The 53,505-nt window shown below is 41.3% G+C and overlaps 4 protein-coding genes and 1 pseudogene across 4 annotated transcripts; all 5 read left to right on the top strand.

The window, feature by feature from the left end:
* Nucleotides 1-3,622: 3,622 nt before the first annotated feature.
* LOC133366261 (olfactory receptor 5AP2-like) lies at nucleotides 3,623-16,031 on the top strand. The gene is made up of 5 exons (XM_061589171.1): nucleotides 3,623-3,736; nucleotides 7,621-7,679; nucleotides 7,767-7,842; nucleotides 8,790-8,889; nucleotides 15,090-16,031. The coding sequence occupies exons 4-5, from the start codon at nucleotides 8,827-8,829 to the stop codon at nucleotides 16,029-16,031; spliced, it is 1,005 nt and encodes a 334-aa protein (XP_061445155.1). The 5' UTR covers nucleotides 3,623-3,736; nucleotides 7,621-7,679; nucleotides 7,767-7,842; nucleotides 8,790-8,826.
* Nucleotides 16,032-19,738: 3,707 nt separating this feature from the next.
* LOC133367686 (olfactory receptor 5F1-like) lies at nucleotides 19,739-20,671 on the top strand. The gene has a single exon (XM_061591782.1). It carries the CDS (start codon nucleotides 19,739-19,741, stop codon nucleotides 20,669-20,671), a length of 933 nt encoding a protein of 310 aa, XP_061447766.1.
* A 6,479-nt stretch (nucleotides 20,672-27,150) lies between these two features.
* On the top strand, nucleotides 27,151-28,083 carry LOC133367685 (olfactory receptor 5F1-like). Its single transcript, XM_061591781.1, has one exon. The coding sequence runs from the start codon at nucleotides 27,151-27,153 to the stop codon at nucleotides 28,081-28,083; it is 933 nt and encodes a 310-aa protein (XP_061447765.1).
* Nucleotides 28,084-34,748: 6,665 nt separating this feature from the next.
* LOC133367684 (olfactory receptor 5AP2-like) lies at nucleotides 34,749-36,452 on the top strand (annotated as a pseudogene).
* Nucleotides 36,453-48,318: 11,866 nt separating this feature from the next.
* Nucleotides 48,319-51,205, top strand: LOC133367683 (olfactory receptor 5F1-like). Its single transcript, XM_061591780.1, has 2 exons — nucleotides 48,319-48,406; nucleotides 50,213-51,205. The coding sequence occupies exon 2, from the start codon at nucleotides 50,264-50,266 to the stop codon at nucleotides 51,203-51,205; it is 942 nt and encodes a 313-aa protein (XP_061447764.1). The 5' UTR covers nucleotides 48,319-48,406; nucleotides 50,213-50,263.
* Nucleotides 51,206-53,505: the final 2,300 nt, after the last annotated feature.

Below are 53,505 nucleotides of genomic sequence, written 5' to 3'. Positions count from 1 at the left end.
GGGCGAGGTCATTAGGAGATTTGGAGTGCGTTTCCAGCAATATGCTGATGATACGCAGCTCTACTTCTCCTTTTCATCTTCTTCAGGTGAGGCTGTTAATGTACTAAACCACTGCCTGGCCGCGATAATGGACTGGATGAGAGCTAATAAACTGAGACTCAATCCTGACAAGACTGAGATGCTGTTGGTGGGGGGGCTCTCTGCCCAGATGGTTGATGTCCGACCTGCCCTAGATGGGGTTACACTCCCCCTAAAGGAGCAGGTCCATAGTTTGGGGGTCTTATTAGATCTGCTCCTGTCACTGGAGGCTCAAGTAGCCTCGGTGGCACGGAATGCGTTCTACCAGCTTCGGCTGGTAGCCCAACTACGACCCTATCTGGATAGGGAGAACCTTGCCACAGTTATCCATGCTCTGGTAACCTCTAGATTGGACTACTGTAATGCACTCTACGTAGGGTTACCTCTGAAGACGGTTCGGAAACTTCAGCTGGTGCAGAATGCTGCGGCCAGAGTTCTTACTGGGACAAAAAAATTTGATCATATAACACCTGTCCTGGCCCAGCTGCACTGGCTACCAATATGTTTCTGGGCCAGATTCAAAGTGTTGGTTCTTACCTATAAAGCCCTTAACGGCATCGGACCGCAATACCTGGCGGAACGCCTCTCCCGCTATGTACCTACCCGGTCGCTGCGCTCGACGTCGAAGGCCCTTCTCCGTGTCCCAATGCATAGGGAGGCACGGAGAACGATAACTAGAGCTAGGGCCTTCTCAGTGGTGGCCCCCGAACTATGGAATGCCCTCCCTGATGAGATACGCCTGGCGCCTTCTTTGTTATCTTTTCGGCTCCAGGTAAAGACCTACCTCTTCGCCCAGGCATTTTAAAAATTTTAAAATTTTTAAAATTTGAATTTAAAATTGAAAATTTTTAATTATGTTTTATTGTGTATTGTATCTACATCCACTTGTATTTTAACCTGTTTTATTATGCTGTACACCGCCCTGGGAGCTTATTGCTATAGGGCGGTCTAAAAATGTAATAAAATAAATAAATAAATAAATAAATAATGCTGTGGCATGATTTCTGACATGAGTGAGATCCTATCAGTACGTAATACCTCTGCTCTGAAATTGCATTGGTTGCTGATTTGCTACCAGGCCACGTTCAAGCTGTGCTTTCCATGTAATGGGTGCCACATAGTACTTGTTCTGCTCTCATAAGAATCAGTCCTGTAATGTGGCAGCACCTACGCTTTGGAACTCCTTGCCTATTGACATTAGGCAGATGCCTCTTTTCAGCACCCGCTAAAATAATTTTTCTTTAGGCAAGCCTATCCAGGCATGTAGAAGCTATTGTGTTTTTAAATCTGTTTTAAACTCATTGTTGGTTTTATTATTTTGAATGTTTTGAATGTTGGTTTTATTAGCAGCCAGAATATTTGTTGTTTTTTTACAAGAGCCCCAGGCCAGGCACCAGTGATGGGGTGGCTCCCTATGGCAGCCAGCCTCTGATGCTGGACTCAGGGTGGGATGAAGTGGGGAATCACACAGGATGTGATAAGCAAGGAGAGTTGACTCTAGGCATCCACAGAGACCCTCCCTCCCCCACCCATGTCAGCTACTAACCCACCAGATACGTAGTTATTTTAACAAAGGAAAAGGAAGAAAATAAGGAAATGTCAGCAGTAAAGAAAAACCTACAGAAATATGGAGACAATCACGATAAAATCAAACAGAAGGCTTTTGTGGAACCATATTTTAAAAGTGATGAAAGGCCCATCAGAATATGTTTGCAAAAATTATCTGTTATGCAATCAAGACCTGCGTGTGCTGCACCACCGACCTGGGCTCACCCTTGCACATCTCATCATGGGGTTTGGACTGCCACCTCGCACCTGCCAGGCTCCCACCCCAATGCTGCTCTTTGCGCTGCATCCCGCCGGGCTCCAGCAACTAGCGGCCCTCCCGATGGGGCTGCCCCCTCCTGTGCCACCCTGTCACAATCCCTCCTCGCCCCACATAGTGGGCTGTGTATGCCCAGGAAAGGCTGCATGCTTGACCAGCCACCCCGTGCGCCTAGGGGGCACCGTGCTCACTTCCTGGTCATATTTAGCAAGGAGGAGCCATCGAAGATGTGCCCCTCCTGCATGGCTCCCTCCCCTTACGAGCAAGGAAGCCAGTTAGCCTGACTTTTGGCCACGATCCTTCTGCCTGCTGTGCTTCACCAAAAGCTTTGAGCTTTGGGGAGAAAGAAAACTCCCCGACTAAAGTTTGTGTCAGGTGCTGAGCAGGAAGAGGGGCCAGGGCAAGGCGGTACCAGGGAGGGAGGGATGCAGCGGTGGTGGCTGGTTGCTGAGTGAGTGAATGAGTGAGCGAGAGCGCATATGCACATGAACAAACAGGCAGGCATGAAGGAGGGAGGGGAGGCAGCAACCTGCCCAGATCCCTTCCCAGCAAGCAGAGAGCAAAGATGGCTCCTCTGAGAAAGTTATGTGAATCACGCATATGTGGCTGGGTGGGAGCCTGGAAAGCCAGAGATCCAGTTATTTGGGGGTGATTTGACTGGAGACTGGAGAGGGCCCTCAGATGCCTGAGTCTCCAGCTGAAAAATGGAGGTCTGGGATCCCTATATGCTACTATCCTATTAGTGATGGTGGTTTGACCTGGCCAAGTCTCTCTGAATAAGAGAACAGGTGGGGTAACATTACCTCTAAATAAATGGACTTGGGGAAAGAATCAGAACTCAACAACATCAAGTGCAGTTGGAAAACAAATTTACAAGGTCTCTATATCAGGAATTTCACCTTTAGGGCATCTGTCTGTGTATCCATCTTGACTGGACACAACAGAGACAAAAAGGGTTAATAAGAATTTGTGACGCATTTGCAAATTGCAGAATATATCAATATGAAGAAATTAATTAGGAATCTATCTTTTGATATTTGATGGTCTACTATTACAAATTGTCTGATCTAGTGATACTGAAATAGACTCAGATTGTTCACAAAACTTGAGAACATACTCAAATCAAATCAAAAATAGGTGAGTAGAATGTTTAGCATGTCAAGAATGCCTGGTTTTGCTAAGGTTTGCTAATAAAGATGGTTTTGTGGCAAGGTATTATGGGGAAAACACCTTGCCTGAATTGGGGACTAGCAGGCCTTGAGACTGTCAGCTCTCACAGCTGAATCCAATTAATTAGGCAGTGAGTAAGAGCACCTGCTTATCAGCTGAGACTGATAAGTCAAAACCACAGGCCTGGGAAGGTTGGAGAAGCTGTGCTGTAGCAATATGTATGAAGCTTAAACTCAAAGCAGCAGGAGCAGGAGCTGGAGCTGGAAAGAGGAACAGGAACAGGAACAGGAAGTGAGTCAGGGAGAGTGTTAGATAGCCAGTGTGAGAGATAACTGCAGGCCCTGTAAATATTTTATTTCATTTCAGACCTACTTAAATAAAATATACTGTTTGTGTCAAGTTGGGAGTTGCTCCTTTAATTCTACAAATAGAGTCACATGAAATATGGTGGCAGCAGAAAGTTTGTGAGGAAGCCCAGGAAGAGAAAGAGTAACCAAGGCCACAGCAGTGATTAAGGAGACCGTGAGAAGCATACAGGAATTGAGGCCTCCAGGACACCTAGTTTTAACACAAAGAACCTGGCACAGACATGGAAGGAGTGGAGGCAAGAGTTCAGTCCATATACAGAGCTAGGCCATTGCTGATAAGGAAGAGAAAGTGATGGTAAAACTGTTTTACTACTTAGTGGGGGGGGAAAGGCTGTGAAGTCAATGCAACACTACTGCCACAGACCTGGGAAACATAAGGGGTGCTTTCACACTGCACTTTATTCCGTTATTCTGACGATTTATTTCTTTGCGCATAAAATTTGAGCTTTCACACAACATAACGGGTAGCTCCGGAATTCTGGTGGAATGTCGTGGAAGTTTAGCGCTAATTTCTGCAATAAATGATACCAGAAAAATTCCAATAGCAGGCTGGGAACCCGGAAGATTGTGGGAGTTTTGTGCTAGCTGCCGCTGCTCACATGGCAGTCCTCCCAGCATGCAGTGCGTTCCCGCCCTTACCAACAGCCCTCCCAGCATGCAGGCTTCGTGCACTGCTGCACTGCCACCGCCGCGCCTCCCAACCAATCCCAGCTGCTCCTGAGAGAGCAGCCTGTGCTGCTGCTGCTTGTGCTCAACCAGAGCTTCTGCTGCCGCGCTGCCGCACTTCTCAGCTGATCGCTATCGCGCCTCTCAGCTAATCGCGATTGCGCTACCTTTTTAATCCATTTAACTAGCGCTATTAGCCCCATGTGTGAAAGCAGCTTAAGACAGGTAATAGAAGTGTTTGATGCATACTGTGATCCCAGGAAAAATAAAACTGTAGAGAGATATCAGTTTTTCACCCGAAACCAAGAAGAAGGGAAAGGAATAGATAGCTACCTCACAGCACTGGAGACTCTCACTTCAACATGTAACTTTGGGGACATAAAAGACTCCCTAAGTAGGGATAGAATTCTGTGTGGCACACAGGACTTTGTTTTAAGAGAAAGGCTGCTAAGAGAGATGGATCTAACCCCAGAACGATGGCTCTGAATTGCAAGGAAAGCAGAATTGTCTAAACAAAGCATTACAACATTATCAACAGGCACATGGGTGAAGCATGCTCGTAGTACTCAAAATTGTTCTGTGAACCTTCCTCAAATAGCCTCAAATTGCAATGTAAATTGTAATGGTACAAGCAAACTGTTATCTCTGAACTAGAGCCATTACTGTCCATTATCACTGCAGAACCAAGCATATGGATTTTTGTGTGCCTGGGCCACGGGTTTTATTTATTTTCTTTCCTGGCCATGCTGAGCCTCATCTTTTTGAATCTCCATGTCATTTATATTTGGCCCAGTTTATCTACTATACACTGCCACCCTGGGATTCTTTGGGAGGAAGGACAGGATATAAATTAAATAAATAAATAAAATTGGCTGGGATCAAAATATATAATGGATATTGCTGCAAAATATAAGTTTGATAAAATGTTAGACTTGTGGTACCTTAATCCATGTAAAATATTACAGGTTAACAAGTTCAATATATTCAAGATGTAGACATGATCCACCATGATATTTGCTGGAATTGTAAAAATATAAAGACATTTTGGACTGAAACTATAGGAAAATGGGTGAAATCACAAATTAAAAATGGATCTTATAGTTATTCTTTTGAGAAACTTATATGAGACAGTGAAAAAAAACAGGAAAATAGTAGGAAGCACATTGGTTTCATCTCAAATATTAATAATAAAATCTTGGGGAAAGCAGCAAACTCCATTTATAAATGAATATGCAATCTGCTATAGGATATTAATACAGAAAGCATATTTTTTAAAAAATATGGTAAAGTTCTGAAAAATGTGAAAAAGTCTCATGAAAAGTTCGTATAGGTATACAGTATTTCATTTTAGAATGGTAAAACTCAATATAAAAATATTGGAAGCATAGTTTTAGAAGTGTTGTAAAAAGAGATGGAAATATTCCCCAATTAGGAGACAAATATGAGGTTATCATATTTTGGACACATAATGAGAAGACATGATTCACTAGAAAAGACCATAATGCTGGGAAAAACAGAAGGGAATAGAAAAAGAGGAAGGCCAAACAAGAGATGGATTGATTCCACAAAGGAAGCCACGGACCTGAACTTACAAGATCTGAACAGGGTGGTTCACGACGGATGCTCTTGGAGGTCACTGATTCATAGGGTCGCCATAAGTCGTAATTGACTTGAAGGCACATAACAACAAACAAACAAGGAGACAAAGTAATGTAGAGAACACCAAAGACATAGGAACAAAACTACTGAGGGAACAATTTAGAGATTTACAAATATAAAACACTATTTACTTTGTCTTTGCTTTTTTCCTCATTGAGAGACACTCTGAAACAATTAATTATGTTTATTCTATAATATGTGAAACTCTTGAATGCTGGAGCAATGTTAATTGTTTTAACAGATTTTAGTATTTAGTCTTCTGATGTAAATTATTTTAACTGATTTTAATATTGTATTATTATATTGTTAGAACCTACCTTGAGACCTTGTGGCAAAGGGTGGGTAGGAAATCAAATCAATCAATCAAAGTATATTCTGTTTTCTTATAAAATAATAGCATTACAACAGAGTCTAGCACTGGGGTGAGATGCTGTGGCCCTCCAGATATTATTAAACCCCAGCTTCCATCAGACGTAGTGAGCCTTGCCAATGATCAGGGACGATGGGAGTTGTCATCCAACAACATTTGGAGGGCCACAGGTTCCCCGACACTTATCTAGTGAATGAGAAATAAGACCCTTGTCAGGGCCTTCATTGTATGGCTCCTCCTGGAAATGTGTCACTAAATCCAACATTTGACACTATTGTGCTCAGTGTTCCTCCACAACAATCCCCCACAAGCAGCAGCCAATAAACAGAGATGGGATTGAGAGACAAGTGAACAAAATGACAGTGAACAAAAATGACAGTGAACATGACATGGCTGTCCTAATTAAAAGTAACTGGGAGATCATGGGAGAAGTCAGTTAGCGGCAGCCACATGTTTAAGACGATAAAGAGTCCACTTCGATTCGCAGCAGTCCCTTAGAAGCTTTTCTCTCAGCTACTCACTCTTCCCAGCTGATCAGTGGTGTTTTGAAGCCCCCCCCCAGCCTTCCATGCTCCAAACCTGCTCCCCCAGGCCTACTAATACCTTCCTTTAAGTACATGGATGATGCTATTTTGGTTATCTAAGGATGGGAGTGCTGATAATGAGTCTGCTATTAGCATATAAGATATATACCCCCCCCAAGGCTTACAAGATCTGAACAGGATGGTTCATGACAGATGCTATTTGAGGTCCTTGATTCATAGGGTCACCATAAGTCATAATTGATTTGAAAGCACATAACAACAACCCCCCAAGGAAAGATGGGGAACCTGTGGTCCTCCAGATGTTGCTGGACTACAGCTCCCATCAGCCCTGATCATTGGCTACTCTGGTTGGAGCTGATGGGAGATGGAGTCCAATAACATCTGGAAGGCCACAGATTCTCCATCTCTGGCTTAGACGGATGCAATTTCCCCTATCATCTGATAGCAAGAGGTTTAAATTGAAGCAGAATAAAATGATATTGCATAACTGATTTAAAAACAAACAGTTGTTCCTCTTCCCCTCCCCCATTTGTCACTAAGGTTTATCACAGGGACTAGTGGTGCGCAATCTGTAAAATGTGAGCTGTTGTGACCTTTTCTGCTTGGTATTCCAAGGTGACATTCTGTTCTGTGCCCTGCAAGAAATCAGAGCAGATAGTTGTAGATGTCTTGCTTGGCTTTCAAAGTTGTTTGTCAACTATTATATTTAGAAATATTATTTCCAGTTCAAATTCTCTGAAGTAATGAGTGATACTAGCTATTGGAATTAAGCTGCCATTGTAGTGCACAATTCCCGCCGGGCCCACTTCATTGCAATAGTTGCCTAATCTGGTATACAAATGATAGGGACTGTGACCTTAAGGAGGCAGAAGCAGAACACCTGTTCAGGTTTGTGTGCATGATTTAAGAAGATTCCTGTGTATCAATATCTTTTTCCAGGCTGAGGCTCCAAAATGAATTACTGTCTGCAATGAAACAAAAAGCGCAACACTGAACAGGTAACATTATGATGAGCCGTTATTGTTCATTTTCTCTAGCTCTTTAAACACATAAAATGACTTTGCATTTTCTTCATTTGTCTTTAGAAACACCACCATGTTTCTCATTCCATTTTTAAAGATGAGGCATATGAGAAAGAAAGAGTTTTCCCCTGGCCACTGGGTGAGTCTCTAAGCTCAAGACTGAAATCGGTTCTCTTCAGTGCAAGTCCAATGCCAAGTTCACACAATTATTTTTTTCTCAAAATTATTACAGCATCAAGTGTTGACAGGCCCTTGTAAATGACCCATGTTCTGATTTTTCTTTACTTTTTAACTTGTGTTTTAACTGATTTTTATTGACAGCTTTAATGTATATTGTCTACTGTGTGTAAACTGCTTAGATATTTTTACAATTAAGCCGGATATACATTTTTGTTAAATAAACAAATTGCAGGTCAAACACTAGAGACAGAACAGTCACATCATCTCAAACACCATGCTTTTCAATAGTATCCATTCATACATCAACTGAATCCACTCATACTTCAATAGAAATGCCCGTTAGACACATCAGCAAGCTTTGTGATAGCTGCTTTTTCATTCTAACCTGAGGACCTTAGCTGAAAGATGCAGCCATTGAAAGTGTGGCTGGGTCTTTCCCATGTATTGGGAATACCACTGATAGAACCTGGGATTAGGGAAAAGCATATGGTGGAGGAAGATTCAATGGAAAATCAGTGGGTAAAGGCTCTAAGGTGAAACCCCCTCTGGCATCCAAACCTCCACTACAAATTGTCCCGATTAACACAGCAAAAGCAGAGACCAGGCTTTAAACCAGAACATGTAGTTTCATTCTGAAACAATGTCATTGTTTGAGGAGTCCTTTTGGTATTGAGCCTGTACTGTTTATTACTGTGAACAATTGGGCTAATACAGAAGTCCACTAATATGTAAAATTCTTACGTAGCTCTGGTGGTATCAGATCCTCCCCTGGTGCCTTTTTTGTTTTTAACCTGGCAATCAGAGTCTCTGTTTCTTGAGGTGATTACAGGTTGCCATTCTGGTAAGAGCTGTAATTGTTTTACATCTTGTTTGAGGTTTAAAAATGATTTTTTTTTGTCTTTTCAGTGCACAAGAATATCATCATGACTCATTATAACATCAAATGCAGGTGGTGAGTGCCCATGGAAATGCAGCCAAAAGAGGGATACTGAGAAACAAAAAAGAGGTATCAGTATGCTTACTGCAGTAGCTTACTTATTATAGAACAACATTCCTTATTGCAGAAGTTGGAAAAAAAAACCTTGGGGGTATTCCCCCCTCAAAAAAATCCACACCATACTGATGGGGGATGGAGTCAGCACCTGCATAGCCACAGGTTGTGATTTGGAAAGTGATTGCTGTGTCTCAAAACTATGGATTGAATCTTGTGTCGACCGCAACCCTCAACTCACTCCCACCTTAAAGGCCATTTTGTTGTCAGAACTTGATTTAGATGGATTCTGGGTTTATGTAGAATAGTGCAAAGAATTCCCTCTCCTAGACAACTCAGCTTAGATTTGAAATAAATGGGTGGTCTCAGGCAAATGGCTATTGTCTCAGGATCAGTAACCTCATCTGCAGCCAGCAACAATGACAGTGGCTTACCTTATTTGCTTTGAAAGGATTACTGAGACAACATGTGCAAAACACTTTGAACACTAAGGAAACACTATGTGGATGTTCCCTGAACCAAAAAAAACCTTTATACTAACTACTTCCCATACTCTAGCATTCACATGGCCTTTGCAAACAACCACCACAAAATGTCTACTCCTTCCTGTCAAAGTAATACTCTTCAATGTCATACTTTTTTTCTCCTCTCTTTACTTTTCATTTCATTTTTTGTTTTCTCTTTCTGCAATGCTGGAAATCAATTCATTCCCTCTGTTTCCACTCTTTAGGGGATGAGTGCCATTGCATTTCTTAAAATGGTACTTTCCACACACAAAGGGAAGTTATCAGTAGGGTCAAGGAAACCCTAAAGTAGGAAGTCCATCAAATTCTTCTGAAAAGTAAAAAACCAATCCACCCATTGGTTGAATTCCCATAAGGGAATTCAGACTGTGCATGGCTGCACTTGAATACAGAGCAGGGTGTGTGCGCTAAGGACTTTAAGCCACTGCCCAGCCAGTCCCACCCTTCTTTCCTTGCCCCATCTTCCCACTATGCTGCAGAGAGCTTCCTTCAAAGCTCTCCCTTCTCCGGTGGGTGTCTTTCAGCATGCATCAGTCTCACTTGAGGAGGAATAACTTTGAAAGTGCAGGTTGTATAACTGTCAAGCAGCCTGATCTGGGCCTTCAAAGCTCTCTTCCTCAAGCAGAAAGTGGCCCTGTGCCATGCAGCCTCCAGCCTTTGATATAGGGATGAGGAAGACATTTGGTTCAGTTCCCATTTAATTGTGAATCTACCCAATTTGCATGTCCTGAAACAATATGTGAACTGAAATGTAGTCGCTCATCAACATTCTGAGTTTTGCAAAGCCATTTTTCAACCACTTTATGTGCACATATATGCATATACTAGATAAAGTGTGCATAAAAATGCATATATTAGTGGAAGTAACATATAAAAGCATTATATTAGGCACAATTGCTTGCAAAATACACATATGAAGCAGAACTACATACAATAAATGTGTATATTAGGAGAATTTTACATTCAAATGCTGATGAATTTTCATGAGGACTTGTTTTTTTAAAAAAAATGCAAACCAAGGTGGAGAACTGAATTTAAGATTGGGAAAATGGGAAACAGAGAAACCAGAATTGACAGATTCACCCTCTCCCTATTTTGAAAGTATGGATAGGGTTAGTTTTCAAGGAAAATGCCAAACAGTGCTTGAAGATACAGATTGGATCAGCTGCCAACTACCCAGATGTGTACCTTCAAAGTTCACCTTCAGTGAAACGGTATTCTCTGATTAAAGAGCATGGGATTGCTGTATTTAGCTTTCTTGATTATTGTGGAGCCTTATCCCTGTTGGTTTTGAATAACCTAGCATCTCATGATAGACATATGACCATCAAGATCCTTAACAGCTGGAAATCTCTGTCCAGCCTTTGGACTGTAAGACCCTTCAGCATTTATGGATGAAACAGCTTGATGCTGTTTTGGAGTGGGTAGACACAAAGAGTGGAGGCAGGGAGACCATAAGAAACACAGCTGTGCTTTCTTACAGCAGCTTGCTCAGCATGAATTTGCTTTGGGGGAATCTGGTGGTGTGTTAGCAGCAAACTTCAACATGCTTCATTCATAAATAGATGATGCAGAAGAAATAGATTGTGCAACAAAGTCGCTTCTGAATATTTGAGCTGCTCAGGGAAGTGTGGTAAGAGGTCATTTCCCAGGTCATTCCATTGCCGATGGAGGCTGGAATAATGTAAGCTCTATATATAGAATCTTTGTATTAGGACTATTGGTTGTTGTTTTTTCTTGCTTGTTTTTGAAAGGCCCTATGACAAATTAGACCTATTGTCAAGAGCAAGACTACAGTGGAAGATATAGGGCAGATCCCTGAACCTGAACTAACATTTGCAGGAAGGGATTCTGAGGAACTGAGACAAATAGTGGTAACGAGAGAGGAAGTTCTAAGCTTAATGGACAATATAAAAACTGACAAATCACCGGGCCCAGATGGCATCCACCCGAGAGTTCTCAAAGAACTCAAATGTGAAATTGCTGATCTGCTAACTAAAATATGTAACTTGTCCCTTGGGTCCTCCTCCGTGCCTGAGGACTGGAAAGTGGCAAATGTAACGCCAATCTTCAAAAAGGGATCCAGAGGGGATCCCGGAAATTACAGGCCAGTTAGCCTAACTTCTGTCCCTGGAAAACTGGTAGAAAGTATTATTAAAGCTAGATTAACTAAGCACATAGAAGAACAAGCCTTGCTGAAGCAGAGCCAGCATGGCTTCTGCAAGGGAAAGTCCTGTCTCAGTAACCTATTAGAATTCTTGGAGAGTGTCAACAAGCATATAGATACAGGTGATCCAGTGGACATAGTGTACTTAGACTTTCAAAAAGCATTTGACAAGGTACCTCACCAAAGGCTTCTGAGGAAGCTTAGCAGTCATGGAATAAGAGGAGAGGTCCTCTTGTGGATAAGGAATTGGTTAAGAAGCAGAAAGCAGAGAGTAGGAATAAACGGACAGTTCTCCCAATGGAGGGCTGTAGAAAGTGGAGTCCCTCAAGGATCGGTATTGGGACCTGTACTTTTCAACTTGTTCATTAATGACCTAGAATTAGGAGTGAGCAGTGAAGTGGCCAAGTTTGCTGATGACACTAAATTGTTCAGGGTTGTTAAAACAAAAAGGGATTGCGAAGAGCTCCAAAAAGACCTCTCCAAACTGAGTGAATGGGCGGAAAAATGGCAAATGCAATTCAATATAAACAAGTGTAAAATTATGCATATTGGAGCAAAAAATCTGAATTTCACATATACGCTCATGGGGTCTGAACTGGCGGTGACCGACCAGGAGAGAGACCTCGGGCTTGTAGTGGACAGAACGATGAAAATGTCGACCCAGTGTGCGGCAGCTGTGAAAAAGGCAAATTCCATTCTAGCGATAATTAGGAAAGGTATTGAAAATAAAACAGCCGATATCATAATGCCGTTGTATAAATCTATGATGCGGCCGCATTTGGAATACTGTGTACAGTTCTGGTCGCCTCATCTCAAAAAGGATATTATAGAGTTGGAAAAGGTTCAGAAGAGGGCAACCAGAATGATCAAGGGGATGGAGCGACTCCCTTACAAGGAAAGGTTGCAGCATTTGGGGCTTTTTAGTTTAGAGAAAAGGCGGGTCAGAGGAGACATGATAGAAGTGTATAAAATTATGCATGGCATTGAGAAAGTGGATAGAGAAAAGTTCTTCTCCCTCTCTCATAATACTAGAACTCGTGGACATTCAAAGAAGCTGAATGTTGGAAGATTCAGGACAGACAAAAGGAAGTACTTCTTTACTCAGCGCATAGTTAAACTATGGAATTTGCTCCCACAAGATGCAGTAATGGCCACCAGCTTGGATGGCTTTAAAAGAAGATTAGACAAATTCATGGAGGACAGGGCTATCAATGGCTACTAGCCGTGATGGCTGTGCTCTGCCAGCCTAGTCAGAGGCAGCATGCTTCTGAAAACCAGTTGACGGAAGCCTCAGGAGGGGAGAGTGTTCTTGCACTCGGGTCCTGCTTGCGGGCTTTCCCCAGGCACCTGGTTGGCCACTGTGAGAAAAGGATGCTGGACTAGATGGGCCACTGGCCTGATCCAGCAGGCTCTTCTTATGTTCTTATGTTCTTATGTACAGTTGAACTGGGAGGCTTGACCAGCATTAATGAGGCACCCAAAATTATGAATGGTTTAGTCATTCAGCTGAAAATGTTACAACTGAATAAGCAATTTCAAAGTGGAGGGGGGGATCTCAATATGACCTCATCTTTTGGTAATAAAATTCACAGTTCAATGACATTAATTAATTAATTAAAATATTTGTAAGCCGCACTTTTCATAAAAGTATATCAAAGTGGCATTACAACATACAAAACATGATAGATTTTTTAAAAAACTGAACAGTAAAAACATCATTAAAAACAATAATAAAAGCATATATAAGTACTTCATTGGTTGGAAAAGAAGATTCACATTCAAAGTTCTGCTTGAAAAGTTCAGTTTTCAGGAGGTGCCTGAAAGGAAGAAGGGATGGTTCCTGCAGAACATTTATTGGTAGAGAGCTCCATGGAGCTGGGGCTGCCACACTAAAGGCTCGGTTTCTGGTGGAGACCAACCAAATCTCAGGGACATGAAGAACCACTGGGAGTGCCTCATCAGAAGATCTCAGTGACCGAGATAGAACACAGGGAGTCAGGGAGTCCTTAAGGTACTTTGGGTCCAAGTTGTTTAGGTCTTTGTGAATTAACCCAAGTACTTTGAACAAGCCTGGTAGCAAATTGGCAACCAGTGTAGCTCTTTCAGCAGCAGGGTAACATGTTGCCATAATCCTCTCCTGTGAGCAGTCAGGCCACTGCATTCCACAAATTTGAGAGTCTCTCTCTCTTTCATATTCCAGGGTCCATGGAGAGGGGGAAGAAAGGTGACTGCAACAATATGTGGTGCATATTATTTGGAGATAATTCTGCAATAAGACTTTGTTACTCTAGAGGGATGTGAAAAAAAGAAAAATCTTATGAATGTCTTCTAAGAAATGTTGGCTCAGCTCTAATGCACATAAGATGATTGCTTTGGGACTAGCCCTGCTGAAATATAGGAATTGCCTCATCTTATTTTTCACTGTTAATGGCAGGGGTGTTTCCATGTGATAAAATGATATTCTTGTGCCAGGATAAAAGAATAGTCCATGAGAGCAGGAAATGGACCCAGGGTGAGAGAGAAGGAGAGTGACAGGAAAGAGTAAGAACCAATGAGGCACTGCAAATTTTCTGACAATAATATCCTACCAGATAATTTTGCAAGTGTTTACAGAACATCAGAAACCTGCAGAATGTACTTTACCAAAGACCATACAAGCAATGGGTATGTATTCAAGGAGTAAAAAAAATGCCTTTGTCCAACTCCTTGAACCGACTTGAAATTAGAGTTGAGCAGTAAAATTTGGGGCACCATTTTAGCAAATATTCCTCAGCAGCAGCAGAAATTCTCCAAAGGTTTCTGGGGGGGCAGAGCACTCTTTCAGCAGTAATATAGATTCTTTATTCCCCTCCCCCTGTGTTTTCTTTGTGCTGTTGCTGTGAGAAGCCACAACAGCAGTGGCTGTGATTTTCGTTTTGTTTTGTTCTAAGGCATTGTTGCAGGGAAATAGCAGCCATCACAGAAAGTGATAGAACATTCTACAAATACTCTCCAAAATTAACTTCTTTTTTTTGGGGGGGGGGGAGAAGGCTTGGAAAAAAAAGATTCACAGACATTTTCTCAGAAAAAGATATATTCCAAGGGATTTTGGCTAAACTCAATGAACACATTAATTTTAATCCCTTGCCTTCTCTAAATTCCCTCCCCATCTCTGCATGTTCTTGTCTACCTTTTGAACGCTTAGTACTTTTGTCTCTTTAATATCCCAAAAAGAACAATAGCCCTTTCTTTCCACAAACCGCAGGGCTGGATCAGACAAGCATTCCTATGTTCCTGGGATCAATCTCAGGTTTAGGGAAGGAAGGCCTATATTTAAAAGAAGAAAATGTTCAGAATGAATAAAGAAGGAAGCAGAAAAAGTGGAAGGGAATTGAAATCATCCCCAAAGCTTCTATGCATTACCTAAGCAGATATGTAGTGTGTTCAAAGTGTCTGTGCTTGTATTTGCATGGCTAAGCTCTAGGTCTCATATTTTAGAAGGAAAAGAAATAGCTGAAAAATGTTCCATCCACATTGTTTCATAGATGGCATCACCCCCTCAGATGATCAGGAATGGAACAGCTGTCACTGAATTTATCCTCCTAGGACTTTCAAGCAACCCTGAGGACCAACTCATTCTCTTTGGCCTATTTCTTGTTATTTACTTGGTGGCCTTGAGTGGGAACCTTCTTATACTCCTCCTAATCAGTATGGACAACAGACTTCACAATCCCATGTATTTCTTCCTGGGCAATCTGTCTGTGGTGGACATTGGGTATACAACATCCACAGTCCCCAAGATGCTCATGAATTACCTCTCTCAGGACAAGAGAATCTCCCTAGCTGGCTGCTTCTCTCAGATGTATTTCTTCATCTCCTTTGGTGGCATTGAGTGCCTTCTGCTGGGTGCCATGGCATATGACCGGTATGCAGCCATTTGCCACCCATTGCACTATAGTGTGCTTATGAGCTCAAAAGTGTGTGCCTCCCTTGCAGCAGCTGCTTGGATTCTTGGTTTGTCTAACTCAGGTGTGCACGCTGGCCTGATGTCCCTTTTATCCTTCTGCCAGGACAATGTCATCCAACACTTTTTCTGTGACATTCCACCCTTATTCCAGCTCTCTTGCTCTGACACTCAAGCCAATCAAATTGCTACCTTTGTGGTGGGTGGAGGTGTGATCATGGGTTCATTCTTGGTTACTCTTGTGTCTTATGTCTACATAGTCCTGGCCATTATCAGGATTCGCACCAAGGAAGGGTGTCTCAAGGCATTTTCCACCTGCGCTTCACACTTGACTGTAGTCAACATTTACTTTGGCACCATCATCTTCACATACATACGTCCCAACTCCACTTACTCCCAAGAGCAGGACCGGGCCTTGCCTGTGCTCTATGGGATCCTCACACCAATGCTTAATCCAATCATCTACAGCTTAAGGAACAAGGATGTGCAAGGGGCACTTCGGAAGGTCATGAAAAGGACTTAACAGGACACAGCTTAATTTTCAGGCCCCAGATGACTGTTGGTTTCCTAAACCCCTTTCTTTTGATAGACATGGTTCATTTTTTATCATTCTTTGTAGAAAAAAATCCAAAATGTATAAACATACAAGGTTCATTCTTCACAACATAAAATGGTAAACAACCCTTTGCTTGGAAAGCCAATGACTGGGCACATTAAAATATTAAACAATATTTACAATGCTAATGTCATTAACTAGCCAAAAAAATGTGGAATTGTATTCTACTCTTAGCTCATTCTACAGGAAATGGCCTCCTATAGTAAGTAATGGCTCATGCAGAAATCTTAGACGAAATCTAAGGGATGATGAGCGTTATAGTTGAACAACAGCTGGAGGGTCACAAGTTCCCCGCCTGGATTCTAGGATGTTTATTTATAAATAATAGGAGCTTGTAATCACTGTGATCAATTGTATAAAAAGTGTTACATGGGCGAAGTCAAGTCCCGAACTCAAGGAGGTGAGGATTTCCATTTCCATCAACACAAGCATCCCTGATGAAAATCTGATTTGGGTTCCATTCTCTAGCCTTCCACATTTATTCTCATCACAGAATTGAGGAGTCATAGGTTGGTAGTAGAGCACAGTGGTTTGTGATAAGAAGTCCCAAGTTCAATCAATGATATCTCTAGTTAAGAGATTCTCTGAGAACAGGGCTAGGAAAATCCTGAAAGGCATGAGTGTGGCACTGATTGTATTTTAATTAATTTTAATATTGTGGGTTGTATTCAACTAGGTTTTATTCAGAAGTAGACCCATTAAAATTAGTGGATGCAAGTTAGCAATGGCCATTAATTTCAATGAGTCTACTCTAAGTAAATGTTACTTGAATACAACCCTATATTATTATAACCTAACCTGGGACCTTATGGTGAAGAGTTGGTAAAGGATCAAATAGATAAATCAGTGCAACCTGTAATCTGTTTTCTTATGAAATAATAATAAAAAACCTTACAAGAATGTCTAGTGCAAGGGTGGGAACCTGTGGCCCTCCAGATGTTACTGAAAGCCAGCTCCCATCAGCCTCAGTGAGCCTGATCAGGGATGATGTACTCCAGCAACATCTGGAGGGCCACAGGTTTCCCCACACTAGTCTAGTGAATGAGGAAGGCTCTTCTTAGGGCCTTCTTAGTATAGCACCTCCTGGTAATGTTTAATTAATTCCACTTGTGCTCAGTGCTTCTCCACACCCATCCCCCTCAAGCAACAGCCAATAAATGGAGATGGCACTGAGAGCCAATTATCCAAATTGCATCATATGACATGGCTCTTACTGGGACATGATGAGAGAAGTCAATAGCGGGCACACGTTTAAGATAATATGTAGCCTCTTTGATTCACAGCAGCCCCTTGAGACTAATTCTGACAAACTCAGCAGCCTCGTAGTCTAGTTTACTTCCAAGGTCATGGACATTGTTTGTTATTTCTGGCTTAACTTCTTCCTCCCTTCCCCAAGAGACAGTGCTAATGATGACCTGTGTGTTCTTTTTTAATGCCAATTAGTCTTTTCATTCCCAGAGGAAAGTGCCTGTATTTTTTTAAAAAATCAGCAAAAGGTGGCTTTTCTATAGCAACAAGGAAAAGAGAAAGATTCTCAGATGACAGATAAAGGCCACTCCAAAACAACTCAGGATGGAGACGCACAGAATCTCAGCTTCTCTGATCGATGCAATACTTTCAGTGCCAAGAAAGAAGCACCCATTGGCAATGGCTGGCAATACTGCTACCTCTATTACATTCTGAAGCAGCATACATAGCAGGTAACAGATATGCTTCTAATTAGATACCTATCAAAGAACTCTTGTCATATTTTCTGGGGGTGAATGCACATTAGTAGACAGCTCCAGGTTTTGTTCTGAGAGACCTATAATAAGATCTCCACTTCTATTACTTTCTGTTTTCACTCTTTTATTTCTATTAAGCAAACAAATACAATTCTTCCTTATCCAGTGAGCAATATGGCAGCTGTTTCAGACCTGATGACAAGAAGTCTTGTAGAGAGCCCACTTTCTTGGGAGGCAAAGATAGGTATATCCCAGGGGTGGGAAACCTGTGGCCCTCCAGATGTTGCTAGTCTATAATTCTCATCACCCTGATCATGGCAGCGTAGGTGGCAGCCTGCTTTGTGAGAATGAAGGGGAAGGCAAGCATGCCAGTCACATCAACCCTTCCTTCACCTTAACTTCATTGTTGCCACCTTATGGATATGTCTCACCAATGCCACCATCAACAAGCAACCTTTGCCAACCATTGGGTCCCCAGATGTTGTTGGACAACAACTCCCATCAGCCCCGGAGAGTATGGCCAATGGTCAGGAATGATGGGAATTTTAGACCAGCAACATCTGGGGACTAAAAGGTTGGGAAACGCTGCTCTAAAGAAAAGAGAGTTTTTAAAGGGATAGCTTACGGGCCTCTAGTGAATTGCTCCTTTCCAGACCCCCCCCCCATGAACAGCATACTCATGTCCCTTGTGGAAGTGATCTGTCACTTGGAACCTGAAGAGGGACAGCGGCGTCTCTGTCAGAGGTATAGAAGACATTTTTGTTCTTGGTAATGGCCCTGTTCTGCCTTCATTGAAGGGGACGTATATCATGCGGAGCTTATGCTGAGCATTTTTGTCCCCTGACAACCTACGATCACTATGGCCAGTAATGAGAACTGCCACTGCATTTGCCCTTTAGCATCCTGGTAAAGAAAGAGAAATTAGACATGGCTGTCTAATACTGAGATTTACTTATTGAACCTGGCATCATGAATTCTTTTTGTTTATTTTATACATCTTTAATGATTCCTGGTATTTCTAGTTTAAAGATCTGTAGTTTTTAATGGGTTTACTTTATAATATGTATGGATTTCTAAAGTAGTTGTGAAAGATCATCCTACAATCATCTTTCCTAATTTATTTAGCATTTATACTTTTAATCCCGTGGGAGAATTCTGTATTTAATGCTGTCATTAGTTTATTGCCTTTCCCTGGGATTATATCCAACATTACATACTTCGAACAGACCCATTGAAATCAATGGACTGAAGTTGATTTCAGCGAGTCTCTGAGTATGTCAAATGTTGGATATGATTCACTCTCTTTTCATTTTTGTTATCATATGATCACATGAAGCTGTCTAGCTGAATAGAATTTCAACTTACTGAAAGAGCAGTGGCCATCTTGCCTAGACTAGCGTAGTCAGGCTTCATCCTTGAATGGGCCACATTTCTTTTCTTTTTTTACTATAATCCTTACGGTTTATCAGTATGTATTACATGTACATGGCAAGAGCGGGTACTCAAAATCTTTAAAATCAAGGCATAACTATTATCTGTTAAGTCAGTATGCACTGTTGCTTGAGAACAAAATTAATGTCTTAAGTTCAGGGTCCAAGATTCTTTGCAATAATCCTAACAACCAAAAGAAGCTAGGTGTTCCACTGGAAATTGGCCAGTGGTCTACTAATGAATGATGGTGTAACTTCTGCTCTGGCCTAGACCTGCTGCCTGCTTGTGAAGTTGCAATGATGACTGGAGGTGAACAATAAAAGCTGATTTACAAACATACTAACTGACTCACTGCTTCTTATTTATGAAACTACCAGCATTAACAGATCAAAGTGCTGTGACCCCCCTTCCACATAAGAAGCCCCACTATCTTGATTGAAGATGGACACCTTCAAGTCTATGGGAAGAGAGAATACAACAAGTGTCACAGAGTTTGTCCTCGTGGGTTTCTCTATTTATACAAAGAATCCGCCTCTTTTCTTTGCCATTGGCTTGTTAGTCTATATCTTAACTTTGGCAGGGAATGTGGCCATCATTGCATTGATCCAGGCAGACCAATGCCTCCAAACGCCCATGTACTTCCTCCTGGGCAACCTTTCTTTTGTTGAGATCTGCTATACTTCCACCACAGTCCCTAAGATGCTGTGGGACCTCTTGTTGGGAGACAAGACAATCTCCTTTGTAGGGTGTGCACTCCAGATGTATTTCTTTGTTACATTGGGAGGCACAGAATGTGTGCTCCTCTCAGCCATGGCATATGACCGTTATGCAGCTATCTGCCACCCGCTGCGCTACTCCCTGCTCATGAGCCCACCAATATGTAGGAGTCTGCTGGTAATTTCATGGGCTATTGGCAACTTCAATTCCATTGTCAACACAGCAATGGTCTTTTCCTTAAATTTCTGCCACTCCAATAAGATTGACCACTTCTTCTGCGACATACCTCCCCTTCTGCAACTCTCTTGCTCTGACACATTTGTCAGCCAGTTGGTAACCTTCACCATTTCTGGGTGTGTTATGATTGTGCCATTCAGCCTGACCCTTCTCTCCTATATCTTCATTGTCTTCTCAGTCCTCAAAATCCACACAGCTCATGGTAGAATCAAGGCATTCTCCACCTGTGCTTCCCACCTCACTGTGATGAGTATGTTCTATGGCACTATCATTTATACCTACATACGGCCCTCTTCCACTCATTCCATGGAACAGGACCACATTGTTTCTGTGCTGTATGCCATCATTACCCCAATGCTCAACCCTCTGATTTATAGCTTCAGGAACAAGGAAGTGCAGGGGGCACTTCAGAGAGCACTTGCGAAGAGCAGGTTATAGGTATGGGAACAGGATCTTGAAAGGTTGAGATCCACCACAAGATTAGATTGGCTTAAAAGACATTAGATGATATCTTAAGTCATGAATAGCCAATGTGGTACTCTCTAGATGTTGTTGGATTATACCTTCCATCATCCCTGACCATTGGCTATGCTGGCTGAGGTTGATGGGAGTCACAATCTAAAACATCAGGAAAGCACCTCATTGTTTATCCCTGTAGTAAGTCATACACAGAGTAGATGCCCTGAAATAATAATTAAAAAAAAACCTTATGTCCATTAATTTCAGTGGGTCTGCTCTGAGAATGATATAGCTGAATATCACTTATTGGGTTTTTTTAAAAAATGTTTTATATGTTAAAAACATCACAAACTGCAATTTAATACTATATTTTTAGTACTTTTTGGTATTAAAATAATGTTTGACATCTGAAATCAAAGCAGAATCTAAGGGACTAATGCAAAAAAATTCACAAAGTATCTATTTGGTGTATGGAAAGATGGATTAAGAGAAGATTTGCAAACAAAATTCTCTGAGGAGGGCCAAATGCAGTTACATTAACACACCCTCCTTAAAACCATTTTGTTCATCCAGACTAGATCAATGACCAATAAGATGATCAGCATGTACATTCTCATTTATTTTTTCCTTTGCTTTTTTTTAAATTGTGAAATACATGTAATAAAGAGAATAACCTCAATTGTCCCACTTAGTCTATGTTACCACTGCAATATAATTAGAAATGCTATGTAATTAGAAATATATATATATATATGATACATAGGCTGCAAAACTATATCCACTAACATGGGAGTAAGCCCCTTTTAACTCAGTGAGATTTACTTTTGCAGAGGGTTGGGCTGCACAATTGATAGATCTATATCTACCAATACTGATTGGAGTCCTCCTGTGCTCATATTTATGTAGCCAAAGCTGCACCACTGATGCACAAGAGAAAGTTATAGGGAGACCAGAAGTATCCCCAAGGAATGAATGTGTGAAAAATCTGTAGGAAAAAGTCAGCTGCATAAAAACAATGACATGGAATACTGAGAGAGTGAGGAAAAGTGATAACTAGACGGAAACATAATGGAGTGGATGGAACAGGAGGAAAGAGATACAGTGCCTTGCAAAAGTCATCAGACCCCTGACCAATGCTCTCATATAACTGAATTACAAGTGGTACATTGTAATTTCGTTCCGTATGATACTTTATTTTGAAACACTGAAACTCAAATTCAATTATTGTAAGGTGACATTGGTTTTATGTTGGGAAATGTTTGTAAGAAACATAAAAAAACTGAAACATGTTGCTTCCATAAGTATTTAACCCCTGTGCTGTGGAAGCTCCCAGTTTACACAGATGAAATAACTTGCCCTATCGAGGACACAATTATTGTCCCTCTTCAGGTCCCAAATGGCATCACTTCTACAAGGGACATGAGTACTGTATGCTGTTCATGGGGGGTCTGGAGAGGAGCAGTTCATTAGAGACCCATAAGCTATCCCCTTAAAAATTCTATATATTTTCTTTAGAGCCGCCTTTCCCAACCTTTTAGTCCCCAGATGTTGCTGGTCTAAAATTCCCATCATTCCTGACCATTGGTCATAATATATATGCTGTATAGGCACAGAAAGAACCATCTCATTGTCTTGATAGGTCATTTCCTGGTTTACTCTGGGCAAGCTGCTCTTAGACATCAATGAGTTGTTCCTTATATACCCAGTAGGTCAGTGCAGTCTTGGGGAAAGCTTCTGTGGCAAGTTGCATAGATATCAGAAGCCCCTCCATGATAAGCAGGGCTTTCAGTGTGGCTGCCCCTGTTCTTTGGAACAGGAAAGGCTTCCACTACCTGTACCTTCCAGAAACAATTAAATGCACTCTTGTTCTAATGGGTCTCTGCCATGGGGATCTATTTTGTATTGTTTTTGTTTTAGTATATTAGCTTTTTTATATGTTTAACTTTTTTGGTACTGTTTTATTGTACATCATCTTGAGATGCTTGTGTAGAACATCCCCCCCAAAAAACCCACCAATGATGACAGAGCATGGTCAGCTGGTACAGAATGCTGACTGATTGCTGGGGGGGGGAGAGAGAGAGAGAGAGAGAAGGAAAACTGGGAGTGGAGAGGGTATAATGGAGTGGATGGAACCCTGCACAGAAGCACTCCACACTGCAACATTTTGTTGCAGAGCTCCACTTCTATTTAATATTTCACTTTTTAAACTAAAGACACACTGGTCTTTGTATTCAAAATAATGAGCAAACACCAGCCAATATTAAATAACTTTCCTTCAATTTCCAGGGGAAAATTAAGCACCTTTAATTAAGCTTAAGCCTATCCCATTGAAATCAATGGAAATTAGCCTTAGCTGAATCTTTCCACTATTTTGCAAATTTATGTATGTGTTTGCTTACTTTTTTGTTTATTCGCTTATTGTATTTTTATCCCACTTTTCAGATGGTTATTGTCTTCATATATATTTTTAAAGTGGGTTTGGGTATTGATTGCTTATGCTATTTAAAAAAAATATATTACCTAGCTTTCAAACAGTGTAAAAGTCATTTATTGCACAATTCCCCTGCCTATTGATTAAGAGAATCCACCTTTTCACAACTTAAGGGATTTATTACACTCCATGACCTGAAAACCACACACCAATTAATAGTTTATGCCATGTTGCATTCCACTTTTGTCATCAGCCTGCTGAGCCACTCAAAGACTCCCAGGATTGATTCCCATGTTCTGCAAGTGATTTCCATAGTGCATTAGATGTTTCAAGTGCAAAATGTGAAATAGTGGCTTTATAAAAAATAAAATCAGAGGATACATCTAAAAACTCAACACAATGCACAGACAGAATTACCTACTGTGAACCTTATTGGACAAATTAGCATGATTCTGCTAAATCTATATATGTAGGATATCTGGCTATATATCTGCCAATTGTTTCTATAACAATTAAGTTATTATGGTCCAAGGGCAATAAAGGTTTATCAGAAATTTCAGTGTGAATTTTGTGTTTCTGCGGTCTGCAAAAAGTCAGAAAGGATAATAAACATAGATTGTATATTAGATTGACCTTAGATGAACACTTCCATGTGTTACCCATAATGCTGCCTATAGAGATCAAGATCTTATGTAGTTCACAGTCCCCCAGGAACACCTCACTGCATTATTTAGCACACCTGGTGTAATGTAGTTTGGAGTTGCATCTTAGAGAAGGAAGAAGCAGGTCATCAGCTGATACTGATGTGTGAGATTTATCTACGATTTTTAAAGATCTTTTTCCTGAATAAGGTTACAGGAAGGATGACTCCTTGCAATTAAATGCAAGGGTAAAGAACATGGCAAAGGTAACTACACTTTGTGAGGTCTACAGCCATTATTATTCATCATATTGATAGCTCACTATACCCACTTACTTCAAAAAGGTTTCCTTCTGAGTAGACATGTGCAGGGTTGTGCTGTAACAGAGCATTCCAATGAGGTCAGGAAAAGAAAAATCTGTGGTGATTCTGCCAAATTCTGAGTCCTACTAGTTTTGTGCCTGCCAGATGCAAGTTAGCAATGGCCATTAATTTCAATGAGTCTACTCTAAGTAAATGTTACTTGAATACAACCCTATATTATTATATTATTATAACCTAACCTGGGACCTTATGGTGAAGAGTTGGTAAAGGATCAAATAGATAAATCAGTGCAACCTGTAATCTGTTTTCTTATGAAATAATAATAAAAAACCTTACAAGAATGTCTAGTGCAAGGGTGGGAACCTGTGGCCCTCCAGATGTTACTGAAAGCCAGCTCCCATCAGCCTCAGTGAGCCTGATCAGGGATGATGGGACTTGTACTCCAGCAATATCTGGAGGGCCACAGGTTTCCCCACACTAGTCTAGTGAATGAGGAAGGCTCTTCTTAGGGCCTTCTTAGTATAGCACCTCCTGGTAATGTTTAATTAATTCCATTTGTGCTCAGTGCTTCTCCACACCCATCCCCCTCAAGCAACAGCCAATAAATGGAGATGGCACTGAGAGCCAATTATCCAAATTGCATCATATGACATGGCTCTTACTGGGACATGATGAGAGAAGTCAATAGCGGGCACACGTTTAAGATAATATGTAGCCTCTTTGATTCACAGCAGCCCCTTGAGACTAATTCTGACAAACTCAGCAGTCTCGTAGTCTAGTTTACTTCCAAGGTCATGGACATTGTTTGTTATTTCTGGCTTAACTTCTTCCTCCCTTCCCCAAGAGACAGTGCTAATGATGACCTGTGTGTTCTTTTTTAATGCCAATTAGTCTTTTCATTCCCAGAGGAAAGTGCCTGTATTTTTTTAAAAAATCAGCAAAAGGTGGCTTTTCTATAGCAACAAGGAAAAGAGAAAGATTCTCAGATGACAGATAAAGGCCACTCCAAAACAACTCAGGATGGAGACGCACAGAATCTCAGCTTCTCTGATCGATGCAATACTTTCAGTGCCAAGAAAGAAGCACCCATTGGCAATGGCTGGCAATACTGCTACCTCTATTACATTCTGAAGCAGCATACATAGCAGGTAACAGATATGCTTCTAATTAGATACCTATCAAAGAACTCTTGTCATATTTTCTGGGGGTGAATGCACATTAGTAGACAGCTCCAGGTTTTGTTCTGAGAGACCTATAATAAGATCTCCACTTCTATTACTTTCTGTTTTCACTCTTTTATTTCTATTAAGCAAACAAATACAATTCTTCCTTATCCAGTGAGCAATATGGCAGCTGTTTCAGACCTGATGACAAGAAGTCTTGTAGAGAGCCCACTTTCTTGGGAGGCAAAGATAGGTATATCCCAGGGGTGGGAAACCTGTGGCCCTCCAGATGTTGCTAGTCTATAATTCTCATCACCCTGATCATGGCAGCGTAGGTGGCAGCCTGCTTTGTGAGAATGAAGGGGAAGGCAAGCATGCCAGTCACATCAACCCTTCCTTCACCTTAACTTCATTGTTGCCACCTTATGGATATGTCTCACCAATGCCACCATCAACAAGCAACCTTTGCCAACCATTGGGTCCCCAGATGTTGTTGGACAACAACTCCCATCAGCCCCGGAGAGTATGGCCAATGGTCAGGAATGATGGGAATTTTAGACCAGCAACATCTGGGGACTAAAAGGTTGGGAAACGCTGCTCTAAAGAAAAGAGAGTTTTTAAAGGGATAGCTTACGGGCCTCTAGTGAATTGCTCCTTTCCAGACCCCCCCCCCATGAACAGCATACTCATGTCCCTTGTGGAAGTGATCTGTCACTTGGAACCTGAAGAGGGACAGCGGCGTCTCTGTCAGAGGTATAGAAGACATTTTTGTTCTTGGTAATGGCCCTGTTCTGCCTTCATTGAAGGGGACGTATATCATGCGGAGCTTATGCTGAGCATTTTTGTCCCCTGACAACCTACGATCACTATGGCCAGTAATGAGAACTGCCACTGCATTTGCCCTTTAGCATCCTGGTAAAGAAAGAGAAATTAGACATGGCTGTCTAATACTGAGATTTACTTATTGAACCTGGCATCATGAATTCTTTTTGTTTATTTTATACATCTTTAATGATTCCTGGTATTTCTAGTTTAAAGATCTGTAGTTTTTAATGGGTTTACTTTATAATATGTATGGATTTCTAAAGTAGTTGTGAAAGATCATCCTACAATCATCTTTCCTAATTTATTTAGCATTTATACTTTTAATCCCGTGGGAGAATTCTGTATTTAATGCTGTCATTAGTTTATTGCCTTTCCCTGGGATTATATCCAACATTATATACTTCGAACAGACCCATTGAAATCAATGGACTGAAGTTGATTTCAGCGAGTCTCTGAGTATGTCTAATGTTGGATATGATTCACTCTCTTTTCATTTTTGTTATCATATGATCACATGAAGCTGTCTAGCTGAATAGAATTTCAATTTATTGAAAGAGCAGTGGGCATCTTGCCTAGACTAGCATAGTCAGGTTTCATCCTTGAATGGGCCACATTTCTTTTCTTTTTTTTAATATAATCCTTATGGTTTATCAGTATACATTACATGTACATGGCAAGAGCGGGTACTCAAAATCTTTAAAATCAAGGCATAACTATTATCTGTTAAGTTAGTATGCACTGTTGCTTAAGAACAAAATTAATGTCTTAAGTTCAGGGTCCAAGATTCTTTACAATAATCCTAACAACCAAAAGGAGCTAGGTGTTCCACTGGAAATTGGCCAGTGGTCTACTAATGAATGATGGTGTAACTTCTGCTCTGGCCTAGACCTGCTGTCTGCTTGTGAAGTTGCAATGATAACTGGAGGTGAACAATAAAAGCTGATTTACAAACATACTAACTGACTCACTGCTTCTTATTTATGAAACTACCAGCATTAACAGATCAAAGTGCTGTGACCCCCCTTCCACATAAGAAGCCCCACTATCTTGATTGAAGATGGACACCTTCAAGTCTATGGGAAGAGAGAATACAACAAGTGTCACAGAGTTTGTCCTCATGGGTTTCTCTATTTATACAAAGAATCTGCCTCTTTTCTTTGTCATCGGCCTGTTAGTCTATATCTTAACTTTGGCAGGGAATGTGGCCATCATCGCATTGATCCAGGCAGACCAATGCCTCCAAACACCCATGTACTTCCTCCTGGGCAACCTTTCTTTTGTTGAGATCTGCTATACTTCCACCACAGTCCCTAAGATGCTGTGGGACCTCTTGTTGGGAGACAAGACAATCTCCTTTGTAGGATGTGCACTCCAGATGTATTTCTTTGTTACATTGGGAAGCACAGAATGTGTGCTCCTCTCAACCATGGCGTATGACCGTTATGCAGCTATCTGCCACCCGCTGCGCTACTCCCTGCTCATGAGCCCACCAATACGTAGGAGTCTGCTGGTAATTTCATGGGCTATTGGCAACTTCAATTCCATTGTCAACACAGCAATGGTCTTTTCCCTAAATTTCTGCCACTCCAATAAGATTGACCACTTCTTCTGCGACATACCTCCCCTTCTGCAACTCTCTTGCTCTGACACATTTGTCAGCCAGCTGGTAACCTTCACCATTTCTGGGTGTGTTATCATTGTGCCATTCTGCCTGACCCTTCTCTCCTATATCTTCATTGTCTCCTCGGTCCTCAAAATCCGCACAGCTCATGGTAGAATCAAGGCATTCTCCACCTGTGCTTCCCACCTCACTGTGGTGAGTATCTTCTATGGCACTATCATTTATACCTACATACGGCCCTCTTCCACTCATTCCATGGAACAGGACCGCATTGTTTCTGTGCTGTATGCCATCATTACCCCAATGCTCAACCCTCTGATTTATAGCTTCAGGAACAAGGAAGTGCAGGGGGCACTTCAGAGAGCACTTGCGAAGAGCAGGTTATAGGAATGGAAACAGGATCTTGAAAGGTTGAGATCCACCACACAATTAGATTGGCTTAAAAGACATTAGATGATATCTTAAGTCATGAATAGCCAATGTGGTACTCTCTAGATGTTGTTGGATTACACCTTCCATCATCCCTGGCCATTTGCTATGCTGCCTGAGGCTGATGGGAATCACAATCTTAAGAACATCAGGAAGGCATCACATTGGTTACAGCTGTTGTAAGTCATACACAGAGTCGACACACTGAAATAATAAGAATAATAAACTTTAAGTCCATTAATTTCAGTGGGTCTGCTCTGAGAATGATTTGTCTGGATAACATTCATTGATTTTTTTTTAAAAAAAAGTCTGTTCCATATGTTAAAAACATCGCAAACTGCAGTTTAATACTATATTTTTAGTACTTTTTGGTACTAAAGTAATATTTGACATCTGAAAGCAAAGCAGAATCTAAGGGACTAGTGCAGAAAAGTCACAAAGTATCTATTTGGTGTGTGTATGGAAAGATTAAGAGAAGATTTGCAAACAAAATTCTCTGGGGAGGGCCAAATGCAGTTAAATTAACACACCCTCCTTAAAACCATTTTGTTCATCCAGACTAGCTCAAGTGACCAAACAAGATGATCAGCATGTACATTCTCATTTATGTTTCCTCTTTTTTTGAATTGTGAAATACATGTAATAAAGAGAATAACCTCAAGTGTCCCACTTAGTCTATGTTACCACTGCAATATAATTAGAAATGCTATGTAATTAGAAACATATATATATATATGATACATAGGCTGCAAATCTATATCGACTAACATGGGAGTAAGCACCTTTTAACTCAGTGAGATTTACTTTGCAGAGGGTTGGGCTGTGAAATTGATAGATCTATCTACCAATACTGATTGGAGTCCTCCTGTGCTCATATTTATGTAGCCAAAGCTGCACCACTGATGCACGAGAGAAAGTTATTGGGAGACCAGAAGTATCCCCAAGGAATGAATGTGTGAAAAATCTGCAGGAAAAAGCCAGTCGCATAAAAACAATGACATGGAATATTGAGAGAGTGAGGGAAAGTGATAACTAGATAGAAACATAATGGAGTGGATGGAACAGGAGGACAGAGATACAGTGCCTTGCAAAAGTCATCAGACCCCTGACCAATGCTCTCATATTACTGAATTACAAGTGGTACATTGTAATTTCGTTCCGTATGATATTTTATTTTGAAACACTGAAACTCATATTCAATTACTGTAAGGTGACTGGTTTTATGTTGGGAAATGTTTGTAAGAAACATAACAAAACTGAAACACGTTGCTTGCATAAGTATTTAACCCCTGTGCTGTGGAAGCTCCCAGTTTTCACAGATGAAAGAAATTGCCCTATCGAGGACACAATTACTGTCCCTCTTCAGGTCCCAAATGACAGTTCACTTCTACAAGGGGCATGAGTATGCTGTTGATGGGGGGTCTGGAGAGGAGCAGTTCATTAGAGACCCATAAGCTATTCCCTTAAAAATTCTATATCTTTTCTTTAAAGCAGCCTTTCCCAACCTTTTAGTCCCCAGATGTTGCTGGTCTAAAATTGCCATCATTCCTGACCATTGGTCATACTGTCTGGGGCTGATGGGAGTTGTTGTCCAACAACATATGGGAACACAACAGTTGGGAAAGGCTGCTTGTTGATGGTAGCACTGGTGAGATATCCACAAGGTGGCAACAGCAAAGTTATGTTGAAGGAAGGAATGAAATTACAGTGTACTACTTGTAATTCAGTAGTATGAGAGCATTGGTCAGGGGTCTGATAATTTGCAAGGCACTCTATACTGTATGCATAGAAAGAACCATCTCATTGTCTTGATAGGTCACTTCCTGGTTTACTCTGGGCAAGCTGCTCTTAGACATCAAAGAGTTGTCCCTTATATACCTAGTAAGTCACTGCAGCTTTGGGGAGAGTTTCTCCGGCAAGTTGCATAGATATCAGAAGGCGCTCCATGGTAACTCAGAGCAGTGCTCTCAGTGTGGCTGCCCCTGTTCTTTGAAACAGGGAAGGCGTCCACAATCTGCACCTTCCAGAAACAAGACACTCTTGTTCTAATGGGTCTCTGCCATGGGATCTATTTAGTATTGTTTTTGTTTTGTTTTGTTTTAGTATATTAGCTTTTTTATATGTTTAACTTTTTTGGAATTTTGATTGTACATCATCTTGAGATGCTTGTGTAGAACACCCCCCAAAAAACCCCCCAATGATGACAGAGCATGCACAGCTGGTACAGAATGCGGACTGATTGCTGGGGAGAGAGAGAAAGAAAACTGGGAGTGGAGGGGGTATAATGGAGTGGCTAGAACCCTGCACAGAAGCATTCCGCACTAGGGTTGCCAGGTTCATGGCCTGAGACTGATCCTGTATCTTTAGGAGAAGAGAAAGTCAGCCAAGTGCAGGTATTCTTGAAACGCTGTAATGGGAAAAAACACAAGGTGGAATTCTCCCTTCCCCCCGCACAAGTTTTAAAGATACAGAACACCTTTTGCTGCAGAGCTCCACTTCTATTTAATATTTCATTTTTAAAACTTAAAGACACACTGGTCTTTGTATTCAAAGTAATGAGCAAACACCAGCCAATATTAAATAACTTTAAGTTCCTTCAATCCCCAAGGGAAAATTAAGCACCTTAAGCTTAAACTTATTCCATTGAAATCAATGGAAATTAGCCTTAGCTGAATCTTTCCACTATTTTGCAATTTATGTATGTGTTTGCTTACTTCTTTGTTTATTCACATACTGTATTTTTATCCCACTTTTCAGATGGTTATTGTCTTAATATATATATATTTAAAGTGGGTTTGGGTATTGATTGCTTAAGCTATTTCTTTAAAAAATTACCTAGCTTTCAAACCATATAAAAGTCAATTATTGCAATTCCCCTGCCTATTGATTAAGAGAATCCACTTTTCACAACCTAAGGAATTTATTACACTCCATGACCTGAAAACCACACGCCAATTAATGGTTTGTGCCATGTTGCATTCTACTTTTGCTGCCATCAGCCTTCTGAGCCACGCAAAGACTCCCAGGATTGATTCCCATGTTCCACAAGTGATTTCCATAGTGCATTAAATGTTCCAAGTGCAAAATGTGAAATAGTGATTTTACAAAAATATAAAATCAGAGGATACATGTAAAAACTCAACACAATGTACAGACAGAATTACCTTTACTGTGAACCGTATTTGACAAATTAGCATGATTCTGCTAAATCTATATATATAGGATATCTGGCTATATATCTGCCAATTCTTTCTATAACAATTAAGTTATTATGGTCTATCACTAAGGTCAATAAAGGTTTATCAGAAATTTCAGTGTGAATTTTGTGTTTCTGTGGTCTGCAAAAGGTCAGAAAGGATCACAAGCATAGATTGTGTATTAGGTTGACCTTAGATGAACACTTCCATGTTTAGTGCACCTGGTGTAATGTAGTTTGGAGTTTCATCTTAGAGAAGGAAGAAGCAGGTCATCTATTGAGTTTGATGTGTGAGATTAATCTACGATTTTTAAAGATCTTTTTTCCTGAATAAGTTTACAGGAAGGATGACTCCTTGCAATTAAGGGTAAAGAACATGGCAAAGGTAAAGTTGGACTTTACAGTTTGTGAGGTCTATAGCCATTATTATTATTCATCATTTTGATAGCTCACTATACCCACTTACCTCAAAAAGGTTTGCTTCTGAGTAGACATGTGCAGGGTTGTGCTGTAACAGAGCATTCCAATGAGATCAGGAAAAGGAAAATCTGTGGTGATTCTGCCAAATTCTGAGTCCTACTAGTTTTGTGCCTGCCAGAGCACAGGGGTGGTTGGTTGGAAGGAAAATAAGTTTGCCAACTCCGTCTCAGGGACATGCTGGAAGTATGTGAGGGAGATGTGGATCAAGCAGATCAAAACTGTCCTATCACACACCCAGAACAACTCCTTTTCCCCTTCTCCACCATCTGCAAACCAACTGTGGCAGACTTTTCCACAGCAGCTAGAAGGAGATTGCCAAGGATAGACCCCTCTCTCCACCCATAGGGAGGGAGATGAACAAAATCCTATGACCCTTGGAACAAGCTTCAGTTTTAATGAATCCTCCCTTTAACAAGCTGTCTGGTCCAACCCTGGTTTAAAAATAAAGAACCATAATAAGAGAGCTCAAGGGGTTACATCCTTCCTCATTAATGATGTGACCATTACTTTTCTCTACGTGGATAGGACATTTAGATAGTCAGGTGCTTCATGAGGCATGAAGGAAGGCAAAGATGGGAAGAAACATGAGATAAGTCAGCAATGAAATTTTTTTGTGCACAGATCAGCCTTTGTCGACTTGATACCCACCGGATGTTGATGGACTCCAACTCCCATAATCCCTGGCCATTGGCCATGTTACGTGAGTTGGAGTCCAACAAACCTGGATGACACCAGGTCAGGGAAGGCTGAACCAGACTAATCTTGTCCTCTGCTTGTCTTGTAAAAGAGTGCAAACGTAAACCCTCATTCTCTGGAGGAAGAAAAGATTATGTGTCAGGTGAAAAGAGTGCTTCCACAGAGAGATTTGCTCCTATAGCACATTTCTGGATGCACCCTATGAGATATTCATTGGTCTCTGACATATCTTGCTGCTACTCCTGGGTTTTATGATTGTGAAAAAATGGAACTTATATTTTAAAAAGTGAAGTCTGCATGGCTGGAAAAATCCCAAAAATCATTTTCACCTCTCTGTTCTATCTATCTATATCTATCCACAAAATGGTGTCTATGGGAACCACAGTGCCCTCAGAACCCTGTTTGGTGCCTGTCAAGCACCCCTGCTCCTCTCAATGTTAAAAAATGAAGGGATTGTGGGGCACCTTTTTTGTCTGTGTTTCATTTGTTAGAGGTTGCCTGTTTTGGAGGAGTTTTGAGCATCACCATTTTTTTCTTCTGTGAAATGGGTATATTGTGCTGCCAAGGACAGTTCCATACATTTCCAAAAGTGCTCCCAGGCTCAAAAGGTTTGGAAACCCATGCTCTATTGCCTTGTGTCCAAGGCTGTCATTAGCCTGTCCCAGGGGCACTGTTAGGAGATGTCCCAAGGTGCCCAAGCCCTAGATTTGTTGAGCCATACCTCATATCTCCTGCCCTTCCCTCTTTCTTTTATACTTAAAAATAATGTTTTGATTTTGCTTACAGAGCAGCATGGCACACTGCAAAGTAGAGTGCCAATGAGATTCTAGCTACCTATCATCTTAATTTGTCTGGAGGCACTCTATATTTACAGAGTTATGCAAACTGGTGTTAAGTCTCTTTCCTAAGTCCTTTAAGTACCTACCAATGTCCTTTTCTGCTCCAATCCGTTCAAACACCACAAACAAACTCTCATTTAATCTGCTCTCAAGCCCGCTGCCAAGAATTCGCCTCATTTTTTGAAGCTAAGGTGGATCAGATTCGTTTTAATATAGATCATACTGAAATGGCAGAGGAAAAGAACATCAGATCAGAAAATGACTACCCTGCGCTTTTTGCCACCTTTCATTAATCTCTCCAGACGACATTCCTCGATTTCTAAATGGAATGAATCCAACAACCTGTTTACTTGATCCATGTCCTTCCTTGTTGATAAAAACATCAAATTTGAAATTAGCAAGCTGGATTAGTACAATCGTAAATTCTTCTCTTCAACAAGGCCACTTACCAGAATGCCTAAACGAAGCAATGGTTACACCTTTACTAAAAAAACCCTCTCTCGACCCTAAAATATTAAATAATTATCGACCGGTATCTAATCTACCTTTTCTGAGTAAAATCATTGAGAGAGTGGTAGCCTCACAGCTTCAAAAGTTTATAGACACCTCCTACTGTTATGACCTCTTCCAATCTGGTTTCAGACCAAATCATGGGACTGAAACGGCTCTAGTCGCATTAGTTGACGATCTTCGACTAGAACATGACAAAGGCAATCTGTCCCTTCTAGTTTTATTGGATTTATCTGCCGCATTCGACACAATTGATCACAGCATTCTGTTAGACCGTCTCTTTAAAATGGGTCTCAGAGGTACAGTACTAAAATGGCTTCGCTCCTTTTTGGAAAAAAGGCTTCAGAGAGTTGCCCTCGGGGATCATTGCTCTAAACCCTGGCCATTAAAATATGGCATTCCACAGGGCTCTGTTTTATCCCCGATGTTATTTAATATTTATGTAAGCCCTTTAGGAAAAATCATTCGAAAATTTGGGATTCATTATCACCAATATGCCGATGATACACAACTGTATTGCTCCTTTCCACCGAACACTGTAGAGACTGTCAACTGCCTTAATCAATGTCTCCTAGCAGTGCAAAGTTGGATGAATAAAAACAAATTGAAACTAAACCCAGAAAAAACAGAGGTCATTCTCACTGGCAAAAATCTCCCCCAAGGAACTGGACATCTGCCTTCACTTGACGGAGTTTTTCTCCCTTTAAAATCTCAAGTCCGTAGTTTAGGTATAATCTTGGACTCAGCCCTAACCTTTGAACCCCAGGTTGCAGCCGTGTCTAGAACCACATTTGCAAAACTAAAACTGGTCCGTCAACTCCGCCCATTTTTAGGATCATCAGAATTAATGAAAGTAACTCAGGCCTTAGTAACCTCTCGACTGGACTATTGTAATTCTTTATATGTTGGCCTTTCTGCTAGAGCACTTCGACCGCTCAAGCAGGTACAAAGAGCGGCCGCGAGGATGATCACTAAAACTGGTCCTCGGGTTCATACTTCACCTCTTCTTTACCATCTTCACTGGCTCCCTATTAGCTCCAGACATCAGTTTAAGATTCTGGAACTAACGTTTAAGGCTCTTCACAGACTGGCGCCGGTATATTTGACAAACCATCTCGTTGAATTCAAAACCTATCGCCCTATGAGATCGATTTTTGAAAGCACTCTTATTATTACCTCAACTTTCATGATCCACCAAATGACCACCAGGAGGAAGGCCTTCTCAGTCATAGCCCCTACTCTTTGGAATAATTTACCATCTGAGATACGACGTTCCTCGTCTCTCATTGAATTCCTTCGGCGGATTAAAACATACCTGTTTCAACTAGCTTTTAATGTTTGAAGTGAGATTGTTGTCGAACTTTTTAGTATTAATTTACTTATTTGTTTTTAGGTATTCTATTATGCTGTTTTTGTATTATCTGTGTTTTTTAATGTTCACCGCTCTGAATTCTGAGTTTCGGAACTAGAGCGGTATATAAATTTTTGAAATAAATAAATAAATAAATAATTTGCTAGGAATTATGGTGAAACCTACACAGATGATGGTTGTTATCTGACTTCCAATGTTTATTTCTTACTAACAGTGTACATTTACTATTTCCTGCTTTCTGAAATTTGCTGTTGTGCCTCAGGTCCAAGGAACCTTATAGCCTCATAAAAAAGGTCAAAGATGAGCAAACTGAAGGTGAACCACAGAATTGTCAGAGCATTCATCCTTTAGGTTTATCCAATGATCCCACCCAACAAACACTTCTTTTTTCCATAGTACATTTAATCTATTTGCTAACTTCAGTGGGAATTTGGCCATCATAACTTTGATCTGGGTGGACCGATGCCTCCAGACACCAACGTACTTACTTCGTGGCAACCTCTCATTCACTGAGATCTGCTATACTTCCTCCACTATCCCAAAGATGCTCTGGAACCTCATGTCAGGAGACAAGACCATTTCCTTCACTGGTTATGCTCTCCAGATGTATTTCTTTGTTACTTTAGGAGGCACCGAGTGTGTGCTCCTCTCGGCCATGGCATATGACCATTATGCAGCTATCTGCCACCCATTGCACTACACTCTGCTCATGAGCCAGCCAACTTGTAAACCCTGTAAAGGGTTGCTAACAGTTTCATGGACTATTGGCAGCTTTAACTCCATCATCAACACAGCCTTGGTTTTCTCCCTTGACTTCTGCCATTTAGACCAAATAGAGCACTGTTGCTGTGACATTCTTCCCCTCCTGCACATCTCCTGCTCTGACACAAAACTGAGCAAGCTGGTAACTTTAACAGTCTCTGGGTGTGGCATTACAATGTCCTTCTTTTTGACTCTTCTCTCCTACATCTTCATTGTACCCACTGTGTTCACATCTCAGGGTAGGATCAAAGCTTTTTCCACCTGTGCATCCCACCTCATTGTGGTGAGCATTTTCTATGGGACCATCATCTTCACTTACTTAACTCCATCCTCCAGCCATTCCACTGAACAGGAGCAGCTGGTCTCTGTGTTTTATGCCATCATCACCCCTCTGCTGAACCCTCTGATCTACAGCTTCAGGAACAAGGATGTGCAAGGTGCTCTTCATAGAGTTTTTGGGATGAACAGGTAGAACAAAAAATGGGACTGGCTTCTTGAACAATTCAGCAAAGGGAAAAAACCCATAATATTAGTTGAAAAATATTGGATATGTTTTATCCATTTGAATGTGTATCTGTTTTGTTATTTGTATTTGTCATTATCAGTGAACTTAAAGAACACCTTCTTCTAAGAGGATATTCTCCACATATTATCAATTGCAACATCCACCGAGCCTCCATTCTGTCCAGAGAAAACCTCCTCCATCATACTGAGGTGTCAAAGAGCAGAGAGCAACGGATTCCATTTGTGGTAGATTTCCATCCAGCACCTCCTAACTATCACCGAGCAATCAGGGAGAGCTACCCATTGCTGGCAAACTCTGAACATCTTACTAGAGCCATCAGCAGGCCTCCTGTTATAGCATTTAGCCAACCTCCTAATTTGCACAGACTGTTGGTGAGAGCTGTGCTTAAGCCACCTATCACCAATCCAGGGTCTCATCCTTGTCACTCCAAATGCTGTATCACCTGTGTGTACCTCAGGGAGACAGGCACTTTTACAAGCACTAGGACAGGCAGGACATATTACATCAAACAGAACATCACCTGCAAGTCCTGCAATATAAATCAAATTCTTTATTGTTACAGTCATAGACCAAAACATTTATATATATAAAGCTATGTACATTTATAACAAAAATGCATCGATACAATCATATCAAAAACATAAAAGAGGTATAGAACAATAAACAGTTACATGGAGAGGGGAACATCTGAAGGGGTAAGTACCCTCCGGACTGATTGAGCCGCAGAAATATATTTGGCTACAAGCAAGGTAGTATCCCTGTTAGCTGCAGACAGAAGGTAGCAGAGTAAGCGGTTTATTAGGGAATTTATTTAAAATAGGAATTATAAATTTAGAGCGAAATTCAACATATAAAGAACACTCAAAGACGATTTCTTTTTGAGTTACTTGTCGCCATGTGGGGAGATTTGTTGGAATATCAATTAAAAGACCCACATTAGCAGATTCATTACAAGCAGAAAAATATTTTTCCCAGAGATAAGGAGAGATGTGACAAGGGGCCGGATTTAATGGTCTCATGGAGCCAGCAACAATCCTCCAGAAACACTGCGAGTCTTTTGTTCTGGAACCTTGGATTAGGGCTTCCCAATCTTCATGCATCACCTGCCTTTTTTTGGTGGCTATCATTTGCTTGTAATTCTTTTTAATAGTGTAATACTCTGGGGGGAGGGAAATTAGGTTTAACTGTCGGTAATGATGATATATCCGTCTCAACTGTCTCTTGACACCTTGGCAATCCTTATCGAACCATCTGGGAATACCAAAGGAGGAAGGGGCCCTTGAGGAAGATGATGACGTCGTAATAGTGTCTTTAAGGTTTAAAGTTAGAGACTTATACGCTATTAACGCTAAATTTGGATCAGCGGCAAAACTGATCTCCTTCTGCAGGGACAAAGCAGAGGGAGAAGCGAGAAAAGAGGTCACTTTAAGGGCTACAGTGGGAGTCCAAAAGGTCCTTTTATGAATAGAATGGTTTAGAGTGGCCATTGTATTGTGGGTTAAGAGCAAACGACCCTCTACTGGTAATAGTATAGAAAAAGTAAGGGGAAGATGATCGCTGTCCTGTCTAAAGCCAACAGAAAAATTTAAAATGAACTCAAACAAAAAATGGGAAATTAGCACATAATCGATGACACTACATCCAAGGCCAGAAATGTAGGTGAATTCCGCACATGGATCTATCTGACTGTGACCGTTCAGCATTATCAAGTTGTGTCCAGCAAGGAATCGATTTAAACATATGCCACCATAGTTTATCTTGAGATCCTTGGAAGACCGGTCATAGGATGGAAGGTAGGGGGAAATATCCTCACCCCCCCCAGAGGTTTGATGCAAATAGAGCATCATTGTGTGGACCAGACCTGGCATTGAAATCACCCATCACAATACAGGACGCTCTGGGAAATTTAGCCTCAAGTGATGTTAAAAAGTTGGCAAGATCATCCCAGTCCTGATCAATTTGTGCCCTAGAAGAGTGAGGGGGGGATGTAAACATTAACTAACAGAAGAGAAATTGTGCTAAAAACTAGTACAACAGCCTGGGCAATGTTTTTACAAGAAAGAACACTTATAGGACGTGCTGTTACAGAGGTGGAAATAAGTATGGCTAGACCTCCTTTGGGTCTCCCTATTGCATTTGGTAGGGAAAAGGACGCTGGTAAACATAAGCAAGAGAAGCCATCCACTAATAATTTTTGAGAGCACCAAGTCTCCTGTAAAAAGATTAAATCAAATTTGTTCAGGAAAGAAACAAAATCTGGGTTCTTTTGTTTAGCATTCCACCCTGCAATATTCCAGGAGAGAAAGAGGAATGTAGAATTTGGTGTGGGAGCAGAAACCTGGCATGCATTAGTAATTGGACTCGGTGGAACAGAGAATTCCTTTAAGGAAGAGGATTTACAGGGTGAATAGTTTATATTCACAGGATTAGAATTTATCGTTCTTTCAGAAGTTTCACAGATTAGAATCGGGGTTTCAGAATTTAATGGGGATTGTCAAATTAATTCAGGAGCCTCATGTACTATAACATCACATGTTATACTGGGTCTGCATACATTTGTGTAACAGTGTGTCAGTACCTTTTGGGGAACTCTTGAAGAGGCAACTTGAATATTAGGAGGTGAGCTCAATTCGTATTCCTCCAGAAATCTGGAACAAGTCCTTTTTGCCCTTAGATTATTTAATAGGTTCTGCATTTTATTGATGACCTCGGTTTGTTCACTGTCTGAAAATGTATGGAAACTATTTATAAGTTCATCCTCTCCCTCGCACGCAAAGTCAAACGATGTTTGTTGATTAACCTTAGTATTTACCATGGTATGAGATGTCAGTGTAGAAGTGCGAGTGGGAGCTAAGAGCTGGGGAGAGCTTACCTCATCCAGAATAATAAGATCAGAGTTAATAGAATTAGGTATTTCAGAGTTTGAAGTTTCTTGTGAAGGAAGAGACAAAGAGGATAAATTGTTTTCCTTCATAGTTTGTCCTGTTTTCAGTGAAGAGCGATTTATCTGAGGTAAGCTATTTAGAGAAAGCTGATCCAGAGGTGAATCCCGGATTCCAGAGTTTGGTGAGTTTTGTTTGCTTCTAATCAGGGAAGGCTTCCCACTCCTTTGTGGTGAGGTAAAGTTAGTTAGTGGAATTCTCTTTGTGAGCAAGGAAATGGGTTTGGCCTCATTTGTGAAGTATCTTTGAACAATTATTCCATGCTTGCTGAGAATGGATTTATTTGCAATTAACCATGATGTTATCACAGACGATTTCAGGGTAAGTAAAACGGAGGTTTTAATTGAGGGGTTGTAAAGGAATTCCACATGCAGGATGTCATCCGGCCATAAATCCATTGCAGCTAGTGACTGAAGAGCATGACACACTCTTTGTTTCCTAATGATAGCTTTTTCTTTGAATGTAGAAAAAGGAAGGTTCAGAAGTGCAAGTTTATTTGGATTTAATCTCAGGAGCCAGTTACCGTTTGAGATTTCTTGCCGTGAAATCATACTGTTTATAGAGCCTTTTTCTCTTTCAATCCTCGAGTTGGAATGTGAAAATATCTCTGGCAATACCGAACTTTTCTTGCTGTCTGGCAAAACTTCACAGTGAATTTTGGAGGATATTCTCTTTGAAGATGATTCTGATTGCTTCTTTGTTTGCAGGTCTAATTGTTGTTGAGCTTTAAGTAGATTAAAAAGTTTCTGAAAATTCATCTTCTTGCTCCGTGGTAATTTGTAATTTTTAATATTTTTAGATTTTTTCCCTTTCGGTAAAATGTGAGTTTTCTTTTTGTTGGCGCTCTTCGTAACTGTTTCTAGCTTATGGGCTGATGATGTAGAGTTTAAGTATTTACGACATTCAGTTAGTTCTTTCATAAATGATTTTAGTAAACTATTTGTTTCTTCCAAAAAGATTTTGATATTTTCAGACTCTTTGGCCATAATAGCTAATTGTAGCTGCAAGCATTTTTGGCCAGTTAAAAGTAATTTTAGGCCAATTTGTGACAGTTCCGTAGTTTCCATAACTTCTAAAGAGCAGACAGAAGATGGCTGGGGTTGAACGAAAGAGGGAGTCTGGCAGGCAAAATCTGTAGCATTGATGTTAAACGAAGCGGCAGGAGAAAATTGCAAGTCACTGTCCTTAGACTGAGATGAAAATGGCGTCGCCTCGCATTCAAGTGCCTGCTGCAAGGGGTTGCTCAGACTAGATATAGACGTTCGGCCAGGAGGGAGATCCATAAGTGTTCCAAAATGCAAACTTTGTAGAATTTCTGGGTCATCCGATGCCAGGATCTCCTCACTCAAACATGGGCAGGAATGATCTATTTCTATTTGGGAGGAAATTTCCTCAACTGGTCTTGACTCTATTCTTTTTGTCCTGCCAGCTTTAGTTGGTATAAAGAAGTTTGTAATTTTGGGCTGATAAGCCACTTTCCCAGGAACTTCCAATATCAGGTCCAATTTGGGATCTTGTTCATAGCATTTTTTCCTTGTTTGAACCATTTTGAGGACAATATGGTAATATCTAGATTTAACTAGATTTAAGAGTCGCTGAAAAGATATGATGGATTTTTGTTATTTCCAAGACACCCAGCCCCAAAAACTCTAAAATGAGCAGGGGAGTATTTAAATTTACCGCTTCTGAGCAGATTGTTTAAACTCAGGGATCCTTGAATATCCTTGACTATTGTTATGTTTGATTTTCCTTACATTGATGATACAAGTCAGGGTTTTGACTTACTGGTATGGAGGTAAAACTTCTTCTTGTTGATAAGATAGTCATGAAGCCTTCAAAGATAGAAAATGTTGTTACAGGACAGATCCAAAGCAAAAATATTTCTGAGGGATAAACAGGATATAAGCCGAAAGGAAAAATTCCGGAGCTCACTCAGCAGCTGCCTTAATCAATCGGTGGCCCAGCGTCCTGCAATATAGTTTACATCATCAAGTGCAAAAGACCAGGATGTCATAACCAATATGTAGGAAAGACCACAACTGACCTACGCACGCGCTTCAGGAACCACAAGTCGGCAAGTTTGACAAAAAAAGTGGAGCAACCAGTTGGAAAGCATTTTAACATCGAGGGTCACAGCCTGTTGGACTTTTCCATTACAGCGATAGAGATGCCAGCAGATCCAGCAGCACTGACCAAAAGGGAGAACTTTTAGATTTACTCTTTGGACACATTGGCACCACATGGCCTGAACCTGGAGGACAGTACCACCACTACTTAGCTTCTGCAAATGAAGCCCCTCTGAGCATTCCATCCTCAAAGCTCTATAACTGCCACCTTGGTAACAGCATTTGTATGTTGGCAGCTGATGAAGGCAGAAGCTGAAACGTTATGTTAATATAATAAAAACCTCTGTTTGGTTAATCACAATTACGTTTATATATATTTTAGGTGATTAACGGAATCCTTATAGGGATCCAGAGCAAGCTTGAGTGAAGTTCTGTTTATATATATATATATATGCCCCTTTTCACCATCCAGGTCTCAAAGCACCTTATAATGATAAAAATAATAACTAAATAAAAGAAATAAAAAATAAACAAAAAAATCAACAAATGTAAAACATTTATTTATGTTTTATAGCCCGCCCTTCCCTCCCAAAAGGAACCCAAGGTGGCAAACAACAAGTGACAGAATATCTTAAAAGCATCTTTAAAAAAATTTCATTATAGATGCAGACTGGGATAAAGGTATCTTCTTTAAACATCAGAGGAGCGTTCATGATGGAAAGGCCTCCTGAAATAAAATGGTTTTAATCAGGCATTTGAAACTCAGCATTCTAACTTCTAGTGGGAGCCAGTTCCATAGAGCTGGGCCCACAACGTTGAAGGCACGTCTCCTCATGATGTGTGTCATGCTTCTGGCCCTTGGGGAACCACTAACAGTGCTCCCCCAAATGACCTCAGGGATTCCTTAAGGTATCCAGGGCCTAAGTTATTCAGGACTTTGTATACTAGTACAATTGTTCCCGATGCCAAGGTTCTTTATACTTATCTATTTTATTTTATTTAAGCATTGTTATCTGACTCATCAGCTAAATAAAGGCTCCCAGAGTGATTTAAAAATATCCGTGATAAGGCCGTTTCTGCCCATAGGCAGAACTAAAAGACACAACACAAAAGGAAAAGGGATTGGGATGGAGTAGGGGGTATATCAACTCAAGCACTAGTTTTCTGTTCAGTGTTATTGTAATAACTAGATAGAATGGAAATTTGAAGAGGAGGAGGAGTCAAAAGTTCCTGGTCTTTCAATTCAGCTGATGGAGATGCCTGCAATCCCATCTCTCGACATCTCCTATAGCTTGATGGAATGGATGTTGAGAGAGGATAGTTGAGGGAGGAACCTGAGGAAGTTGGTCTCTTAGTGTTGCCAAGGGAAAGGTCCTGCAGTCCATCTCTTCCTCTCCTGTAGCCTTATGACAAGTAAGTCATATGACCAGCAGTGTCTGTTGTGGGAAGCAATTCACAAATTCAAAAAATGGGCAGAGCAATTCAAATGACAGGGAGCTGGTGGAAGGGGGGCCGGTGGAGGAGGAGCCGGCAGAAAACCCCATGGGATCCTCCTCCTGATCAGGAGCTGCCACCCTGGCTGAATGCCAACTCCATTGGGAGTTGTGTGCATGAGCCAGCCAAGAAGCACCAGCTCCCATGAACAAACCTCCCAGAGAATAAACACTCCCCATAGGCTGCCATTTATTTTATTTATTTATTTTATTATACTTGTATACCGCCCCATAGGCGAAGCTCTCTGGGCGGTTTACAGTAACTAAAAAAAAATAAAACAAACACAATTTAAAACACAATTTAAAAATATAAAACAATATAAAACATGCTAAAATGCTTGGGAGAAGAGGAAAGTCTTGACCTGGTGCCGAACAGATAACAGGGTTGGCGCCAGGCGCACCTCGTTATGTACATCATTCCATAGTTTGGGGGCCACCACTGAGAAGGCCCTCACCCTTGTTGCCATTCTCCTTTGATTTTGAACGTAGTGTACGGTTGGGTTCATATCAGGAGAGGCGTTCCGTCAGGTATTGTGGTCCCAAGCTGTGTAAGGCTTTATAGGTCAAAACCAGCACCTTGAATCGAGCTCGGAAACATACAGGCAGCCAGTGCAAGTGGGCCAGAATCGGTTTTATATGTTCGGACTGTCTGGTCCCTGTTACCAATCTGGCCGCTGCATTTTGCACAAGCTGAAGTTTCCGAACCATCTTCAAAGGCAGCCCCACATAGAGTGCATTGCAGTAATCTAATTTGGAGGTTACCAGAGCATGGGCAACTGAAGCCAGGTTATCCCTGTCCAGATAGGGATGTAGTTGGGCCACCAACCAAAGTTGGTAGAAGGCACTCCGTGCCACCGAGGCTACCTGGGCCTCAAGTGACAGAGATTATTCTAGGAGAACTTCCAAGCTACAAACCTGCTCTTTCAGGGGGAGTGCAACCCCATCCAGGACAGGTTGAACATCCACCCTCTGGTCAGAAGAACCACCCACTAGCAGCATCTCAGTCTTGTCTGGATTGAGCCTCAGTTTATTAGCCCTCATCCAGTCCATTGTCGCAGCCAGGCACTGGTTCAGCACATTGACAGTCTCACCTGAAGAAGATGAAAAGGAGCAATAGAGCTGCATGTCATCAGCATACTGATGGCAACGCACTCCAAAGCTCCGGGTGACCGCACCCGACGGTTTCATGTAGATGTTGAACAGCATGAGGGACAGAACTGACCCTGGGGAGCCCCATACTGGAGAGTCCAGGGTGCCAAAAAATGTTCTCCAAGCACCACCTTCTGGGGCCGACACACCAAGTAGGAGCAGAACCACTGCAATGCAGTACCTCCAACTCCCAACTCAGCCAGTCTCCCCAGAAGGATACAGAAGCCGCTGAGAGATCAAGGAGAATCAGCAGAGGCACACTCCCCCTGTCTCTCTCCCGACAAAGGTCATCATACAGAGCGACCAAGACTGTTTCTGTGCCAAAACCATGCCTGAAACCCAACTGAAATGGATTCAGATAATCGGTCTCATCCAAGAGTGTCTGGAGCTGGCCCACAACCACTCGTTCAAGGACCTTGCCCAGGAATGGAACATTTGCTACCAGCCTATAATTATTAAGATTTTCTTGGTCCAGGGAGGGTCTCTTCAGGAATGGTCTCACTACCGCCTCTTTCAGGCAGCCAGGGACCACCCCCTCTCGCACAGAGGCATTAATCACCTCCCTGGCCCAGCCGGCTGTTCCATCCCTGCTAGCTTTTATTAGCCAAGAAGGGCAAGGATCCAGCACAGAAGTGGTTGCACGAACCTGTCCAAACACCTTGTCAATGTCCTCAAGCTGCACCAACTGAAAATCATCCAAGAAATTGGGACAAGGCTGTGCTCTGGATACCTCATTTGATTCATCTGCTATAAGACTGTAGACTAAGTCCTGGCGGATGCTAAAGATTTTATCCTGGAAGCGCCTAGCAAATTCATTACAGCGGGCCATGGGAATGTTTTTACTGCTCTGGACTTTGGGCTGGCAGAGCTTCTGGGTGGATCAGGACCTAGAGGAGGTCTCTGAATACTGGGAGGATGTCACATAAGTCCACCTCCATGTCTTCGCCCCACCATGCTCCCGGAATGCCCCATTTTTAGGGCTTCTGCCGCCCTCCATCTGCTGGGCTGGCCATTCCTGGTGGACTCCTGGTGCCATCGCAGCTGAGCTGCAGTGGAGGGCTGCTGTTGGCAGAGGCCGGCAGGGGCCGGCAGAGGCTACCAGTGTATCTGGGGGTCCATGGCATCCAACTTTCCCCAGCCCGGCAGAAAGGTGATGTGGATTGTGCCCTTACTAAACCAACTAACTATCAGAAGTAGCTGAAGTAGGTATACTACCTTAAGCTCCCAAGGGGAAAGATGGGTTATAAATATGATTGATAAATACAATCTGATAGCTATCTTTGCATGACATAGACCAGTGGTTCCCAACCTTTATGAGTACAGGGCCCCCTTTATAAGCTCAAACATTTGTGTGACCCCCTCCCCACAGGGAGGCAGGCTGGCTGACAGGAAGGAAGGGGAAAAGCAGCCTTTCCTTGCAACCTTGCTTCTTTTTGCTTCACCAAAAGCCCTCTCCTCTCATTCTGAGTAAGGGCAGCAGCAGCAGTGTGAGGAGATGGGAGTCAGTGATAATAATCCCCTCTTCTTCCTGGTATCTCTATCCTCAGCCTCCTGTGGCATCTGCCATGTTTTTTATAGGCAGATGCCTGCCCTTGGTGTGCCTGAAAGAAGCTCTGGCACTTCAGCAAAAGTCATCCCCTTTTCTTTGGAGCAAAGGGGAGGTGTCATCTGCAGCAGGAAGCAGACAGTGTTCAGGGAGTGAAGACTTTTTTTAAAAAAAAATAATTTCTTTATTGTTCAGTGCCCCCTCTGGATTACTTTGCAGCCCCCCTGGGGGTCATAGCCCCCAGGTTTGGAACCACTGATATAGACTACTGATCTATCCACAGTTGATCCATCTCTTTTGGCCATATTGAACTGGGCAAGATCCTTTTAGATTTGTCCATGGTCAAGGTTCATATAACAGTTCACAGTGTGTCATGACAAAATGATTCACATGGGATTTTGGTATGGCAAACTAGTTTTCTGACTGTTTCCATATTATGCTTAAGCAATCTATTTTCAATCAGTGACAGTGTAATCCTAACCATATCTACTCAGAAGCAAGTTCCATTGAGTTCAATTGGGATTATTCCCAGGTAAATCGGGTTAGGATTGCAGTCTTAATACCCCACTATTATTATGTTCATAGAGCTTTCATTTGACATGATCATGAATTTGTTTTGAAATGTTGATTTAGCCAGGACATAGTAAGACACTACCCCAACAGGTTAGGATGAATCAGTGCAGCCATGACAAAATCCCTTCAGAAGTACTCAGTTTGAGGTGACAACACTATGTAAAAAACTGTCTTTCCATTCTGAGATAGTGACCCATAGTTACTTGTGATGCTGTAATAGGTTGTTAGACACTGAGAGCCAAAGATAATTCTGTCTCTCATGTTTCCTCGTTTTTTTTTTAAAAAAAACCCACAGTTTTGAAATGCTAAAATTTGACATGGAAGAATGGTAAGGGACAAGCTTCTTTCCACTCCTATGATTTGCCCATTAAAGAAAAAGATGTGAAGTTGTTTTTCCAATTCCCATCCACAAAGAAACAGTTATAAGGCCTTGTATATTTTTCTTCAGATAGAGAAAAGGATCTGGGGATTTTTTTTTTTTTTACAATAAACAGGAGGAGGGGGGAAGCCATGTTGCTCCCCTAATTTTCTCACAGATTTCCATTCACAAAAGCAATTTAGGGAAGGCTGTAGCTCAGTGGTAAAGCATCTGCATTGCATGCAGAACATCCCAGGTTCAGTCCCCAGCATCTCCAAGAAGTGTTGGAGGGGCTCCCCACCTGAAACCCTGGAAAGCAGCTGCCACATGATACTGAGCTAGATGAGTCAATGGTCTGACTCGGTATAAAGCTTCCTGTGTTTCTCTATGACATTCCATGGCATGGCATGTTTGACCTTCAAGCATAACCTTAAGGATTTCTGCACTGGTCATCATTCACATTTTTAATTTTTCTATTAGAATTTTGACATGCTTTAACTTGAAGTTGGAAAATGCAAGCACATTTTTCCCTACCATTACCTATAGATGTGCACTGATTGCGTTTATCCCCTCAGCTCTTTGTGCAGCTCCCACTTGAGATTGTTTTAATGACTAGAAAGGATTCTTTACATTCCAACAGTCCCACAGAGAAATAATCTGAGGTTAGAAGTAGCATCTCACTAGCAGCCTGCTGTGAAGTTAGTTGTCAATGACAAGAGATGGCGAATAGCAAATAAAAAACCACCCAAAATGAAATGATGATCCACTTGAAAATAGCAATAGAATAAAGCAGGTTTGTTTCTCATTTCCACTTTAGCTCTCCGAATCGGACTTCTCTCTCTCCTTCATATAACTGGGGCAGACTTCCTTTGTCCAGTTAGATCCTGAAGAGATTTTTGCTAGGATCCAAACAGCTTCTTTAGGCATGTCCATGGGCACATGACAAGAATTGTTGGCTTCTTTTGTGTCCCTTTTGAAGAGCAGACCCTGTGCTATATCTCAGACTTCTTCTGAAAATCACCTCAGTGTGACATCGAAAGCTGCTGTTAGAGAAATGCAAGATGAAAGCTATTGTGGACACATGAAATAGCTGGATTGATTAATTGGGTATCAATGATATCAAAGGCTGCTAGCCACAAAGGCTATGCTCTGCCTCCACAGTCAGGGGCAGTATGCTTCTGAATACCAGTTACTGGGATCTGCAGGAGCAGGGAGTGCTCTTGTGCTCTGGTCCTGCTTACAGGCTTCCCATGGGTATGTGGTTGGCCACTATGAGAACTGGATACTGGAGTAGATGGGCCACTGGCCTGATCCAGAAGACTCTTCTTATAGGTGTTTTCTTCTCCCTTTCTTATTTATTTATTTATTGAATTTCTTAGTCGCCCATCTGGCTGGCTATCCAGCCACTCTGGGCGATGCCAGCCACTCTCCCAGTTTCTTGTATTTGTTATCAGCTTTTTTTAATGGGGAATGTGTGCGAGTGAGGGTGAGAGTGTGTGTGCATCTGGTTGGCCTCTCTGATGACAGGTGCTGAACTAGATAGGTGTTTGGCCTGATCCAACAGGGTTCTTATGTTTTCAATGAAGCCTTGTTCTTATGTTCTTAAGAAACAGATGCATACAGCAGCCTGGGAGGAATGAAGCAGAGAAAAGCGGCACATAAGGAACAGATACAGATTTGGCTATACCCTGATCTTCGACATGGGAAGGGCTCAGTAGTAGAGACCTTGCTTTGCATGCAAAATGACTCAGGCTCAATGTCCAGCATCTCCAGGTAAGGCCAGGAATGCCCCCTTTCTGAAATCCTGGAGAGTCACCATAGACAATACAGAGTTACATAGGCCAATGATCTGACTCGGTATAAGTCAGCTTCCTATAGTTTTACTTTCTATATATCTGAACTGAAGCAGGAACAGAGTAAAATGTGCTGGAGGTGTAACTGTGCTAAGGGCTCCCAGGTTGTTCGTGATATTGGAATCAGTTTGGGTCGATGAGATGCTGCAATAATATGTAGCTTTAAAGTGTATGTAGGAGCTGTCACTTTCATAATATGAACTTAAATGGGACTTAAATTATCTACGATAAAATAGAACATGTCAGGGATAGCCAACAAGGTGCCCTCCAGTTGTTGTTGGATTGTAACTCCCATCAGCCCCAACCAACAAAGCCAATAAGTCAGGGATGACTGGTGTTGTACTCCAAAGAAATATGCAAGGAACCACGTTGGCTACTGATGGCACATGGGATGACTGATAGCCTTAGATTATCTGAGGTAGACTATGCCCAATTAATCTGATAATCCTTTTGCTGAGAGAGATAATTTATGTGGAGAAAGGAAATTTCATAGATCAAATCTCTTTTGTTAATCAATCTAATCTGTTTGATATTGCGCCACATAAAGATGTTTACTCTGGAAATTATGGGATTCTATCAATACACATATTGTAATGAATATTGTGATATGTATATCAATATGTATTTGCTATCTCTAATTGAAATATAGAGGAACAGCATTGAAACAAATGGCCTACTTCTCCTTTAATCTTGTGTCTCAATTGGGAACCGGTCAGGACAGACCAGAAGTGGGAAGGTGACTCCATGACATGACGGAAGCCAATACACATCTGGACAGGTCCTAAAAGGGAAGAGAGAGTTGTTGGTAGGGGGGATAGAGAGGGGGGAGTGAAGGAAGTGCCAAGGACAAGGCGAAAGTAAAGGGAGGAGAACCGAGGGAGGAAATAAGAGGAGACTTTGAGAAGCAGCAGTGGCATGCATCACCTCAGAGGGAAAGTGGGAAGACAGAGAGAAAAATAGGATAACATCTGGGGCCAATTACCTCAGTAGCAAGTTACAGAGAGAAGGAAAAGATGGAGAGTGAATAAGCTGGACTTAGCAGTACAGCAGATAAACAAAACAGAACACGATTTAGTGATGAACAGGACTCCCAAGCTCAAAGGGGAAGGGCTCATCAGGAGCTCTCTGAAGGTCAGACACACTGGGGTTCTGAAGATCCTTGAAACCAAAGGGAAAGAGTGGAGCAACTCTGAAACCAAATTCCTGGATTGTTAGGTCTTCTCAAATGGAAGGAGGGAACAGAGTTCCTATTTGGTGTTACTCTAGACTTGATCTAGCACCAGTAGAACAGTGATCTGTCTCCACATAATTGACAGGCATGATGGAAAGAACCTTAGTCAGAGAGAATTGGCTTCCTACTTCCTACTTTCAGAACCTCATAGAGCAGCACACTAGATAATCGTGGACCACAAGCAAAGAGAGAGACCAGACTCCTGTAGAACAAATTGTTCCAAATGGCACAAACGAGCCAGGTCACTTGTTACAGGAAAGGGACATTTGATAATTTGCTAGCCAATCTCTCTCTCTCTGGGATCTATCTAGATCTTACAATTAGTCAATCCTTCAATATGATTAAAAATCATCCATGGAGTTGTTCTGATAGCCATTTTTCTTAGGTACAATCAAAGCCACTCAGCATTTTATGAGTAGATTTGTCAGACATCCAAGCCCTACTGAACAGTTGTCAATACTTAACCCCCCTTCTTATGTACAACTCTTTATGCAGTGATGGAAGCCCTCTGAGGAGTCCCATCTGAAGACAGAAATCAATAGCAAAATGGAAAGAAAAAACCAAACAACTCTGAAAGAATTCATCCTTTTGGGACTGTCAGATGATCCTAAACTCCAGAGCCTCCTCTTTGCAATAGGACTGTTGATCTATGTACTCACCTTGACAGGGAATCTAACCATCATTACTTTGATACAGACTGATCAGCACCTCCACACTCCCATGTACTTCTTGCTGAGCAACCTGTCATTTACTGAGATCTGCTACATCACTACCACCATGCCAAAGATGTTGTGGGACCTCCTGTCAGTGGACAAGACCATCTCCTTTACTGGCTGTGTGCTCCAAATGTACTTCTTTCTAACCACAGCTGCCACAGAAACTGCCTTGCTCTCTGTTATGGCATATGACCGTTATGCTGCCATCTGCCACCCACTGCGCTACACTTTGTACATGAGCCAGTCAGTCTGCAAGTGGCTTTTGACAGCTTCGTGGACCATTGGCCATCTCAATGCCATCATCAACACAGCCTTTGTCTTCTCCCTAAGGTTCTGTGGTTCCAATAAGATTGTCCATTTTTTTTGTGACATCCCACCTGTCCTGCATCTTTCCTGCTCGGATACCTCCCTAGCTGAGCTGATGACTTTTATAATCTCTGGCAGCATCATGATAACAACAGTCTCCTTGATTGTCCTCTCCTACATCCTCATTGTCTCAGCTGTACTCAAAATTCATTCAGCCCAAGGTAGGATCAAGACATTCTCTACCTGTGCCTCCCACCTTACTGTGGTGAGCATCTTCTACAGCACAGCCATCTTCACCTACATGCGTCCTTCTTCCTGGCACTCCATGGAGCAGGACCGCCTGATCTCTCTGTTGTATACTATCATCACTCCCTTACTAAACCCTCTCATCTACAGCTTCAAGAACAAGGAAATACAGGCTGCATTTCTGAATGTTCTTGGAAAGAAAGGACATTGTGCACTTTGAAAGGTCAGACTTTCTCACCATAACCTAGTCAGAGATTGCATTAAATTGTGAAACATCAGAATAACCAGTTAATGATGTTTTATTTTTTCATTTATTATTTGGCTCGCTGTCCAAAGTAAAAATACTGAATTCTCCTGAGCAAATATATTGGCTAAAATATTACTACTACTCTCAAACTGAGATGTGAGGATATTGTTAAATGCTCAGTAAGGAGCGAAGAGGGAGGGAGAGGAGCAATTTTAATATCATTTTATTGCTGTACTCGCTGAGCTGTTACCAAAGTGTCAGTTATTCCCTGCTGCAGCTAACCAAGGAAAGAAGAAGAAATAAAAACTCAGCAAAAGAATAAAAAAAACCCATGTTAGAAGTCTCTTACTAAGATCTGGGAAGTGGATAAGATCACTATCCAAAGCTTGGAAAAGTTACTTTTTTGAACTACAACTCCCATCAGCCCAATCCAGTGGCCATGCTAGCTGGGGCTGATGGGAGTTGTAGTTCAAAAAAGTAACTTTTCCAAGCTCTGTTTAAAAAGAGGTTTTACATCACATGCATGAATAGAGTGGTTGAACAGACTCTTTAGGATCAAGACTGAAGGAAGCAGGAAGGGGGTTTTGGTACCTGATATGGTGTTGATAGAAATCATAGCTAGGCAGCTGCAACTCGCATTTGAATGGAAGGTCCAGTGTCTCTTAGAAGGTTCTATAGAGGCCACAGGGGTGTGGGGTGTATATTATATAGCCATAGTTGTGGCTGTATACTATAGCCAGCATGGATTTTTCATGTTTTGCCATGTGAAATTGAAAATACCCCCAAGCCATTCTGCTGCTTCTTATAAGCCCATTTCAAAACATAATCTTGTAAAACATATAGTCCTGAACTCAGAAACACTTGCTCAACAACTCTCTAAGTTTTCATAGCAATACTCAGAACACTCAGAGAGAATCCAGAGTTCAAAGTGTAAAACAAGAGGAAAAATAATCCAGACCCCCTGTTGGACTTCCTCTTTCAGGGGATTCATAATTGGTTTAAATTCATTAAAAATCAGCCATGTTCACAGAGTACCTGTAATCCTTTTACTGACCTTGCCTCATATTCTGACCTTCATCTTCTGCAGTTTAAAAGTTAAAAAAATGCCTGGTTGATTTTCAATTAATTTAAGAAATTTAACATTGGAGTCTATGAAAGCGCAGGCATGCTCAATAAGAACCAAAACTGTACTAAATCCTATGCAGAATTATATGGGGGTCACGAGGATGCACAAATTCTGTAAAAAGAGTGGCTGGAGTATTTACAAATAAATAAAATGTGTCAGACAGGTATTGTAATTCAGTTCTTTAATTCAATTTGTGGTTTTCTCCATACCACTGAAAAAAATATAAGAGCCCTGCCGTTTTAGACCTAGGGTCAATCTTATCAAACAGGATGCCATTCTTTTTTTGGATTTTAATAGGTAATAAGAGCATTTACATTTTTGTAGCTGATTTCTCTCCAGTGATTAGTAATATTTAACTCAGTTTTTCTTGTTGTTATTTATTCAGTTTTTGTTGCCTAATACAAAACTTCTCAAATATACTTAGACACACAGTTTAAAAAATAACCACCTAACAATAAAATAACAATATGTTAAAAAATCAATAAGGCCCAAAACAATGCCCAAAAATAGCATTAGGAATATCCCGCAGCAGACAAAAATAAAATATAACAACCCAAGCACACCAATCATATCACCTCCCAACAAAAATATTTTTCTCTATACCTTCTCTGTCTCGCTCTGTCTCTCTTTTGTGTTTTGTTTGTGCTACTTGAATGTGTTCATGTTTTATAACAAATTGTATGTTTTGTGTTATTTATTATCTATTTATTGGAAACTGTGTTGGGTATGACCCACCCTGGAAAAGCAATATATACATTAAATGAATAAAAACGAAAAGTCCACTTCCTCATCACTAACAGCCTCCTTGAACCTTCTAAGTTGCACTTCCTGTCACTACATTTCTAGGATTTGATGAAAGCTGAGAGATGTGCAAAACTAAACTTTAAAAGAGAATTCTGGATATAGTATTTTATGTGTTGGTTGGCATGTTTAAAGGACTTTATAAATGTTCTTCTTATCCTTCACAAGAACCCCATAAAACTGGTTATTCTGTTTGACTGCTTTTGGCTGAGCTAAGGGGATTTGCCCAAGATCATAGTATGGACACTTGACATTGATGAGGTTTGAACCCAAGTAAGAATTCCACATCCTAACCTTATCCACTTAGGATATCAGCTCCAGATACTGCTGCTGTGGGAGGGGCAGC

Source organism: Rhineura floridana, chromosome 11, assembly GCF_030035675.1.
Source record: "Rhineura floridana isolate rRhiFlo1 chromosome 11, rRhiFlo1.hap2, whole genome shotgun sequence".
NCBI lineage: Eukaryota > Metazoa > Chordata > Lepidosauria > Squamata > Rhineuridae > Rhineura > Rhineura floridana.
This window is presented reverse-complemented; position numbering and strand designations above follow the sequence as displayed.

Excerpts from the sequence above, each read along its gene's own strand:
- LOC133367685 (XM_061591781.1), top strand. The coding sequence starts at position 27,151 with ATGGGAAGAGAGAATACAACAAGTGTCACAGAGTTTGTCCTCATGGGT.
- LOC133366261 (XM_061589171.1), top strand. The coding sequence starts at position 8,827 with ATGCAGGTGGTGAGTGCCCATGGAAATGCAGCCAAAAGAGGGATACTG. Across the intron at positions 8,890-15,089 it reads TACTGAGAAACAAAAAAGAG|ATGGCATCACCCCCTCAGAT; the intron begins GTATCAGTATGC and ends ATTGTTTCATAG.
- LOC133367683 (XM_061591780.1), top strand. The coding sequence starts at position 50,264 with ATGGAAAGAAAAAACCAAACAACTCTGAAAGAATTCATCCTTTTGGGA.
- LOC133367686 (XM_061591782.1), top strand. The coding sequence starts at position 19,739 with ATGGGAAGAGAGAATACAACAAGTGTCACAGAGTTTGTCCTCGTGGGT.